At 54.2% G+C, this 63,110-nt stretch overlaps 3 protein-coding genes across 4 annotated transcripts; 1 reads left to right on the forward strand and 2 right to left on the reverse strand.

Moving 5' to 3' along the window:
• Window positions 1-558: 558 nt before the first annotated feature.
• On the reverse strand, window positions 559-11,949 carry RHBG (Rh family B glycoprotein). Its single transcript, XM_058821845.1, has 10 exons — window positions 11,769-11,949; window positions 8,863-9,049; window positions 6,905-7,055; window positions 5,619-5,772; window positions 5,171-5,337; window positions 3,580-3,717; window positions 3,337-3,470; window positions 3,019-3,140; window positions 1,808-1,881; window positions 559-820 (listed from the first exon to the last, which is right to left on the reverse strand). Exons 1-10 carry the CDS (start codon window positions 11,947-11,949, stop codon window positions 752-754), a joined length of 1,377 nt encoding a protein of 458 aa, XP_058677828.1. The 3' UTR covers window positions 559-751.
• Window positions 11,950-16,203: 4,254 nt separating this feature from the next.
• HAPLN2 (hyaluronan and proteoglycan link protein 2) lies at window positions 16,204-23,347 on the forward strand. Its single transcript, XM_058821832.1, has 6 exons — window positions 16,204-16,376; window positions 16,559-16,672; window positions 18,259-18,609; window positions 19,949-20,065; window positions 20,697-20,882; window positions 23,064-23,347. Exons 2-6 carry the CDS (start codon window positions 16,585-16,587, stop codon window positions 23,345-23,347), a joined length of 1,026 nt encoding a protein of 341 aa, XP_058677815.1. The 5' UTR covers window positions 16,204-16,376; window positions 16,559-16,584.
• A 3,660-nt stretch (window positions 23,348-27,007) lies between these two features.
• BCAN (brevican) lies at window positions 27,008-60,635 on the reverse strand. Of its 2 annotated transcripts, XR_009275792.1 has the most exons (16): window positions 60,500-60,635; window positions 52,773-52,865; window positions 52,287-52,682; window positions 50,228-50,402; window positions 48,514-48,641; window positions 46,594-46,887; window positions 44,117-44,362; window positions 43,041-43,157; window positions 42,528-42,887; window positions 38,068-38,175; window positions 36,631-36,789; window positions 33,458-33,540; window positions 31,427-31,571; window positions 29,895-30,077; window positions 28,776-28,940; window positions 28,155-28,213 (listed from the first exon to the last, which is right to left on the reverse strand). XR_009275792.1 is itself a non-coding variant. In XM_058821733.1 (14 exons), the coding sequence occupies exons 2-14, from the start codon at window positions 52,855-52,857 to the stop codon at window positions 27,406-27,408; spliced, it is 2,658 nt and encodes an 885-aa protein (XP_058677716.1). In that variant the 5' UTR covers window positions 52,858-52,865; window positions 60,500-60,635; the 3' UTR covers window positions 27,008-27,405. The 2 variants fall into 2 exon arrangements, 1 of the variants encoding a protein (XP_058677716.1); XM_058821733.1 differs by lacking the exons at window positions 28,155-28,213; window positions 28,776-28,940 and adding an exon at window positions 27,008-27,431 and having other exon boundaries at window positions 42,528-43,157.
• Between the last annotated feature and the right edge of the window lie 2,475 nt (window positions 60,636-63,110).

The raw sequence follows: 63,110 nt of genomic DNA on the forward strand, positions 1-63,110 counted from the left end.
CTGGCAGCTGGGCACACCTGTGCCCACAGGAATCCCACATGGTGAGTGCCAGTCTGGCACGGGAGGTGTGAAAGCATCTGGCAGCCACCCCAGGCTCGTGGGAGATGGGACCCCAAGGTGTCCCCGACATTGGGGACCCCCAGCACATCCAGCATGGCCCCTCTGGGAGCCCTCTGGGGCTGTGGCCCTGCTCCAGTCACTGCAGGGCTCTTTGTGGGATCCCTTGAGGGTTCCAGAGTGTTCCAGTCTGCTCCCGGGGGAGTGGGAGCCCCTCTGTGGGGTGCCGGGCAAACTGGGGGGCTTTGCCTTCCCCACTGGATGACACCTGAAGGAAACAGCCAGCAGAGCCGGGCAGGTGCCATGAGAATTCAGGGGCAAATCCTGAAGTTACGAAAAATTCCATATATTTTAATTGCTATGTGCACACAAATATCTGTACAAAGTCTTTGCTGCTTTCTGTTCAGCCTGCTGGGCCCGCTCCCCACCACAGCCATCCTTCCTCTCCCCATTGCCTCCATCCAGAGAGCAGCTGATGGGGAAACTGAGGCAAGGAGCAGGGAGGGGACGTGGCTGAGCCAAGCCTGGACACCCTGAGCAAACACGGGGATCCTGCAGCTCCTCTTCACCCTGCAGAGGCCTGTGGACACCCAGCTGCTCCCAAAATGTTTTGTTGGCTCCTGTTGGGAGGTTCGGGCTGCCAGAACCAGCTGGCACTGGCCATGGCACACCCCACAGAGAGGTTTTGGGGTTGTTACACCAAGGTGCTGATGCCCAGCTCCTCCTTTCCCCTGGCACTGGGCTCAGATCCTTCCTCAGGCACCTGCACCAGAGACAAGAGAGGGGCAGAAATGGGCCCTGCTCAGGGACAAGAGGGGGCAGAAATGGGCCCTGGTTGGGGATAAGAGAGGGGCAGAAATGGGCCCTGCTCAGGGACAAGAGAGGGGCAGAAATGGGCCCTGCTCAGGGACAAGAGAGGGGCAGAAATGGGCCCTGCTCAGGGACAAGAGGGGGCAGAAATGGGCCCTGGCTGGGGATAAGAGAGGGGCAGAAATGGGCCCTGCACCAGAGACAAGAGAGGGGCAGAAATGGACCCTGCACCAGAAAGGGGCAGAAATGGGCCCTGCTCAGGGACAAGAGAGGGGCAGAAATGGGCCCTGCACCAGAGACAAGAGAGGGACAGAAATGGGCCCTGCACGAGAGAAAAGAGAGGGGCAGAAATGGACCCTGCACCAGAGAGGGGCAGAAATGGGCCCTGCACCAGAGACAAGAGAGGGGCAGAAATGGGCCCTGCTCAGGGACAAGAGAAGGGCAGAAATGGGCCCTGCACCAGAGAGGGGCAGAAATGGGCCCTGCTCAGGGACAAGAGAGGGGCAGAAATGGGCCCTGCTGAGAGACAAGAGAGGGGCAGAAATGGGCCCTGCTCAGGGCACACTGGGGCCAGGTGGGGGCTCAGCTTTCACCAGGAAGGTTTAGATGGAATACTGGGGGAAATTCCACCACAGAATTGTCCAGCACTGGCACAGGGTGCCCAGGGGAGAGATAAAGTCACCATCCCTGAAGGGATGTATCAGACTTTTGGGGACATGGTTTAGTGGTGGCCTCGGCAGCAGTGGAATGGTTGGACCTGGTGCTTTTAGAGGGGAGCACCTAAAACACTTAAAGAGAGTCAGGGATTCTCTGGCCTGGGGCATTTAGTGCAGCTCACCTAAATGCTGCTGCAAGAGGAGGGAGCTGGAGGAAAATACCCAACCCCTGCCGCTGCCTGAGACCCAAAAAATCCCTTTTTACCAACAATTCCCAGCTTTACCTCCTGCAAGCCGGGGCTCTCCTTGTACTGGGTGTCCGCGCAGCACCTCGGCACCTTGATTTTCAGGATGGTTCCTGAGGACACCCAAAGCCGGGCGAGGGCGGCTGAGAGCGGGGCGGCCGCTGCCCGGGCTTCCCCTGACATCTAGCGGCGGCGGCGGGGACCGAGACCGGGGGAGCGGGGGGAACCGGGAGGAGACGGGACCGGCACTGGGGGGAGCGGGGATCGGGGGCAGCCGGGACCGGGAGGAGCAGGGGGAACCGGAAAGAACCGGGAGCCGGGACCGGGGAGCCGGGGGGAACAGGGAGGAGCCGGAGGGAGCCGGGACCGGGGAAAGCGAGGGGGAAGCTGGGACCAGGGGGAGCCGGGACAACCGGGACTAGGGGGGTGCTGAGACCGGGAGGAGCCGTGGGGAACCGGGAGGAGTCGGGACGGGGGGAACCGGCACCGGGGGGAGCGGGGGGAACCGGAGGGGAACTCCCCGTTCCCCCCGGTCCCGGGAGCCGGGGTGTGCTGGGACCGGGGGGAACGGGGACCGGGGAAGAGACGGGAGCTGGAACTGGGGGGAAACGGGATCGGGGGGTGCCGGGACCGGGAGGAGCGGGGAGAAGCGGGGAGCGGGGGGATCGCGGGGGAAGCAGGACTGGAGGGAGCCGGGGGGAAGCCGGAGGGAGACGGGACCGGGGATGAACCGGGACCGGGGGGAACCGAGGGGAAACCGGGACTGGGGTGAGCCGGGGGGAACCGGGAGCCGGGACCGGGGGGGAACCGGGACTGGGGGGAGCCGGGAGCTGGGACCGGGGGGTGCTGGGACTGGGGGGAACTGGGACCAGGGGGAACCGGCACCCTGGCACAGGGGTGCCATGGGGAACCGGGATCCGGAACCGGGGGGAGCCCAGACCCCGGGAGAAGAGCGGATCTGGGGAAAGCCTCAATCCCGAGGGGAGCACAGACTGGGGAGAGCACGGACTGGGGAGATCCCCGGCCAGAGGGGAGTAAAGCCCCATGGATGGCCCCCGCCCTGCATGAGAAACCCAGCCCCAAGGGGAGCCCTGGCCCCGATCTCGGCTGGGTTTGCCCAGTGCTGAGCACCCCTGGGCTCTGCCCGGCCTGCCTGAGGGGATGCTTTGCTTTGGGGCTGCTCCTGCGCTTTCCCCCAAACCCATCCATTCCCTGCCCCTCCGTCCCTCCGTGCTGGAGGCAGAACTCACCCGTGATGCAGCCCCCGAGCGTGGCAAGCAGCAGGGTGAGGGGCAGGGCACTGAGCTGGATCAACGCCTGGTCAGTGACTGTCCGGCTGCCCTGGGTCACCAGTGGGAACACCAGCTCCAGCCTGCATGCCAGACAGGGCACAGGCTTTGGGGAGCTGCTTTTGCTTGTTTTGGGAGCTTTGTTTGGCTCCTATCTCTGGGTTTTGCCTCCTAAAGGGCTGCTGTACCAGGGGAGTGGTGCAGCCCTGATCGCAGGGGTTGTGGTGACCCCAGCTTGGTGCATAAGGCACTGGCAGCCCTGATTCTGGCTCCTCTCACCTGTAACCAAAAGTGTCAGCGGTGGCCAGCAGCGTCAGCAGCGTCCCCAGCAGGGCCCCCAGCACCCCGGGCAGCCCGTGGGTGTTGTGCACCCCACACGTGTCCTGGATTTTCAGCTTGGAGTGCAGAACAGGCTGGGGAGAGCACAGGGAAGAGCTGGTGGTGGGCTGGGATCAGCTGCCCAGGTGTTTGTGGGTTTGGGATCAGATCCCTGGGCTGGGATCAGCACCCCTGGGGACTCACCGTGAAGAATCTGAAGCCAAGGGGGGTGATGAGGCCAACCAGAAACCCTGCGATGAGGGCACCAAAGGGGGTGAGCAGCATCTCTCCAGCCATGCCCATCACGGCCATGGCAGCCAGGGTGGCATCCTGGAGCTGAACCTGATGGAGCAGGACACGGTCAGGGGAATGGACTCCATGGAGAGCACCAGCATGGGGCTGGGAGAGGGGTTTGTCTTCCTCAAATTGGTGGCCATGATATTTTCTGAAAAATCCTTTCCTTAGGATTTTTCCTCCTGAGAAGCTGGGAGGCCTCAGGAACAAAATGTAAACAATGGTTATCTGCTGCTGTGGAATGCAACAGGTGCATCTGGGATTGGTCTCATGTGGTTGTTTCTAATTAATGGCCAACCACAGCTGGCTTAGACTCTGTCTGAGCCACAAGCTTTTGTTATCATTCCTTCTTTTTCTATTCTTAGCCAGCCTTCTGATGAAATCCTTTCTTCTATTCTTTTAGTATAGTTTTAATATAATATATATGATATTAAATATATATTATTTAAATAAATAAAATAATAAATCAAGCCTTCTGAAACATGGAGTCAGATCCTCGTCTCTTCCCTCATCCTTGGACCCCTGTGAACACCGTCACAGAGGACAGCAGTGGCAGCAGCTCCAGGGATGTCCCCTGGGGCCTCCTGCTAGGGGACTGTAGCTATGATATTATAAATATAAAAGGATTTTCTGAAAAATCCTTTTCTAAGGACTTTTTCTCCTGAGAGGCCTCAAGAACAAAATGTAAACAATGATTATCTGCTGCTGTGGAATGCAACAGGTGCATCTGGGATTGGTCTCATGTGGTTGTTTCTAATTAATGGCCAATCACAGTCAGCTGGCTTGGACTCTGTCTGAGCCACAAACCTTTGTTATCATTCCTTCTTTTTTTATTCTTAGCTAGCCTTCTGATGAAATCCCTTCTTCTATTCTTTTAGTATAGTTTTAATATATATAATACGTGACCGTGTTCACAGGGGTTTTTGGTTGGGGGAAGAGATGAGGATCTGACTCCATGTTTCAGAAGGCTTGATTTATTATTTTATTATATATATTACATTAAAACTATACTACAAGAACAGAAGAAAGGATTTCATCAGAAGGCTAGCTAAGAATAGAATAGCAAAGAATGATAACAAAGGCTTGTGGTTTGGGCTATCTGTCCGAGCCAGCTGGGCTGTGATTGGCCATTAATTAAAAACAACCACATGAGACCAATCCCAGATGCACCTGTTGCATTCCACAGCAGCAGATAATCATTGTTTACATTTTGTTCCTGAGGCCTCCCAGCTTCTCAGGAGGAAAAATCTTAAGGAAAGGATTTTCCATAAAAGATGTCTGTGACAATAATATGTATCATAAAATAATAAATCAAGCCTTCTGAAACATGGAGTCAGATCCTCATCTCTTCCCTCTTCCTTGGACCCCTGTGAACACGGTCACAAATTTGTTCTTAATGAACCTTAATGAGCCTTACAGGCCTCCCCTTTTTCCCTGGGTGTGTTCAGGCCTGTTCCTACAGGGCAGGGTGTGGGTTTGTCCCAGGACAGGACTGACCTACCATCCTTGGGGTGCTCTCCTCATAGAGCACAGGAGAGAGGATGAAGGCGGACATGGTGCTTGCCACCAGTGAAAAGTAGGAGTTGAGCACTGCCCAGTTCTCTCCATCATGGTGGACAGTGGTGGTGGAGGTGAAACTGGGCCAGAAGATCCACAGGTAGATGGTTCCTGCAGGGAGCAGAACAGGTCTTGGTGCTGGAGTTGATCCCTTGTGGGACATAAAGTTCCTGTGAGGGCCAAGAGATGCACGAGGCCACAAGGGAGGTTCAGATAGAACACAAGGAAATGGTTTTTCTAGAAGAGGGTGGTGCAGCCCAGACAAGTCCATAGGGAGGTGCAGAACATCTGTCCTTGATGTTTGCAGCAATCTCCTGCTCAAAGCCACACCCTCAGATTGGTGACAACCCTTCCACCACCAGCTCTAGCTGCTGCAGATTTGAGCTCCATACCAACCACAGCAAAGACATCCTTGTGGTGCCCCTTATCCTGCTGCTCTTCCCTCTTCCTCTTGTCCTTGTGGGGCTGGTACAGGACCCGTGAAACCATCAGGCCAAAATAAGCACCAAAGGTGTGCACGGTCAAGGAGCCTCCACTGTCGCTCACCTGGGGAGTGTGGGAAACATGGAAAGTGCAGGAATTGGGGTGATATGGAAACCCAGGGGACCAGGAATGTTCCTCTGTCTGCTCTGACCCCCAGGGAGCTCTGACTTTGACTCTCATTCATGGAGAAAGTTTCCCAGACTTCAAGATAGACTGGAACCCACACAAGTGTGAAATAAATTATAGAGAGTAGTGTAGGTTTATCACTTGGTGAGAAATTGAGATTTTTGGGGTTTTTAGTATGCACAGGGTGTCATCCTGGGTTTCTTCTTCATGGGTTTGGGTGGCATTTTGTAATTGGGCAGAAAAGTCCCTGTTGCAGCTCTTTGGGATCAGTTATTGTGTTAAAAGGGAAATAATCTAGGTGTCAGTTCTCAATTGGATAGTTTAGTTTTAAAAGACCTTATAACAAAAGATTATTGGCCATTTTGTGCCTTCTAATGAAAAGCTGCTGAACTCACAGCAGTGAGACTGTTTTACTGATAAGAAATTAAGAAAAAATAAACATCTGAGTCTGAACGCTAACTGCTGTCTCAAGTGCCTTCAATCCAGACCCAGGAAACCAACAACAACCAGTGCAAATACTACAGCAGGGTGAGGGATTTGCCTCTCCAGATGAGGCAGAATTTGCCATGAGGAGCCACTCCCTGTCGCAGTGGGTGACTCACCCCCATGAGCCTGAGCAGGATGAATTCATTGAGGGTGCACAGGGTGACTTCCAGCATTTTGTATTTGGGCAGAACAGTCCTCATTGCAGGGTCTTTGGGATCAGTTATTGGGTTAAAAGGGGAAATAATCTAAGTGTTATTTCGTAACTGGATAGTTCAGTCTTAAAAGACCTTGTAACAAAAGATTATTGGCCATTTTGTGCCTTCTAATGAAAAGCTGCTGAACTCACAGCAGTGAGACTGTTTTACTGATAAGAAATTAAGAAATTAAGAAAAAATAAACATCTGAGTCTGAACGCTAACTGCTGTCTCAAGTGCCTTCAATCCAGACCCAGGAAACCAACAACAACCAGTGCAAATACTACAGCAGGGTGAGGGATTTACCTCTCCAGATGAGGTAGAACTTGCCATGAGGAGCCCAAACCCAGGCCAGTCCCTTTCTGGTGGCTCCCCAGTGGGTGACTCACCCCCATGAGCCTGAGCAGGATGAATTCATGGAGGGTGCACAGGGTCACTTCCAGCAGGGCCAGCAGCAGCATCTGCACAGGGCTCACCCTGCCCAGAACAGCTCCAGTGGAGATCAGAACAGCTGCAGTGCAGAAATCAGCACTGACCATGCTGGGAAGGAGAGGAAGAGCGTGAGACTGGAGCTGGCACTGCCAGGGGAGAGCTGGCAGGCATCAGGAGCTGAGCAGGCACAGCCCTGTGGTGCTGGTGGCACAGGGATGGCTGGGCTTGAGGCAGGTGAGGGGGCAGAGTGTGCCCCTAAATCCCTGGGCACGGCTCACACAGCCCTTGCCAGGGTGGGATGTTGGGAAGGATGGAAGTTTGACAAGAAAGTCTCAAGCATTTGGCAAAAAGAGCTGAAAGAGTGCTGGATTTACCCTTGCTTTCTGGAGGTGATTTATTTACAGCTTTTACCTTCTCCATGCCCAGGTTTGGTTTGGGCTCTTTCAGAGGACACACCTCACCTCTGCTGGGGCAGAAAAGGAGCCTCCTCTGCACTCTCCAGGTGCTCAAAATGCCCAGACAGGCAAGAAATGGCCTCATCCCTTTCACCCCAAGCCCTGGAGCACTGCTGGGTTCTCAGGTCACAGTGGGGACACCAGGAGGTGCCTCTTTGGTCACCTGGGTAACTTCAGTTGCCCATTAGAGAATAAGCACAAAACCCTTCAGGAATCACCTTCCCCAAGCCTGGAGCTGCTCAGTTCTCCCCCAAACCCTGACAGAGGCAGGGGGGAACCTTCATCTCCTGCACCCTGGGGTGAGTTGGGTGTTCCAGGCTGCTCCAGTGGGGTGGGGAAGTGCTCAGAGGTGAAAATATCTGAGTTTGGACACAAACACCCCAAACCCAGCCAAGCCTCAGCAGCCAGAAATGGCCCCAGCACTATTTTGTGTTGGGAAGGATGAAAGTTTGACAAGAAAGTCTCACAGATATTTGTGCTTAGCTTTAAATGTAGAGTCTGATGAAGGAATAAAGATGGAAGCAAGTTTTGATACAGAAGAAAAGAATTGTTGAGCCAGTCTAACTGGCTAACCAAGGAGACAAAGGGTATTTCATGTTAGTTATGAAAGGTTTTATGGTTTAGAATAAAGGATAAACCCACCCCAAACAAGGAGATGTTTTTAACCAAGCAGAAAATAGCACAGGCAAACAAGTCAGCAAAGTTGCAAGCAGAATAAAGGTCTCAGAATTTTTCACTGAAAGAAAACTGGAAAAAAACTTCCCACTTAAACTGTAATGTACTGACTTTCAGTGATTGGAGAGCAGTAACATGAATATGGTAATTACAGTAGTTATGATAGGCTGTAGGTAAAAGTTAAGGTATAGATTGGTTCTAGTGTATTTAGATGCTCAGCAAAGTTTATAATGTAATGTAACCAAAATAAATGTACATAATGCATTGTAACCAAAAGGAAAGTTTATAATGCCTTGTAACCAAAAGAAAAGTATATAATGCATTTGTAACCAAACGTTTATAATGTAATGTAAGCAAAAGAAAAGTATATAATGCATTGCAACCAGAAGAAAAGTACATAATGCAATGTAACCAAAAGGAAAGTATGTAATGCATTGTAAAAAAAATAAAAGTTTATAATCTAATGTAAGCAAAAGAAAAGTTAATAATGCAATGTAACCAAAAGCAAAGGGTCTCCAGGCCTGCCTGCAGCTGGAGCTGACAGCTGTAGGCACAGCTCTGTCACCCACAATCCTGGACTGCTGTAACTCTTGGATGTTATAAACTGCATTTTGAAGAGCCACCTGGAGTCCCACATCTCTCATTTAGGCTCTTACAGTGCTACTCAAAGAACCCCGTCCCACCTGTGTGCAAAATCCTCCTCCAAAGCAGAGCCCCGAGTTTTACAGAGGAGGGAGCCAGTGCGCCAGGGCTGGGCTGGGCTCAGCAGCTCCCTCCGGCCTTACCTCTGAGCTCCCACGGAAATCTTGCCGCTGAGGAAGAAGAAAAGCATGCCCTGCATGAGGACAGCCCACTGGATGGAGAAGGCTGTGATGAGGATGATGATGGCAGCACTGCCCGGCCCATAGCGGCTGAGGAAGGCCACCAGCAGCCCAAAGCTGAGGAGCAGCTGGACGTGGACATCCTGAAACCCTGCGGGGGGAGAGGCACAGGGATGGGTCTGGGGGCACTGAGGGAGGGCAAACACCCTCCTGATGGTCCCTGAGGGGACTCAGCCAGGGCTGAGACACCCCCAGGTTCGGGAGATGAAGGCTCACTCCTCTTTATGTGAGTCTGGAGCCACAGTGGAAGATTGTCAGGATCTTTAGCTGGTCAGAGTGACCCCGAGAAAAGTTGGAAAGTCTCTTTTCCCAGCCCAGCACTTGAAGAAGGAGTCAGGGCTCTTCATTTCTCGGTCTCAAGGTTGTTTATTGTGTCTTATCTATAAAAAATTTTCTCCTGCCCCGTCTAGCAGGACAGTTCTAGGCACTCTGCCTGCCCCTGGGGCAGTGTTGTCTTTTTATACTAAAAACTGTGTGTACAATGTTTACAATTATTTCCCAATACCTGTCACCTGTGTTAGACAGTGAGCTTCTACCTTAAACCAATCTAAAAGTGCAGAAGATGGAGGCCAAGAAGAAGAAGAAGGAGAAAGACTGGGCATGCCCCGATCCCTCCATCTTGCTCCCTGAACCCCCATATTAAAAACCCCAAAAACCCATTTTCCACCCCGTGATAACTTCACTATTATTCTACTTAAACTGTTGTGGCTTGCTGATCTTCATATAAGGTTGGTAATTTGCTCCATGGTCATAATCAAAACCACACAGGTGTTTTGGGCCTCTGAGTCCCCTGGCAGGGGTATTGGTCAGCCAGAGGGATGTCCTGGGTTCCCACAGAAGATCTTCCTTGGAGATCTGCAGTGGGGAGTGCCAGGGACAGCTACGGCCACCCCTGACCCTCTGCAGCAGCTCCAGGCCACCCCATCCTCATCTGCCCTGTGCAGACACCTCAGCACATTTTCCCCACAGCACAGAAACCTCAGAGCTGGCTGCACCCACCAGAGCAGCATCAAAGTGGCTCTGAGATGTCAGCACCCCTGAAGGCATCACGTCCCACTTCACAGGATGAGCAGAGAACTGGGGTCAGTCTGGCACCATTTGGTGGCAAACCAGAGGATGGGGGGCCTGATTCTTGCTCGGGCTGGGTGCCCTTTGCACAGCTGACAGCTGTGGGGCGGGCTGTGAGTCACTGCAGGGTGGGGTTACGTGGGCAGGAGAAAGAAACCGGGAGAACCTGCTGGATGCCGGCTGCAAACCCCAGCTGGGAAGCTCTGACACCCTGAAATGCCAGGAGCAGCTGCTGTGCTCCTTACCAGGCTTGGGATGATGATCCCCAGTTTTTCACTGCACTCAGTGATCCCTTTTGAGCTCAAATCCTCCGTGGAAGGCGGTCAGTGTGAATCCCCTGGCACTGCAAAGCCAGGTGGGAAGCTCTGCACACCCTGAAGTGCCAGGAGCAGGTGAGGAGAACCTGGCAGCCGCCCTGGCTGTGCTCCCTGCCAGATATGGAATGATGATCCCTTGATTTTCACTGCACTCAGTGATCCCTTCTGAGCTCCAGTCCTCTGTGGAAGTGGCTTGGTGAGAACCCCCTGGCACTGCAAACCTGGCTGGGAAGCTCTGAAGTGCCAGGAGCAGCTGCTGTGCTCCCTCCCAGACATGGAATAATGATCCCATTTTTTCATAGAATGAGAAAATGCAGTTTTTCACTGCACTCAGTGACCCCTTCTGGGCTCCACTGCTCTAACACACACTCCAGCCCCACATTTCCCTCTTTTGCTGCAAGTATTTCAGAAATCCTTGCAGCGTGTCTGCTCTACCCCTCTGGGAATCACCAGCACCCCAAGCCTGCAGTCGTCTGTGGAAGGGGCTCAGTAAGAACCCAGCAAACCTGGCTGGGGAAGCTCTGAAGTGCCAGGAGCAGCTGCTGTGCACCCTTATCAGGCATGGAATGATGATTCCCAGTTTTCCACTGAACTCAGTGATCCCTTCTGAGCTCCAATCCTCCACGGAAGGGGCTCGGTGTGAATCCCCTGGCACTGCAAAGCCAGGTGGGAAGCTCTGCACACCCTGAAGTGCCAGGAGCAGCTGCTGTGCTCCACACCAGGTATGGAATGATGATCCCCAGTTTGTCTCTGCACTCAGTGATCCCTTCTGAGCTCCACTGCTCTAACACACACTCCAGCCCCACATTTCCCTCTTTTGCTGCAAGTATTTCAGAAATCCTTGCAGTGTGTCTGCTCTACCCCTCTGGGAATCACCAGCACCCCAAGCCTGCAGTCGTCTTTGGAAGGGGCTCAGTGTGAGTCCCCTGGCACTGCAAACCTGGCTAGGGAAGCTCTGAAGTGCCAGGAGCAGCTGCTGTGCTCCATACCAGGCTTGGGATGATGATCCCTTGATTTTGATTTTCACTGCACTCAGTGATCCCTTCTGAGCTCCAATCCTCCAAGGAAGGGGCTCGGTGTGAATCCCCTGGCACTGCAAAACCAGGTGGGAAGCTCGGCACACCCTGAAGTGCCAGGAGCAGCTGCTGTGCACCCTTATCAGGCATGGAATGATGATTCCCAGTTTTCCACTGCGCTCAGTGATCCCTTCTGAGCTCCACTGCTCTAACACACACTCCAGCCCCACATTTCCCTCTTTTGCTGCAAGTATTTCAGAAATCCTTGCAGCGTGTCTGCTCTACCCCTCTGGGAATCACCAGCACCGCACACCTGCAGCTCGATGGTGCCTCTCTGGTATCTCTGGAGCCAGTGCCAGCCCTGCAGGTGACACCCAGTGCCATCCTACATCAGGAGGGTTCTACTCACGGGGCTGCAGGAAATTCGGGTCCTGGCTCCTCTGGCTGCAGTTCAGCTGAGGGGGGCACAGCTCGGGGCTGCCCTTGGGACTGTAGCGCACCAACGCCGCGAAGAGGAGGATGAGGAGGATCTGCAGGAGGAAGCACAGCCCCGAGAACCACAGCCTGGAGGCGGCTGCGTGCTCAGGCATGTCGGGGGGCAGGTGAAACCCTGCAAAGAAGGGGGTGCATGGGGAGGGAGAGCCAGGTTAGGGCTGAAACTCCTCCTGTTGGGGTGGCTGCCAGCTGCTCCTCACCTCGAAGGGAGTGCCGGGAGCAGGGCAGCGCTGCCAACACGGAAATTCGGGCTGGGATGCCCTGGCACACCTGCACAGGTGGTGATGCCACACCAGGTGGCTGCAGGCACTGTGCTGGGAAGCGTGTGGGGTCGGTGTTCCTCTCTCTGGGCAGTCTCGGGGTCTCTGGCTGGTCACTGTGACCCCCAAGAAATGTTAAAATAATCTCTTTTCCCAGCCCGGTGCTCAAAGGAGTCAGGGCTCTTCATTTCTCAGTCTCAAGGTTATTTATTGTATCTTATTTATAAAATTTTTAAAAAAAATTTACAATTACTTTCCAATACCTATCACCTATGTTAGAAAATATTTACAGTTACTTTACAATATTTATCAAAAATATTTACAATTACTTTCCAATACCTATCACCTATGTTAGACAGTGAGCTTCTACTCTAAACCAATCTAAAAGTACCACCATCACAGCAGAAGATGAAGAAGAAGGAGAAAGGCTGGGCACACCCAGATTCCTCCATCTTGTTCCCTGAACCCCCATTCTAAAAACCCCAAAAAATCTATTTTCCACTCTGTGATGAATTCACTGTCATTCTGCTTTAACTGTCGTGGCTTGTAATTCTTCATACAAGGTTGGTAATTGTTTTTTCCAAGGGCTAAATCAGAGGCACAGGGGTCTGGGGCTCTGTGCCAAGGGCTCTGAGCCCCCTGACAGGGGTTTGAGCCATCCAGGGCAGCCAGAAGAATTTCCTGGTTTCCCACAGGCAGGAGATATGGGGGGGATGGATGAGATTTCTGCCTCTGCATTACAGAAACATGGTGGGGTTTGGGCACTGGATCAGGCAGTGGAGGTGGAGGGTGATGCACAAGGGGCTGACCTGCTGTGGAGGTGCTGTCAGCAAAGCTTGGCTCAAATTCCCTGGTCAGAAGGAAAAATGAGTGTTCAAGGGGCTTTGGGGGTGAGGTTTCCTGTGAGGTCGAGAGGAGAGAAGGAAAAGCTGAGTTTTTAAGAACAAGGAGCAGAGTCAGAGGCTCGTGATGGAGCCCAGCCAGGAGCTGGTGGAGCTGAGCACCAGGGGCTCCTTGGCTTTTCTCTGGCTGCCTCTGCTGCTGCAGAGGTGTTTGTAGAGTGGGTGCAGATCCCAAAAAGGGAGAAAAAGAGACAAGGAGCAGAGAAATGACTTGGGAAGTCACTTGGGTGACTCCTTCACACAGCGCTGGGCCAAACTCTGAACTCAGATAAGCAGTGGTGGGCTGGGGTCAAACCCTGATGCTAACGGGGTGGGAAAGGGGGATGAGTCACTCACGGGAGCCCCTGCAAGTGTTCTGCCTCGGGCTGTGGTTTGCTGAGGGCTGGGGGCTGTAACTGGTGCCTTCACTTGGGAAAAATGTGAGAAACAGCTCGTCTGTGATAGCACAGAGCTGGGAATCAGCATCCTGCAGCCAAGAAATCCAGAGCTGCTGCTGGGGGATGTGAAAAACGCCAATCACTTGTTTTTAAATTTGTAAAAGTTTAATAGTAATAAAATGGTTATGAACATAGTAATACAATTAGAGTAATAATAATTTGGACAAACTGAATTAGGGCAATATGAGACAATAGAGACAAAGAGTTATGGACATCCGGGTACCTTTTTCTGGGCAGCACCTGCCCAAAAAAGGACCCACGTTAACAAAGGATTAACCCTTATAAACAACAGCCTGTTGCATATTCATACACTTCATGCACGATGCATAAATTCCATTCAAACACAGGATTCTGTCTGGTCATTGTCAACTTCTTCCTCTGAATCCTGACAGCGCCTTTGAGGCGGGAAAAAGTTCGTTTCTTGTGATAAGAGGGCAATAAATTCTCTTTCTCTGAAAGATTGAGATGTCCTGTGGCTGCTATCTCACTGCAAGTCCTTTCTTTAAAAAAAGTATCCTACATAGCATCGTTTCTATTTTAACATTTTGTTATAACCTAAAACTACTTGAGAGAATTAATACAGCATTACTTTCCAACACAACACATACCATATTCATTTGAATATTTGCAAAAAGCCAGTCATAAAATTCATGCATTTTTCACAGGGGAGAACAGGATGTCCTTCTGCAGCCGTGGGCACAGGAAGTGTGAGGGAGGGAGATGACAGACTCCCTGAAGAGCCTCGGACCCAGCCCATATCCCTGGGGAGATGCAGGGAGGAGTTTGCAGTGCTGCTGCTCCAGTTTAGCCTCCCTCAGCCCGGCAGAGCAAAGCTACGGGCACCTTCTGCTCATCACAGCGATGATCACAAAGTTCTGAGCATTCTGAGCTGGAGGAAGAGTTGGGGAAGATGGAACAGGAAAGCCTTATAAATGTGATTGTCTGGCAAAAGATTTTGAGAATATAGAAACTATAAGCGAGATTGAAATGAAAGCAAGCTTTGAGATCCCTCAGTTACCGAACACCTGGAAAACAATGGTATGGCCAGCTGAAGGTGATCCCCTTTTGATGGAACAACACCCTCTGCTTGCAGACAGCTCCAAGGCTCAGAGCAGACCCTACAGCTTGGCAGAAGGGGCCCAAAGAGGAGTTTTTAGGGTTTAAAATGTAACACAGTGTGGTAATGTAATGATTCTTATAGGCTGTATGGAAATGCTATAGGATTTGTATATTTTGCTAGATTGGTTAGTGAGAATTACAATATTCAACACAGAAGAAGATTTATTGTGTTGTAACAGAAACCTCACCCTCTTAGGCTTTTAATCTCTTACCCTTTTTACTCTCTTACCCATTTTACTCCTTTACTCTCTCACGCTCTCATCCTCTCTCCCCCTCTCTTCTCTCAGGCCTACTCCGAGCTGTGGCTGCAGCTCCCAGCAGGGCCCTGCACCCAGGCCCTGTGCAATAAACCCCAAATTCCAGGACCTGGCTTCAGAGATCTCTGGTCTCCATCCATCCTGACCATCCTACCCCCCGACACTCCTACAAAGAAGCTTCCAGTTCAACCTGCTGCCACCAAAATTGATGCCCCTCCTTGAAAAGAGGCTGGGGTGACTGGGGAGCAGGTGGAGGACAAGGGCATCCTGATGCCTTTCTTCCTTGTGGGGCTGTTTGCTGTGCTGTGTGTGCCATGGCCAGGCCAGGCTGGTGTTGGGGACAGTCACTGCTTGTCCTGTGCCTCCTTTGAGAAAAGCTTCCTCCATCCTTGGAGATGGACCCTGGGGGAGGAAGGAGTTGTGGCAGCCCAGAACACAGCGCCATTGTGTGCCTGTGCTCTGCTCCTGGTCAGAGGGGATGATGGGGAAGCCTCTCTGATGCCTTTTTGGAGGGCAGGATAAATCCAGAGGGACTCGAGTGGTGGGGCAGCCCCCTTGCACAACCCTCCAGAGCCTCAAGGGGTGGGAACACCATCCCTCCATCAGGGATGGGGAGAGGGGAAATTAAATTAAATTAAATTAAATTAATTAAATGAACCATTGCCCTGCTGTCTGTGGGCTCACAGAGCCCATCCCAGCACAGGGGGGCTTTGCCAGCCCAAGAGGTTTTTCCTGAGTTCCCAAAGGGAACATCATCCCTCCATCAGGGAGAGGGAATGTCCCAAGGGAACACCCATCATGGATGGGGTGTGAGGAATAAGATTAACCATTGCTCTGCTGTCTGTGGGCTCAGAGTGCTCCATCCCAGCACAAGGGGGGACTTTGCCAGCCCAAGAGGTTTTTCCTGAATTCCCAAAGGGAACATCATCCCTCCATCAGGGACAGGGAGAGGGGAATTAAATTAACCCTTGCCCTGCTGACTGTGGGCTCAGAGAGCTCCATCCCAGCACAAGGTGGGGGTTTGCCAGCCCAAGAGGCTGCTGGAGGCCGATGCAGAACTGAAGTCGTTCACCCTGAATTCCGAGTCGTTTTCCCTGAATTCCCAAAGCTGTGCCCTGCAGATAAAGGGATGTTTGTTACCCGGGCACACTGTGTTTTGCCGAGCAGAACAATAAAGAGAAAGACACTCACAATGGGAAATTGTGCTTCCTCCTCCCCGTGCGCTCCTCGGGGAGGTGTTGGAGAGGGGACAAAATAAAAGAGAAGAAAGCAGGAAGAGACGGTGACAGGGCAGGGCACCATGGGAGCGGGCATCAAGGGCCAGGGGGGTGCCAGGGCACTGCCCGCCCCAGCACGGTGACAGGGGAGGGCTGGCTGGGAGCACCTGCTCGCCACCTCCCGTGTGTCCCCGTGTCACCTCTGTCTCCGTGGGACCCCCAGCCCCACCATGGGGTGTTGGTGACAGAGGAGGGCAGCAGCAGGAGCTGCTCGTGGGCACGGGGCATTGGATGGGCACAGCGGATCCCCCAAGGACCTGGCTGGGCACGGTAAGAGAGCGGGGCAGTGCCAGCAAGGAGGGTTGGCACGGGCTGTGGGGTCCTGCAATCCATGTCCTCTCTGCACAGCAAATGTCACAGAGAGCCCCCCCAGAGCAGGGTGAGACCCTCCGGGCCCCCCCAAAGCTGGGATGTGTCCCTCTGCATGTCCCTGACCCCTGTGTTCCCCCCAGGCTCTGTCCTGCCCCCGGCTCTGAGGATGCACAGGCTGCTCCTGCTCGGCTGCCTCTGGCTCCTGGCAGCATCCCCAGGCTCCAGCATCTTCCAGAGGCCAACGGGGACCCCAGGTAGGGAGCGGGAACTGGGGGGCAGGATGGGGGGCCCTGTAGGGTGCAGGGAGTGGGAGGCAGGATGTGGGGCCCTATAGGGAGCAGGGACTGGGGGGCAGGATGTGGGGCCCTATATATATAAATATATATATACATGTATATATATACATATGGGTGTGGAACCCTGTAGGGTGCAGGGCCTTTGGGGCAGGACGTGGAGCCCTATATATATATGTATATATATGGATGTGGAGCCCCTGTAGGGAGCAGGGCCTGGGGGGCAGGATCTGGGGCCCTATATATATATATATATGGATGTGAAGCCCTGTGAGGTGCAGGGCCTGGGGGGCAGGATGTAGAGCCCCTGTAGGGAGCAGGGTCTGGGGGGCAGGATCTGGAGCCCTGTGGAGTGCAGAGCCTAGGGGGCAGTATGTGGGGCCCTATATATATGCATATATATGGATCTGGAGCCCTGTAGGTGCAGGGCCTGGGGGGCAGGATGTGGGGCCCTATATATATATGTATATATATGGATATGGAGCCCCTATAGGGTGCAGGCCCTGGGGGGCAGGATGTGGAGCCTTATAGGGTGGATATCCTAGGGGGCAGGATGTGGAGCCCTATATATATATGGATATATATGGATGTGGAACCCTATAGTGAGCAGGGAATGGGGGACAGGATGTGGGGCCCTATATATATATATATATATATATATATATATATATATGTATGTATATATGGATGTGGAGTCCTGTATATGTGTATATATATGGATGTGGAGCCCTGTAGGGTGCAGGGCCTGGGGGGCAGGATGTGGAGCCCTATATAAATGTATATATATATATGTATATTTATTGATATATATATATATATGGATGTGGAGCCCCTGTAGAGTGCAGGGCCTGCAGGGAGGACTGGGCGCTGCTGTTTGGACTCAGTGCTGGAGAGGGGAGGTGATTTTGGATGAGTCCAGCCCGGGAAGGAGCTGAGCTGTGCCTCCTGAAGGTGCAGGAGAGGTGCAGAGAAGCCAGGATGGATGACAAAAACCATCAGATGCTGCTGAGAGTTGATGCAGAGGGGCCAGGATGGATGAGAGAAACCATCAGACACTGGAGAGGGTTGATGCAGAGGAGCCAGGATGGATGATAGAAACCATCAGATGCTGCTGAGAGTTGATGCAGAGGGGCTGGGATGGATGATAGAAACCATCAGACACTGCTGAGAGTTGATGCAGAGGAGCCAGGATGGATGATAGAAACCATCAGACACCTCTGAGGGTTGATGCAGAGGAGCCAGGATGGATGATAGAAACCATCAGACACTGGAGAGGGTTGATGCAGGGGAGCCAGGATGGATGATAGAAACCATCAGACGCTGCTGACAGTTGATGCAGAGGGGCCAGGATGGATGATAGAAACCATCAGACACTGGAGTGGGTTGATGCAGAGGAGCCAGGATGGATGATAGAAACCATCAGACACTGCTGAGGGTTGATGCAGAGGGGCCGGGATGGATGATAGAAACCACCAGATGTTGGTGAGGGCTGAGGCTGCTCAGGGGGTGTCAGAGGAGTGGTGCTGAGCCCGCCTGGGGGGCTGCAGCCCCCCTGCACCTGCAGTACCTGCTGGAGCCCCTGCACCCCACGGTGCACACGCAGCGCGGTGCCACGGCCACCCTGCCCTGCGTGCTGCGCGCCCTGCCTCGCAACTACCGCGTCAAGTGGAGCAAGGTGGAGCCGGCCAACTACGGGGAGAACATCATCATCATCACCAACGGGCTGTTCCACAAGAACTACGGGCCCCTGAGCCCGCGGGTGCGCCTGCGGCACAGCCACCGCTACGACGCCTCGCTCACCATCAGCGACGTGGCGCTGGAGGACGAGGGGCGCTACCGCTGCCAGCTGGTCAACGGGCTGGAGGATGAGAGCATCTCGCTCACGCTGCACCTCGAGGGTGAGATTGGAATCATCTCTGGGAGATGAGAGCTGCTAATGCTGCCAGCTCACCAATGGGCTGGAGGATGAGAGCATCTCGCTCACACTGCACCTCGAGGGTGAGATTGGGGTACAGCCCTGGGGGATGAGGGCATCTCACTCACGCTGCACCTTGAGGGTGAGCTTGGGGTGCATTATAACAGTCTGAGGTTTTGGGGTCCATCTGACCCCGGCTGCCATTGGTGTCTCTTGTAAACAAAGTCCCCCAACAAAGGCAGGAATGATGCGCCTGACTCGATCTTATCAGAAGGCTAATTTATTACTTTATTATACTATATTATATTAAAGAATACTATACTATACTAAAGAATACAGAAAAGATGCTACTGAATGCTAAAAAGATAATAATGAAAACTCATTACTCTTTCCAGAGTCCCGACACAGCTTGGCTGTAATTGGCCAATGAGTCAAAACAACTCACACTGGAGTCCAATAAAAAAATCACCTGTGGGTAAACAATCTGCTAACACATTCCAGATGAGCACAACACAGGAGAAGCAAATGAGATAAGAATTGTTTTCCTTTTCTCTGAGGCTTCTCTTGCTGCTTTTCAGCTTCCCAGGAGAAAAACCCTGGGCGAAGGAATTTTTCAGAGAATGTGAATGTCACAGATGTCCCAGATAGAGGAGTACCACTCAGCACAACCTGCCCAGGTCCCTCAGGCAGGCTCCCAGCCGCAGGCAATCTTAGCAAGCAGCTCAGCTCTTATGCGAGATCAGCTCTTTGGTGATTTCAGCTCTTTAGTGATTTCAGCTCTTTGCTTGCTAAGTGCCTCTGCAGATGCAGGGATGAGAGAGGAGAAGAGTTGTGTGAGGTTCCATAGTGTCTTAATTAGCAGCTTCTGTGAAGGGTGACAATGACAGCTCTTGTCCTGAACCCACATACCCTATATAAACCCCTAGTTCTGCCTGAACTGGGCAGAAATTGAAGTTTATATAGGGTATGTGGGTTTTGGGAAATAGTCCAAGAGTAAGGGTCGAGGTGAATATCACCTGTGGTCTTAGAGAGAGATAACAAGGGTCTGAAGGCAGAAGAGAGGTCTCTTGGTCCACTCATCATGACTAGGCATTTCTTATCTTCTTATCAATTGACACTGCAGGCCCTGTGGCTGCTACAGTCCATCCCTGGGGGATGTGGCAGGAAGGGGATGCTCAGCTGGAACGTGCCTGTGGCTCTGTGCCTCCACCCCCATTGCATCCCCATTCCCCAGCCTTAAATTCAGCCCTGAATCCCCAGGGGTGTTGAGTCAAAGCCTCCTTGGGGAGAGCATTGCCCTCACCCCATCTCTGTCCCTCCAGGTGTTGTCTTCCCTTACCAGCCCAGCAACGGGCGCTACAAATTCAACTACCACGAAGCCAAGCGAGCCTGCGAGCAGCAGGACTCCCGCCTCGCCACCTACCAACAGCTCTACAAAGGTGAAGCATCCAAAAAACCTCCTTTTCAGCCCAAACCCACGCCTGTCTGGGGATGGGGAGGGGGGAAACGCCAGTGTTATGAATATGAACGAGGCGAAACTTTCTCTGGAGAAAGAGGTTCTTGTTTATTAAAATGGCTGCAAGGAATGGAGTACCCAGGATAAGCCCAGCCACCCACACAACGAGCCAAAAACAGAACAGTGCGCTACCCCCAAATGCACTGGGTTCTCCCCAGAAAACAAGTTTCCAAAATGAAGAACCCTGACCCAACTGAACTCCCCCCATTTATAGCCCACTTTGAGTCCAGGATTGGTCCATTTTGGATCTGCATGGTGATTGATCCATTTCCAGGCTTCTCATTGGTCTTTAACACCATTCATTCTGGACCAACTCTTTCTGCAGGGCTTCGAATGATTGCTCAGATCTTCCATCCAATCCCTCTTCAACCTTGCCTTGCTCTGCCAGACCGCCCTTCCACCAAACCCTGGACCCTTCTCCTAGAACATTCTAATACCGCCCCCCCCTTAACATAATACAATTAATATAACATAATTAATATAATATAATTGAACTATAATGTAACATAACTTTTACCTACAACACCATGACTGACCTGCCTCTCTCCCCACAGCCTGGACAGAGGGGCTGGACTGGTGCAACGCTGGCTGGATCCTGGATGGGACCGTGCACTACCCCATCATTAACTCACGGGAGCCGTGCGGCGGCCGCCTCCTCCTGCCCGGGGTGCGCTCCTACGGCGCCAGGGACAAGCAGAAGGACAGATTCGATGCTTTCTGCTTCACCTCTGCCCTTCAAGGTAGTGCTGCGTTCCCTTGTGCTGCTCACAACGCCCCCGAGCCCTGCTGCCCACCCGGATCTGCAGCAGGTTGTTTCTTGTGTTTGCGGGGTACGCAGATGTCTTGGTTTGGAAAGAAAGGAGTCCGCTAAGGAAGGCAGGAGCCTCCCCTGAAATGGAGAATGTAAAACCCTCCCCACCCCTCCGAATTGCTATAAATTCTAAATTAAGGGGCTCTCAGGAAAAAATATGGGAGCAGGAAATAACAGTTCTTTAATAGGGAAGGGAAATATAAGAAGATAAAATAAACAATGCAGTACACTAGAACAACACTGACAGAGTCAGAACCCAACCTGACACTCTGTGGGTCAGGGTGTTGGTGGCAGTCCCATTGGAATTGTGGTTGCAGTCCTCCTGAAGTGTCAGGTGTGGCTCTGTTGGAGCAAGGGGGATCTGTAGAGAAGGATGTATTCTTCCTCTGAAGATCCAGTGGAAGAGACAGCTGCTGTTCCTCTGGGGAATCCTGTGGAGAAAGCCGTGCTGGTGTCTCAAAACTCTGGATTATATCTGGGTAGCAATGCTTGGCTCCTCCCTCTGGGTGGAGCATTTCCCATTGGGATGTTATAGCTCTTATCAGCCATGCAGTGACATTCAATAGTCTGTTATCAGCAATGTCCCCTCCCGAGGGAGGTGTGAATGTGGTCACTCAAAGAGAGAGATAAAGCAAACTGCCCACTTGACAAAGGTAATCTGCCATGCAGATGGTAATGGAAAATATCTTGCATTGCAATCTGGAACACCAGACGAAGGAAGGAGTGATGCATCTTCCTCCATGTTCTTAGGAGGCTGATTTATTATTTTATGATGTATATTATATTAAACAATGCTATACTAAAACTATGCTAAAGAATACAGAAAGGATAGAGACAGAAGGCTAAAAGATACTAATGAAAAATTTGTGACTCTTTCCAGAGCCTTGACACAGCTTGGCTGTGATTGGTCATTGAGTCAAAAACAATTCACATGAAACCAATGAAACAACCACCTGTTGGTAAACAATGTCCAAACCACATTCCAAAGCAGCAAAACACAGGAGAAGCAAATCAGAGAATTGTTGTTTTCATTTTTTCTCTGAGGCTTCTCAACTTCCCAGGAGAAAAATCCTGGGCAAAGAGATTTTTCAGAAAATATGATGGTGGCAGTTGTTTGCAGGAAAGGTGCTCACGTGCTGTGTCCCCCCTCCATCCCCCAGGCCAGGTCTACTTCATCTGGGGCCACCTGAACTTCAAGGCCACATGTGGACTTTCATTCACATGAAACCAATGAAACAACCACCTGTTGGTAAACAATGTCCAAAGCAGCAAAACACAGGAGAAGCAAATCAGATTGTTTTCATTCATCTTGGAGGCTTCTCAGCCTCCCAGGAGAAAAATCCTGGGCAAGGGGATTTTTCAGCAAATATGACAGTGACAGTTGTTTGCAGGAAGGTTGCTCACCTGCTGTGTCCCCTCTTATATTGGAATATTACCAATATAGCCAGATGGGACGTGCCTGAGCTTGTCTGGCCCTTGATGCTGAACAAAATAGTGGCAACTGTGGTGTTTCACCCCAGAGACACTTTTGGCCGGCTGGGTGTGTGGTGTTTCACCCCACAGACACTTTTGGGTGGCTGGATGTTGCAGTTGGGTGCATGGAGACAAGTCCAGGCCTGCAGGAGCTCTGGTGATGGTGGGATGGATCTTCCCCCATAACAGGGTCTCTTCCTTGGGTTTATCTCTGCTGGACAAGCTTTAAGGTGATGGTGAAGGAAAGGAGTTGGTTCTGATGGAGGGTTTGGATCCAGAGCTTTATTCTGGCCCACAGGCCTCTGAATGCAGCACCAGCTCCAACAGAACTCCCTGAGCCCGTGGTTGCTGCTCCTTTGAACCCCAGGGAGAGGGGCAGGGAAGGGGTAGGGAGCCACCAACCAGGGACAGGAGGGGAGGGACAAAGGGACAAAGGACACCTGGATGGCCCAATGCCCCCCCAGGGGTTTGAATGTGACAATCACTCGATTCCTTCTGGAATTCCAGGACTGGCAGACAGTGCTGGGAGGGAAAAGGAGAGGTGACTGACACACCTGGGAGGGAATTATCAGGGGAGGGACCTGAATTTCTGAGCTAAACCCTGAAATCACAACGCAACACCCTCTCCATCCCCCAGGCCAAGTCTACTTCATCCGGGGCCACCTGAACTTCAAGGAGGCGGCGCAGGCGTGCCGAAACCAGGGTGCTGCCCTGGCCAAGGTGGGCCAGCTCTACTCAGCCTGGAAGTTTTCCCAGCTGGATCGCTGTGACGGGGGCTGGCTGGCGGACGGCAGCGTGCGCTACCCCATCACCATGCCCCGGCAGCGCTGCGGAGGGCTGCCCGAGCCCGGCGTGCGCAGCTTCGGCTTCCCCAGCAAGGAGATGAGGACCTACGGCTCCTACTGCTTCGTGGGCAAGTGAGGACACGTGGCCGAGAAGATGGGACACCGCTGGTGTGGTGTTCGTTGGAGGACACACAGGACAGTGCTGGAGTGGCGGTGTTTGAAGACGCATGGGACAGTGCTGGTGTGGTGGGGTTTGTCTGAGGACACAGGGGACAGCCCATGTGTGGTGGTGTTTGAGGGTCCCCAGGATAAGGGAAGACATGAGAACACCATGTTTGAGAAGGCTGATTTATTATTTTATTGTATGTATTATATTAAAGGAAAATTAAATACTAAAACTGTACTAAAAAAAGAGAAAGGAGGACCTACGGCTTCTACTGCTTTGTGGGCAGGTGAAGACACGGGGCTGAGCAGCTGGGACAGCGGTGGTGTGGTGATGTTCGTTTGGGGACACAGGGGACAGTGCTGGTGTGGTGGTGTTTGAGGGTCCCCAGAACAAGGGAAGACATGAGAACACCATGTTTCACAAGGCTGATTTATTATTTTGTGATGTATATTATATTAAAATGATACACTAAAACTATACTAAAGAAAGAGAAGGAGGACCTATGTCTCCTACTGCTTCATGGGCAAGTGAGGACACAGGGCTGGGCAGCTGGGACAGGGGTGGTTTGGTGCTGTTTGAGGACAAAGAGGACAGCACTGGTGTGGTGGTGTTTGAGGGTCCCCAGGATGAGGGAAGAGATAACAACATTGTGACTCCATGTTTCAGAAGGCTGATGTATTATTTTATGATGTATATATTATATTAAAAGAAAATTATATACTAAAGAAAGAGAAAGGAGGACTTACGGCTCCTGCTGCTTCGTGGGCAAGTGAGGACACGGGGCTGAGCACAGGGGACAGTACTGGTGTGGTGGTGTTTGAGGACACAGGGGACAGCCCATGTGTGATTGTGTTTGAGGGTCCCCAGGACAAGGGAAGAGATGAGAAAACCTTGACTCCATGTTTCAGAAAGCTGATTTATTATTTTATTTTAAATATATTATATTAAAGGAAAATGCTATACTAAAACTATACTAAAGAAAAAGAAAGGAAACATCAGAAAGCTAAAAAGGAATGAATAATAAAATCTTGTGACTGACCAGAGAGTCCTTCCCCAGCAAGGAGATGAGGACCTACAGCTCCTACTGCTTCATGGGCAAGTGAGGACACGGGGCTGAGCAGCTGGGACAGCAGTGGTGTGGTGGGGTTTGGGGACACACAGGACAGCACTGGTGTGGTGGTGTTTGAGGGTCCCCAGGACAAGGGACAACATGAGAACACCATGTTTCAGAAGGCTGATTTATTATTTTATGGTGTATATTATATTAAAGGAAAATTATATGCTAAAGCTATACTAGAGAAAGAGAAAGGAGGACCTAGGGCTCCTACTGCTTCATGGGCAAGTGAGGACATGGGGCTGAGCACAGGGGACAGTGGTGGTTTGTTGGTGTTTGAGGGTCCCCAGGACGAGGGCAGAGATAAGAACACCTTGACTCCATGTTTCAGAAGGCTGATTTATTATTTATGGCATATATATTTTATATTAAAAGAAAATGCTATACTAAAACTAGACTAAAGAAAGTGAAAGGAGATGTCAGAAAGCTAGAAAGGAATAAATAATAAAATCTTGTGACTGACCAGAGAGTCCAACACAGCTGGACCATGACTGGTCATCAAGTAAAAACAATCCACGTGAGACCAAAGATGCACCTGTTGGTGAACCATCTCCAGACCACATTCCACAGCCATCAGTTATTGTTTGCCTTTCTTTTCTGAGGTTTCTCAGCTTCTCAGGAGAAAAATCCTACTGAAAGGATTTTCATAAAATATGTGAGTGACAGTGGTGGGTCACCAGGGCTCATCACCTGGGCAGAGAGGTGGAGGTGAGGAAGGAGGGGTGATCTTCTCCCAGAAGGTTTGGATGGTTTGTGCATCCTCTGGTAGGGCTGGGTGTGGGTTCTTGGTGCATCCCCTGATGGAAAGGGTGCCCATGTCCCACCCCAGCAGGCTTGTGGGGTGTTTGGGACTCCCTGTGGGGTGTTTGGGACGTGTTATGTGTTTGGGATTCCCTGTGGAGTGTTTGAGACAACTTGTGGGGTGTTTAGGACAACTTGTGGGGTGTTTGGGACACATTATGGGGTGTTTAGGACTCCCTGTGGGGTATTTGGGACTCTCTGTGGGGTGTTTGGGACTCCTCATGGGGTGTTTGGGACACATGGGGTGTTTGGGACTCCTCATGGGATGTTTGGAACATGTTGTGGGGTGTTTGGGACACCTTGTAGGGTGTTTGGTGTGTTTGGGATTCCCTGTGGGATGTTTGGGACACCTTTGTGGGGTATTTGGGACTTTCTGTGGGGTGTTTGGGACACATTATGGGGTGTTTGGGACAACTTGTGGGGTGTTTGGGACTCCTCATGGGGTGTTTGGGACACATTATGGGATGTTTGGGACATGTTATTTGTTTGGGATTCCCTGTGGAGTGTTTGAGACAACTTGTGGGGTGTTTAGGACAACTTGTGGGGTGTTTGGGACACATTATGGGGTGTTTGGGACTCTTTGTGGGGTGCTTGGGACACGTTGGGTGTTTGGGACTCCCTGTGGGGTGTTTGGGACTCTTTGGAACACCTTGTGGGGTGTTTGGGGACTACTTGTGGGGCGCTTGGAACACATTGTGGGGTGTTTAGGACATGTTATGGAGTGTTTGGGACTCCCTGTGGAGCGTTTGGGACATGTTACGGGGTGTTTGGAACACCTTGTGAGGCTTTTGGGACACTTTATGGGGTGTTTAGAAAACGTTGTGGGGTGTTTGCAACATCCTGTGGGGTGTTTGGGACATTCGGAGCACCTTGTGGCTGTTTGGGGACTACTTGTGGGGTGTTTGGGACACCTTTTTTGGGGTGTTTTGGACTCCTTGTGGGGTGTTTGGGACTCCCCACAGGAGTGGTGGTGTCTCCATTTCTGTGACTCCTGAGGGTGTCTCTGTGCCCAGCTCTGCTGGGATGTGGGAGCACTTTGGGGTGGTTTCCCCCTGGTTTTGTGGCTCCTGGGGTGTCTCTGGGATTTGGGGTCACTTTGGGTAGTTTCTCCCTGTTTCTGTAGCTCCTGGGGATGTCTCTGGGATTTGGGGAATTTTGGGGTGGTTTATCCCTGTTTCTGTGACTCCTGGGGATGTCTCTGGGATTTGGGGAATTTTGGGGTAGTTTCTCCCTGTTTCTGCGACTCCTGGGGGTGTCTCTGGGATGTGGAGGCATTTTGGGTGGTTTCCCCCTGTTTTTGTGGCTCCTGGGGTGTCTCTGAGATTTGGGAGCATTTTGGGGTGGTTTGTCGCTGTTTTTGGTGGCTCCTCTGGTGTCTCTGTGCCCAACTGTGGCACTTTGGGTGGTGTCTGTGGCTCCTGGGGCTGTCTCTGGGATTTGGGGGCATTTTGGGGGTGGTTTCCCCCTGGTTTTGTGGCTCCTGAGGTGTCTCTGGGATTTGGGGGCACTGTGGCGTGGTTTCTCCCTGTTTTTGTGGCTCCTGGAGTGTCTCTGTGCCCAGGCTCTCCCCTGCTGCCACCCTCCTTGCTTTGGGGCTGTGCAGTGCCACCCACCACTGTGCCAGCCCCCCCCCCCCCCCCCCCCAAATAACCAGCTCACCACTCTGTGCCATCTGTTTACTGGTTTTAATGCCCACAGCAGCACGGGGAGGGGGTTTGGGCAGCAGGTCCCCACTCCAAGCCTGCTGCAGCAGCTTCTGCCTCTCCAGGGAGGTGCAGGAGCCCCCCCAGACCCCTCTGGGTGGGTGCTGAGCTGCAGCAGAGCTCGGATGTCCCCATGCCAACCCCCAGCTGGATGGGAGGGTGATGCTGGCACGTTTCTGCCCGTGGTGTCCCCTGGATTTCAGCTCTGCTGTGACTTTGAGGACAAAATTCCTGTGCTGCATTTTGGGGCTCCGGGGGCTCCTTTCAATGGGCTCTTTTAATTTTTTTAGGATATTTTTGTACAGATATAAAACAAACAAAGGGGGCAGACACCCAACAGCGAGGTTTCACTCCATCGAGGTCTCCCAGTGCTGTCGCCATCCACACCAGTCCAGGCACTGGGGACCCCCTCACTTGTTGGGGGGCTCAGCCACACCTGGGGGGACACAGAAGTGCCAGATGAAGGGAAAGCACCACCAAAGGGGTGTCAGAACTCAGCACATCCCTCTGGGTGTCCAGAGTTGTCGAAGACCCCGTCAGGGGGCTCGGACACCCTGATGTAGTATATGATAGAGATAATTCATGCTATTAATGTATAAAATATTGTAAGATCCAAACTATGTCTTTTGACCACCCTGGTCAGGAGCAGTGTCTTATTCATATTCATCTAGTTCCAAGACTATGTCGAGATAACTTTGGGGTTTTTAACGTAAGAATGGAAACTTCCAGGTGATAATCACCTGCTTCCCTGGGTGCCAGGACCACTCAAGAGTGATTTTCACCTAGAAGATTGCATCTACCACGATGATTGATGGACCACCCTGTTACATGTGAATACTGACTGCCCTTGGCTGTGGTGGTTTTTGACGATCAAAATTCAATCTCACTGACAAATTAATAAATCATTGCTAAATTTTCTTATAAGTTGGCTCTCGATTTGATCATTTATAACACTGGCATGCTGCCCAGAACACCTGTGGATTTGATTTTGACCCTTGGAGCAAGTTGCCAGCTTTGTATGAGGACCTGAAAGTCACACAGGTTTGAATGGTGCAATAACAAAATGATCACAGGGTGAAAAAGTAGATTTTAGGATTTTTGGTTATGGGGACAAGATGGAGGAATCTGGGCGTGTCCAGCCTTTCTTCTTCTTCTTGTTCTCCATTTTCTGCTGTGATGTTGACACTGAGGGATTGGTTTAGAGTAGAGGTGCACTGTCTAACAGAGGCAATGGGTATTGGGAAGTAATTATAAATATGTTATATTTAGAGTAGAAGCTCACTGTCTAACACAGGTGATGGGTATTGGGAAGTAAGTGTAAATATGTTATATTTGGAATAGAAGCTCACTGTCTAACATGGGTGATGGGTATTGGGAATTAAGTGTAAATATGTTATACGTAGTTTGCAGTATAAAAGGACAACACAGACAGTGCCTGTGGCTGCCTTGCTGAGCAGACTGTGGGAATCCACAAAATCAGTGTTTTGGGAAAGCTGCAAAAGGCAGGCCTCAGATACAACAGAACTGTGAGTAGAGCCAAGCAGCAGCCATGAGATAGGTCAGCAGAAAAATTATTTAAACTGTAGAAAAAGCAAGAACAAATAGAACAATGGCCTGTGTATTAACGCTTGTCTGAATAGCTCTCTAAGCTGCAGAAAGTTTATCTAGCATGATATTAGGAAGGTTAAAGGTTAATAATAGAGCTCTGTGCATTGTGTTTTAAAGCTCACAAGCAGGTATTGTATAGGAAATAAGTAAGCATTGTTTTAACCAAAGGTACCTGTGCTTATGGTAGTTGGATAGAACTGCAGTCAATGCGCTTTTGCTTTGTGTGATTGGTCAAGAAGCTTATAAAGTAAGTTGTAACATTAAGATTTTGGCTTGCTGCCTGGAATGAGAGCTGCTGGCATCTTCCCATTGTCATAACCATGTAATGAGACTGATGCTGAAAAATAAAACAGCTCGAGGCACTTCCCAGAGCAGCCCCATCTCATTCGCATCTGTAAATAGCCCCCCTTGCTGGTGTCACAGACCTCAGCTGGGCAGAAAGAATATTTTATAGATAACATTTAATAAACAACCTCAAGACCAAAAAGTGAAGAGTCCAGATTAGTTCTTCAGCCACGTGGGCCGAAACAGAGACATCCTGCACATCTATTGAAGATTGCAATGCAAGATGTTTTCCATTACCATCTGTATGGCAGATTATCTTTGTCAAGTGGGCAGTTTGCCTTATCTCTCTCTTTGAGTGACCACATTCACACCTCCCTCGGGAGGGGACATTGCTGATAACAGACTATTGAATGTCACTGCATGGCTGATAAGAACTATAACATCCCATTGTGAGATGCTCCACCCAGAGGGAGGAGCCAAGCATTGCTACCCAGATATAATCCAGAGGTTTTTGAGACACCAATACGGCTTTCTCCACGGGATTCCCCAGAGGAACAGCAGCTGTCTCTTCTCCCACTGGATCTTCAGAGGAAGAATACATCCTTCTCTACAGATCCCCCTTGCTCCAACGGAACCACATCTGATACTTCAGGAGGGCTGCAGCCACAATTCCAATTTGACTGCCACCAACACCCCACAGGGTGTCAGGTTGGGTTCTGACTCTGTCAGTGTTGCTCTAGTGTACTGCATTGTTTTATTTTATCTTTTTTTTCCCTTCCCTATTAAAGAACTGTTATTTCCTGCTCCCATATTTTTTCCTGAGAGCCCCTTAATTTAAAATTTATAGCAATTGGGAGGGTTGGGGAGGGTTTACATTCTCCATTTCATGGGAGCCTCCTGCCTTCCTTAGCAGACTCCTGTCTTTCCAAAACCGAGACAACATCTCGGGGCAGCAACTCTCAACACAACCCGAGATGGGGGGTTCAGTGGGGGGCTCAGCACTCACCAGGCCGGCAGGAAAGCTGGGGGGGCTCCCAGGTGCCATCCTCGCGGCAGCGGATGATGGGCGAGCGCCGCGGGGCGAGCCCGGGCCGGCAGCGGTAGCGGGTGGTGGAGCCGATCTCGTAGCGCTGCTTGGCTCTGCCGAAGGCTCGGGCGTTGATGAGGGCAGGGGGGGGCCCACACTGCACTGCAAGGATGGGGGGTCATTGTAGTAAAGCCCCCCCCAGCCCGGAGCACAAACAGGAACATTGCATTTCCCAGCCCAGAAAGCCCAAAGGGGGATAAAGTCCCCCCTAGCCCCGAGCCCCAACAGGGGCATTGCAGTAAAGCCCCCCCAGCCCAAAAAGCACAAACGGGGGTAAAACCTCCCCAGCTCGGAGCCCAAATGGGGGTAAAGCCCCCCTCCAGCTCAGAGCCCAAGTGGGGGCATTGCAATAAAGCCCCCCCAGCTCAGACAACCCATACAGGGCATTGCAGTAAAGCCCCCCCCCAGCCCAGAGTTCAAAAAGGGGGAATTGCAGTAAAGGCCCCTCAGCCCCGAAAGCCCAAATGGGGACATTGCAATAAAGCCCCCCCAGCCCAGAAAGCCCAAACGGGGGTAAAGCTCCTCCAGCCTGGAGCCCTAACAGGGGTAAAGCCCCCCCAGCTTGGAGCCCCAACAAGGACATTGCAGTAAAGCCCCCCCCCAGCCCGGAGCACAAACAGGGGAATTGCAATAAAGCCCCCCCAGCTTGGAGCCCACACAGGAACATAGCATTTCCCAGCCCAGAAAGCCCAAACAGGAGTAAAACCCCCCCATCTCGGAACCCAAATGGGAGTAAAGCCCCCCCAGCCCTGAAAGCCCAAACAGGGGTAAAGCCCTCCCCCATCCCAGAGCCTAAAAAGGGGGAATTGCAGTAAAGCCCCCCCAGCCCGGAGCAAGCCCCAGAAAGCCCAAACAGGCTGAGGGCCCCATGCCCAGGACTCGTTTCCCCGCTGTGGAGGTGGTAGCAAACCCCCTCCTCGGGGTGGGGGTAAGACAGAGTGGAAATTTTCCAGAAATCTATTTTGATTGAGGTGAAATGTACATCTTTAAGTTAGCTCTGTAGCTTGCAAACATTGCTGTTTAATCTGACTGCCTGTTCTCCTGAAAATCAATGCTCTAAGAAACTGCTTCAGTGAAGGACAGAGATTAAAGGGAAGGGCAGACAGAGCAGGGCAACCTGACCCAGGAATTCTTGCTGATAAAGAAAAATTAGCGCAAATGTCATGCAAAATTTGTAAGAATGAATATGTATGAACCTACTGTGAACTTGTGAAACAATGAAATTATGACCAGTTGTGCAATTGCTTGCATGTGGATTTGAGAGGGAGCTAAAAAAGGATCTGGAATTCCCAGAGGCACTCATGTCATTTTAAGGGGAACCATCCTAATAATCGCTGTAATGAACATGCAACTTTCACAAATTTACAAATGTCACAAATTTACAACTTTACAATTTCACAAAAATCGTGCAGTTTGCTTGCTCCCACAAATCAGGGTTCAGCCCAGCTTACCCAGCCCCATCTTGCAGGTGTAGGACAGGTGGTAATTGCAGGGCACATCACTCCATTGCCCACCGTCGTGCCACACGATGACCACGCAGTTCTCCCCCGAGAGGAAATAGCTGTCAGGCTGCCCAGGGTGCCAGTTCTCGTAGAGCTGTGGGCACAGGGGGCACAGGGGGTGCAGGGGGCATCCAGCACACCCTGCAGGTGTGGGGGCAGCATCCTGGCAGTGCCACCCCCACTGGGACAGAGGTGCCACCTCCATGGCAAAGCCCAGGTGTGGCTCCCTGGGGTTGTTCTTGGATAGAAGTGGAAATAGGATGGAGGTGGAGAGGGTTAAGAGTATTGTGAAAAATGCATGTATTTTATCATTGGCTTTTTGCAAATATTGAAGTGAATATTATATGTGTTGTGTTAGGAAGTAATGCTGTATTAATTCTCTTAAGTAGTGTGCTATAGTTTTAGGTTATAAAAATTGTTAAAATAGAAACTATGCTATGTAGGATACTTTTTTTAAAGAAAGGACTTGCAGCAAGATAGCAGCCACAGGACACCTGAATCTGTCAGAGAAAGAGAATTTATTGCTCATTATCAGAAGAAACGAACTTCTTCCCACTTCAAAGGTGCTGTCAGGATTCAGAGGAAGAAGTTGATGATGACCAGACAGAATTCTGTGTTTGAATGGAATTTATGCATCATGTATGAGGTGTATGAATATGCAACAGGCTGTTGGTTTTAAGGGTTAATCCTTTGTTAACGGGGATCCTTTTTCGAGCTTGTGCTGCCCAGAAAAAGGCACCCGGACATCCATAACTCTTTGTCTCCATTGTCTCATATTGTCCTAATTCAAATTGTCCAAATTATTATTACTCTAATTGTATTACTATTTTTATAACCATTTTACTACTATTAAACTTTTACAATTTTAAAAACAAGTGATTGGCGTTTTTCACAGCATGAATGTATTTAGGACTAGTGAGAGGTCCATGACTTTCACTTGGACCTGCATCAAGATGAGTGGCTCCTAAAACCACTGTGTTACTATTATCCTTGGAAAGTAAGGAGAGAGGTTTTATACTCAGATACAAGAGTTAGCAGTTCTCACTGGTTTTACGTCTCCTCAGCAGGTAAGAAGGGTTTAACACCTATTTTTTAGAGTCTAATGTTCTGGTTGAAACTGTACTTGCATATGGGGATACCAGAGATTAGTTCAGGTTTGAGGATTAGGAGCATTATGGGGATTATATTTAGGGCTATGAGGAGATGTTCTGGTGTGGAGGAGTTTTGGACTGATGTGATGTGGGATGGGACAGTGCCTCGGTGTGACCGTGTTCACCGGAGTCTCAGGTTGAGGGAAGAGATGAGGATCTGACTCCATGTTTCAGAAGGCTTGATTTATTATTTTATGATATTTATTATATTAAAACTATACTAAAAGAATAGAAGAAAGGATTTCATCAGAAGGCTGGCTAAGAATAGAATAGGAAGGAATGATAACAAAGGTTTGTGACTCGGGCTCTCTGTCTGAGCCAGCCAGGCTGTGATTGGCCATTAATTAGAAACAACCAACATGGACCAATCAAAAATCTACTTGTTGCATTCCACAGCAGCAGATAATCAATGTTTATATTCTGTTCCTGAGGCCTCTCAGCTTCTCAGGAGGAAAAACCCTAGGGAAAGGATTTTTCAGAAAAGATGTCTGTGACATGTTGTGTCATTATGAGCATGCATAGGGTGTATGAGGCAATAAGGTGGATTGTATAGGGTGAAAGAGGCAATAAGTAGGATTGCAGCTCCTGTTAGGATAATTGTGAAGGCAGATCAGTTGTAAAGTGTGATTACAACAGTCAGTCGTGCTATGAGGTTTGCTGTTGGAGCGAGGGTTTGTCAGCTTAGCTAGGAGTGGGGATGCTCAGCCAGGTGAGGCAGGCAGCTCCTGCTTGGGAGCCCCAAAACCCGAGTTGGGGGGGAGGATAAGGAGGTGCCAGGCTGGTGGTGCCCGCCCTGTGAGGGCACCCAGGGCTTGGCAGCCCCACTTACCAAGGGGCTCCCGTCAGACCACTGGAAATCGCCCTCGATGGTGCGGTCGTTGAGGCCGATCCACTGGTACTCCCTGTACTGGTCTGGGGGACACGGGGGGTGTTGGGGACAGGGACACAGCCAGGTGGCACCTGCCAGGAGAGGCTGAAGGGCTGCTAAGGGACACGGGGTGTGATGGGGACAGGGACACAGCCAGGTGTGGGACGCAAGGACACACACAGGTGTGTCAGGAGGGGGCTGGAGGGCACCTGGGGTACACGGGGCGTGGTGGGGACAGGGACACAGCCAGGTGCCACCTTCAGGAGGGGGCTGAAGGGATATTGGGGGACTCAGGGGATGTTTGGGACAGGGACACAGCCAGGTGCCACCATCAGGAGGGGCTGAAGGGCTGCTGGGGGACATTTGGTGTGTTGGGGACATGGACACAGCCTGGTGCCACCTGTCAGGAGGGGACTGAAGGGCCCCTGGGGGACATGGGGCGTGGTGGGGACAGGGACACAGCCAGGTGTCAGGAGGGGGCTGAAGGGCCGCGCTCAGGGGGATTTGGGACCTGGGGGTATCCCTCGTCCTGCAGCAGGAAGGTGCTGGGAGGTTTGGGGACACCCCCAAGGGACATCGGGGAACCCCTTTGCCCCTGAGCCCCGGGGAGGCGGGACAGGACCGGCCGGGAGAGGGCGGCAGAGCCCGGGACCCGCCCGTCCCCACCTGTCCCCACCTGTCCCCACCTGTCCCTGCAGGTCCCCACCTGTCCCTGTAAGTCCCCACCCCGCCCTGCCAGTCCCCACCTGTCCCTGCAGGTCCCCACCTGTCCCCACCCGGTTCTGCTGGTCTCCACCTGTCCCTGCAGGTTTCCACTTGTCCCCGCCTGTCCCCACCTCTCCCTGCAGGTCCCTACCTGGCTATGCCAGTCCCCACCTTGCCCTGCCAGTCACCACCTGTCCTTGCAGGTTCTCGCCTGTCCTTTCGGGTCCCCACCTGTCCCTGTAGGTCCTCACTTTTGCCCTGCTGGTCCCCACCTGTCCCCACCTGTCCCCACCCGGTTCTGCTGGTCTCCACCTGTCCCTGCAAGTTTCCACTTGTCCCCACCAGTCCCCACCTGTCCCTGCAGGTTCCCACCTTGCCCTCCTGGTCCCCACCTGGCTATGCCAGTCCCCACCTTGCCCTGCCAGTCCCCACCTGTCCCTGCAGGTCCCCACCTGTCCCCACCCGGTTCTGTTGGTCTCCACCTGTCCCTGCAGGTTTCCACTTGTCCCCGCCTGTCCCTGCCTGTCCCCACCTCTCCCTGCAGGTCCCTACCTGGCTATGCCAGTCCCACCTGTCCCTGCAGGTCCTCGCCTGTCCCCCCCGGTCCCCACCTGTCCCTGCCTGTCCCCACCTGGTTCAGCTGGTCCCCACCTTGCCCTGACAGTCCCCACCTGTCCCTGCAGGTCCCCACCTGTCTGCACCTGTCCCCACCTTGCTCTCCCAGTCCCCTTTCAGGTCCAGCCAGTCCCTTTGTGTCCCTTTGTGTCCCTTTGTGTCCCTTTGTGTCCCTTGGTGTCCCTGTGAGGTCTCTCCTGCCCCTTCCTCCTCCTCCGCCCTCAGTTCCTTCAGGTTCTTTGCTCCCTGTCCTGTTCCCACAGCACTTCTCCCCTGCTCTGCCTTCCCCCATCCCTCCAAGGCTGATTTCAGGCAGGTCCTGGCTTTGCCTTCACATTTACACCCAATTTTCAAATTTACACACCCACCCCTCTGCCGCTCTGCCCACCCATCACTGGACTGTGGGATTTTGTTGGAAAAGGGACAAGATCATCGAGCCCAGCCATCCCCCACAGCCAGGGGCACCTCTGTCCCCAAGTGCCACATCCACAGGTCTCCTAAACCCCTTCAGCCACAGGCAGCATCTCCATGGAGGAATGTTCTCAATATCCAACCTAACCCTGCCCTGGTGCTGCTTCTCCTGCTCCTGAGCCTTTTTCCCTGGGAGCAGAGCCGGACCCCCAAGAGATTCCACCTTGTAAAAAGGGAGAATGTCCCCCCTGAGCCTCATTTTCTCCAGGTTGAGCCCCCTCTGAGCTCCCTCAGGAGTTCCAGAGCCCCTTCCCCAGCTCTGTTCCCATCCCTGGACACTCTCTGACCCCCAAGTGACTCCACCTTCCTGTCAGGGAACTCTAGAAACTGAAAAGGTCCCCCTTGAGTCCCACCTAAGCTCCCTCAGGTGCTCCTGAGCCCCTTCCCCAGCTCTGTTCCCTTCCCTGGACATTCTCCAGACCCCAACCCCCAAGTGACTCCATCCTGTAAAAAGTGAGAAGGTGCCCCCTGAGCCTCCTTTTCTCCAGGCTGAGCTCTCCCCACATCCCTCAGGAGCTCCAGAGCCCCTTCCCCACTCTGTTCCCATCCCTGGACACTCTCTGACCCCCAAGTGACTCCACCTTCCTGTCAGGGAACTATTGAAAGTGAAAAGGTCCCCCTTGAGTCCCACCTAAGCTCCCTCAGGTGCTCCAGAACCCCTTCCCCAGCTCTGTTCCCATTCCTGGACATTCTCCAGAGCCGGACCCCCAAGTGACTCCACTTTGTAAAAAGGGAGAATGTCCCCCCTGAGCCTCATTTTCTCCAGGTTGAGCCCCCTCTGAGCTGCCTCAGGTGCTCCTGAGCCCCTTCCCCACTCTGTTCCCATCCCTGGACACTCCAGAGCCCGACCCCCAAGTGACTCCACTTTGTAAAAAGTGAGAAGGTCCCCCCTAAGCCCCCCCTGAGCCCCCTCAGGTGCCCCAGAGCCCTTTCCCCACTCTGTTCCCATCTCCGGACACATTTCAGGGCTGAACCTGTCTGCTCCCACGTCTCTGCATGCACCATCCCTGTTCTGGCCTGTCTGTCTGTCTGTCTGTGTGTCCATCCATCCCTGCAGGGCCGGGCTCCACCTCCTGTCAACTCGCAGCCCTGCAGGGCTCGGCAGCAGGGAGGGGACAGCAGTGTCACACAGCAGCAACAGGGAGGGGACAGCAGTGTCACACAGCAGCAGGGAGGGGACAGCAGTGTCACACAGCAGCAGCAGGGAGGGGACAGCAGTGTCACACAGCAGCAGTAGGGAGGGGACAGCAGTGTCACACAGCGGCAGCAGGGAGGGGACAGCAGGGTCACACAGCAGCAACAGGGAGGGGACAGCAGTGTCACACAGCAGCAGTGTCACGTACCGTTGATGAAGTCCTGCTCCTCGGGGGTCAGGATGGTGGCCAGGTGCCCCCCGTGGTGCCTGCACTGGCTCTCGGCGTCCTCCCAGCTCCTCCGGGTGGAGAAGTGTCTGTAGCAGGAGCCCTGGAAGCTGTCCCAGCCCGGGCTGCAGCTCCTCAGGGCTGAGCCGTGCCAGGGGAGAGCGGAGAGGGTGAGCAGGGAGCCCACCTCACCCCAAACTCCTCATCGCCCCTCCTGTGTGCCCGCCGGGCTGCTGGGAGCTGGGCAGCGTGGCCAGGGGGGCACCAGGGCACTCACATGGGCACCCAGGGGACTCACATAGCCAGGGTGGCACCAGGGCACTTACATGGCCAGGGTGGCACCCATGACACTCACATGGCATCCAGGGCACTCACATGGGCACCCAGGGGACTCACATAGCCAGGGTGGAACCAGGGCACTCATATAGCCATGGTGGCACCAAGAGCACTCACATGGCCAGGGTGGCACTCACAGGCCAGGCTGGCACCAGGGCATTCACATGGCCAGGGTGGCACCCATGGCACTCACATGGGCACCCAGGGGACTCACATGCCAGGGTGGCACCAGGGCATTCACATGGGCACCCAGGGGACTCACGTGGCCAGGGTGGCACCAGAGCACTTACATGGCCAGGGTGGCACTCACAGGCCACGGTGGCACTCACATGGCCAGGGTGGCACCCATGGCACTCAGAGGCCACGGTGGCACTCACAGGCCACGGTGGCACCCATGGTACTCTCATGGCCAGGCTGGCACCCATGACCAGGGTGGCACCCATGGCACTCACAGGCCAGGCTGGCACCCATGGCCAGGCTGGCACCGGGGCACTCACATGGCCAGGCTGGCACCCATGGCCAGGCTGGCACCGGGGCACTCACATGGCCAGGCTGGCACTCACATGGCCAGGCTGGCACTCACATGGCCAGGGTGACACCAGGGCACTCACAGGCCAGGCTGGCACCCATGGCCAGGCTGGCACCGGGGCACTCACATGGCCAGGCTGGCACTCACATGGCCAGGCTGGCACCAGGGCACTCACATGGCCAGGCTGGCACCCATGGCCAGGCTGACACCCATGGCCAGGCTGGCACCGGGGCACTCACATGGCCAGGCTGGCACTCACATGGCCAGGCTGGCACCAGGGCACTCACATGGCCAGGCTGGCACCCATGGCCAGGCTGACACCCATGGCCAGGCTGGCACCGGGGCACTCACATGGCCAGGCTGGCACTCACATGGCCAGGCTGGCACCAGGGCACTCACATGGCCAGGCTGGCACCCATGGCCAGGCTGACACCCATGGCCAGGCTGGCACCGAGGCACTCACATGGCCAGGCTGGCACCCATGGCCAGGCTGGCACCAGGACACTCACAGGCCAGGCTGGCACCCATGGCCAGGCTGGCACTGGGGCACTCACGTCTCTCACAGCTGCTGCCCCCGTAGCCGGGCAGGCACAGACAGGTGAGCTGGGCGCCGTCCTCCACGCAGGTGCCTCCGTTCAGGCAGGGGTTGGGGACACAGCCACCTGCAAGGGACAGCAGCCGTGCTCACCACAGGGCTCAGCACCTCCCCGGTGCCCAGCAGTGCCACCTGGGCATCCTCAGCTCAGAGGATTTCTGCCAGCCTGAGCCTGGGAATTGTAGAGGAAAGAACTCGAACAATTATTATCTGTTTCTGTCAGCATCGGTTGGAGTTGTGGCTCTCCACTGTGTGTTCTTCATGGGCACTGATAGTGTGGGATGTTTCTACTTTGAGGCCAATTAGATAATTCTAATTTTGAGCTCACCAATAGTGGGAGATGTTTGTAATTTGAGGCCAATTAGATATTTTCAATTTTGAGCTCACCGATAGTGTGGGATGTTTCTGCTCTCAGACCAATTAGATGTGTCTCATTGCTTTGAAGCCAATTAGATTTTTCTGATATTTATTAGATATTAAATGTTTCTGATTTTTAGCTCACTAATAATGTGAGATGCTTCTGCTTTCAGACCAATTAGACATTGCTCATTTTGAGCTCACCAATAAAGTGAGATGTTTCTACTTTGAAGCCAATCAGACATTTCTCATTTTGAACTCACCAATAGTGTGAGATGTTTCTGTTTTCAGACCAATTAGATGTTTCTCATTTTGAGCTCACCAATAATTTGAGATGTTTCTCCTTTCAGACCAATTAGATTTTTCTGATTTTGAGCTCACCAATAAAGTGAGATGTTTCTACTTTGAAGCCAATTAGATATTTCTGATTTTTAGCTCACCAAGAGTGTGACATGTTTCTACTTTGAGACCAATCAGATGTTTCTCATTTTGAGCTCACCAATAATGTGATATGTTGCTAATTACAGACCAATTAGATGTGTCTAATTTTGAGCTCACCAATAGTGTGAGATGTTTCTGCTTTCAGACCAATTAGATTTTTCTGATTTTGAGCTCACCAATAAAGTGTGAGATGTTTCTACTGTGAAGCCAATCAGATGTTTCTCATTTTGAGTTCACCAATAGTGTGAGATGTTGCTAATTACAGACCAATTAAATATTTCTAATTTTGAGCTCACCAATAGTGTGAGATGTTTCTAATTTCAGACCAATTAAATATTTCTAATTTTGAGCTCACCAATAGTGTGAGATGTTTCTACTTTGCAGTCAATTAGATGTTTCTGATTTTGAGCTCACCAATAAAGTGAGATGTCTCTGCTTTCGGACCAATTACATTTTTCTAATTTTGAGCTCACCAATAGTGTGAGATGTTTCTAATTTGAGGCCAACCACCTTAGAGAGTCCCATTATTAAAGACCCTCTACTCTCATTAAACAAAACCTTCTGATCCTCCTCAAGAGTGGAGTTTTCTTTCCATCCCTGACTTAACATCCTCACCCCTGCAGTGTCCCACAGCAAGCAGGGCTCTGAGCTGCCTCTGGGGCCACCAGCTCTGGGCCAGGTGAGGCTCTCAGGTGCACCAGGAGGTGCCTGGAGCAATCCCACACCTCCCGTCCACCTCTGGGTGTGCACAGCCCAGCATCCCTGGCCCAGAGCTGGCCACACCTGGGGTTTTGGCCTCCCCTGGAGCACAGAGGTGAGAGATGGATGCTCTTATCTCCCTTTCCTTCAGAGCTGGATGCTCTTATCTCCCCTGGGCTCATTGCCACACCAGCCCCTGCCCCACTCCCTCTGCCCAGCTTGGGGCAGACATCTTTTATGAAAAATCCTTTCCTTGGGATTTTTTCCTGCTGAGAAGCTGGGAGGCCTCAGGAACAAAATGTTAACAATTATTATCTGCTGCTGTGGAATGCAACAGGTGCATCTGGGATTGGTCTCATGTGGTTGTTTCTAATTAATGGCCAATCACAGTCAGCTGGCTTGGACTCTGTCTGAGACACAAGCTTTTGTTATCATTCTTTCTTTTTCTATTCTTAGCCAGCCTTCTGATGAAATCCTTTCTTCTATTCTTTTAGTATAGTTTTAATGTAATATGTAAATATATATTAATATAATATATATAATATATTAATATAATTATTAATATAATGTATACTAATATAATTTATTAAAATAATAAATTAAGCCTGCTGAAACATGGAGTCAGATCCTCGTCTCTTCCCTCATCCCCAGACCACTGTGAATACAACCACACCATTTCCTGCTTTTCCCTGGCTGATGCAGCGTTTTGGGAGGGAAGCACAGACCATAAAGCCTTTGGCACATCCCAGCCCCGTGTCCTTGTCCTGTCCTTCTGGTGTCACCTGCAGCCTGGCCAAGGCTGGTAACTCAGCCAGCACTGCCCCAGGAGCCCGTTCTGGTCATTAATGAACGCGGAGCACAGCGTGTGCTCCCAGCTCAGTGTGATGAACGGCTGCTGCTCAGAGTCCTTGACCCATTCCAGCCCAATCACGCCCTGTTTTATGGTCCTGGGTTTGTGACAAGGACAATGCTGCCACCCTCACCCTCCCCATGAAGTGCTGGTGGCTCCCTGTGCAGCCCATCCATCCCCAGCAGAGCCAGGCATGGCACAGGATGGGTGGCCCAAAATGTCCCATGGCTGGCTCCTCCTGGGCATCTCTCCTTGCCAAGGCAAGGGCAGCCATGTCACGGGGTCTGGGCACCCTGCACAGAGCCTCCCTGGTGCCCTGGGGCTGGGCTGGGCACTGCCCTCTCTGTCTGCCTCTCACAATGCAGGAGGAGAGTGGGAACTCGGAATTTTGGGAGGAAATCACAGAGCTGGAGGCTGCCAGGCTGTGGATGCAAATGGAATTCCTAATTCAGGGCATTTCTTAAGCCCTGTGTGTGTTCTTGTTATGCCTTGGGGAGGGAGGGCAGGGACCCCACATGGTGCCCTGTGCTGCAAGGAGCGGGATGGGGCAGGGGATTGGCACTGGGATGGGCATCAGAGCTGGCATCACCCCAGGGGTGACCCCCACCCACCCACAGCAGCTCGTGGTGCCTCTGCTCACCCATCCCAGCCCCTGGGGGATGTGGCCCGAAGGATCTGCAGTGATTTTAGGGAGAGCTGCACAAGGCAGGGTGGTCTTGGTGGGGCTCTGTGTCCCCCGTGTGTCCCCCTGCTCATGCCATGCAGCATCCAGCCCTCACCCCCCTCCCAGGGCAGGGCAGGGTCAGTCCTGGGGGGGCAGGGAGGGGGAAAAGCAACCCCTGGTCAGTCCTGGGGGGGACATGGAGGGGGAAAAGCAACCCCTGGTCAGTCCTGGGGGGGACAGGGAGGGAGAAAAGCAACCCCTGGTCAGTCCTGGGGGGGACAGGGAGGGGGAAAAGCAGCCCCTGGTCAGTCCTGGGGGGGACAGGGAGGGGGAAAAGCAGCCCCAACCCTCTCAGGGCAGTGCAGGGTCAGTCCTGGGCAGTGCAGGGTCAGTCGTGGGGGCACATGGATGGGGAAAAGCAGCCCCAGCCCTCCCAGGGTCAGTTCTGGGGGCTCAAGGAGGGGGAAAAGCAGCCCCAGAGGAGTGCAGGGTCAGTCCTGGGGAGGACATGGAGGGGGAAAAGCAGCCCCTGGTCAGTCCTGGGGGGGACAGGGAGGGGGAAAAGCAGCCCCTGGTCAGTCCTGGGGGGGGATATGGAGGGGGAAAAGCAGCCCCAACCCTCCCAGGGCAGTGCAGGGTCGGTCCTGGGGGGCTCAAGGAGGGGGAAAAGCAGCCCCTGGTCAGTGCAGGGTCAGTCCTGGGCAGTGCAGGGTCAGTCCTGGGCAGTGCAGGGTCAGTCCTGGGGGCACATGGAGGGTGCAAAGCAGCCCCAGCCCTCCCAAACCCCCCACCAAGGGGTCCCTTCCACCCCATTCCCGGGCAGGGCAGGGCAGGGCCGGGGGCAGGGATTAGTTCGTCAGTGGGAGAGGCGCAAGGACGAAGGGAAGAGCTCGCCGAGATGCTTGTTCTACAAAGCTTTTAATTAATTCCCTTTATTAGTACCACGGTTAGTCAGAGCAGGGGCTAGGGCCGCCTTTCGCTTATCGGGGCTTTTTCATGGAAACAGTCATTAAAACACTTCACAGAAGTAGAAGAGATTTAAAGTGCGTGCAGAGATCAGACCAATTTGTTTGACAAATATGTGCTTCTCCAGACCTGGAACCTTCCCTTACCCAGCTGAGAGAGAGAGAGAGAGAGAGGAGACACGGACGGACAGACAGACAGACAGACAGAGGGCAGCAGTGAAGGAAAGGTGTCGCCTATCTCTAGTGCCACAGAGCGGCCAGCACGGCTGCCCCGAGGGCAAGGCTGGCACGGCAGGGACGCCGGGCAGAGCAGGCGCCCGCCCCGACGCTGGCCCGCTCGGTGGGCACGGCGGGCAGGGGCACGGCCGAGCTGGGGGTCCCTGGCACCACCACCCCCGAGGTGCCAGGACGGGGAGAGCTGAGGCCATCCCTGCGGGTCCCACCTGCTTCTCCCGGAACGGCCGTAAGGAAGCCCTCCACGGTGCCAACGGAGGGATGCTCTTCCTCCTCCTCATCCTCCTCATCCTCCTCCTCGGAAGGTGCAGCGGGCATCCCTCGCTGCGTGCCCGGGGCCGGTGCGGCGCTGCTGCGGGGCAGCCACGGAGTCGCTGCGGGCGAGGGGAACCACACGGCCCCCGAGTGCTCCTCTCCGTCCTCCTGCGGGGGCGCGGGGGGCAGCGGGGACACGCCGGGGCTCTCCCCGACATCTCCGGAGAGCTCGGCGTCCTCAGCCCCGGAAAACGGGGTGCTGGCCCCGCCGGATTTGTGCCCGCGGCGGGGGCTCCCAGCGCCTTCTCGGCTCTCTGAGGTGGCGGAATTGGCACCGGTTGGCGATGGCACTCGGTGCCCGGGTGGCCCGGGGGTGGCAGGGCCGCCCGGCCGCCCCAAGGCGTCCCGTGGAGGGTCCGGGCGCTGTGTGGGAGGGCGAGGAAAGCCCTCGGGAGGCTCCGTGTCACCTGCGGGGGCAGCCGTGGGTCCCTCCGGCTCCGTGGGGTGCCCGCGGTGCCGCCCTCCGGCCGGGCGCTCCGGGGATGCGCTGCCAGCTCTGCCCGGCGCTGCTCCCTGCGGCTCCTCTGCAAAGGGCAAGGCGGAAAGGCAGTGAGGGCCGGCAGCCAGCCAGGGCACAGGGCGCTGCGGGCACTGCCAGCGGTGCCCACCCTGTGGGCGCTGCCCACCCTGCGGGCACTGCTAGTTCTGCCCAACCTGCGGGCACCGCCAGCTCTGCCCACCCTAAGGGCACTGTCCACCCTGCGGGCACTGCCAGCTCTGCCCATTCTGCGGGCACTGCCAGCGGTGCCCACCCTGCGGGCATCCAGCCAGAGCCCAGGGCTGCGGGCACTGTCAGATGTGCCCACCCTGCGGGCACTGCCAGCTCTGCCCACCCTAAGGGCACTGCTGGCACTGCCCATCCTGCGGGCACTGCCCACTCTACGGGCACTGCCCTCTCTGCGGGCACTGACAGCTCTGCCCATCCTGCGGGCACTGCCAGCCAGAGCTCAGGGCTGCGGGCACTGCCAACGGTGCCCACCCTGCAGGCACTGCCAGGCTGCCCATCCCGCGGGCACTGCCAGCTCTGCCCATCCCGCGGGCACAAAGCTGTGCGGGCAGATGGGAGTGGCCCCGAGCCCGTGTGACGCTGTCCCCTGTCCCCTCCGCAGGGCGCGGCTGCCCGAGCTCTGCCCTCACCGCTGCCCCTCGCCTGGTGCCCCTCCAGCTGCCAGCCCCCTCCTGCAGCTCCTGGTGCTGCCAATCCCCGCTCCAGCACTGCCCTGCATGCTGGGACACGCAGATGTCCCTTTGTCCCTGCGCTGCCCTACACCAACACTCCGGTGCCCCATCCATGAGGAAGGACGGGGACAGCTGGGGTGACCTGGGCACCATCTGTGGCTGCTCTGTGCCCAGCCCTGGCACCACCGTGCCAGCCACCACTGTCCCCCGTGCTCCTGGGCAGGGATGAGCTCCCCAGCTGAAACAGGACCTGCCTCGGGGCTGGCCGGGGCTGTGGGGAAAGGGAAGGCGGGGATGGGGTGACCTGAGGACACAGAGGTAGCTAGTGGCCCCAGGGTGTCTCCAGGGGTCTGGCTTGGCTTGCCCAGGTCAGGGTCCTCAAAGAGGGGCACGGCGTAAATGGCCCCTCGCGACTCGAGCTCCACGGGCGCTCGGGGCAGCTGCAGCTCCTCCAGCTTTTCTGCCACTGTGACAATCTCCTGGAGGAGATTCTCCTCGGGCTCTTGGCCTTGGTATTTTCCTGCAGCCTCAGGGAAAGAGTTTGTCCCTTCTGTGGGCAGAAAGAAAGTGGGATATTACTGCCCTGTCCTGGCTCCGCAGCGCTCAGAGATGAGCGCACCCCACAGCAGGACTGGAGCCTTGGCACCCCAGCTCTCCTCAGCCTCCCCTTCCCCTTCTAGATGGGGTCAGCAGGGGGAGGATCAGGCCCTCCCAGGCAGTGCCACCAGAGCTGGCAGTGCCACCAGCCCCAGCAGGAGCTGGCAGTGCCACCAGAGCTGGCAGTGCCACCAGCCCCAGCAGGAGCAGTGGGGCTCAGCAGCACATGGTGGGGCCAGATCCTAAACCGTGCATTCCCCTCGCTGTGGGGATCCTCCTCTGCACCCCCATCCCCACCCCGGGGAGGGCAGACATGCATGGGGGGTTAGTGGGTTACAGGGGTGGTGGAGTCATGGCACGGCTCCATCCTGCCTAAGCCAGAGAGATGGGGAAACTGAGGCGCAGAGATGCTCAGCATCCCCACACTGGGAGCCCCCATGGCCCTGAGCAGACACACAGAGATGTGGGGTCAGGCAGGAGGAGTGCAGGGACAGCTCTGATCCCTCTGTGCCCCTTATCCCTGTGTCCTGCCTCACTGCTCACCTTGCTGCTCCCCACAGGTCTCCTTGCTGCCCAGCATCACCCCAAACCAGCCTGGCAGGCTGTGCCCCACAGCCCCAGGGCCCAGGATGCCCCCCGGGCCTGCAGCCCTGGGGGATGAACCCTCCTGGAGCTGTGCCCACAGAGCCCACGCACAGTGATGGTGCCATGCAGGACACCCCTGGTCTGTCACAGTGAACTGGCACCAAGGACATGCAGGGCCACCCTCCTCTGCCACAGCGTGTCTGCATGCACTGCTGGGACCCTGCAGAGCATCCCTGCTGCATTGAGAGCTGTCAGCATGCACTGCTGGGACCCTGCAGAGCATCCCTGCAGTGTTGAGAGCTGTCAGCATGCACTGCTGGGACCCTGCAGAGCATCCCTGCTGCATTGAGAGCTGTCAGCATGCACTTCTGGAACGCTCAGAGCATCCCTGCCCTATGGAGAGGGGTGAGCATGTAATTCTGGGACCCTCAGAGTATTCCTGCAGTACTGAGAGCTGTCAGCATGCACTGCTGGAGCCATGCAGAGCATGCCTGCCTTACTGAGAGGGGTCAGCATGCAATTCTGGGACCCTGCAGAGTATCCCTACCCTATAAAGAGCTGTCAGCTCACAGTGTCAGGACCCTGCAGAGCATCCCTGCCCTATGGCGAGGGGTCAGCATGTCATTCTGGGACCCTGCAGAGTATTCCTGCTGTACCAAGAGCTGTCAGCATGCACTGCTGGGACCCTCAGAGCATCCCTACCCTATGAAGAACTGTCAGCACACAGTGTCAGGACTGTGCAGAGCATCCCTGCCCTATGGAGAGGGGTCAGCATGTACTGCTGGAGCCCTGCAGAGCACCCCTGCAGTACTGAGAGCTGTCAGCATGCAATTCTGGGACCCTCAGAGTATCCCTGCCCTATGGAGAGGGGTCAGCATGCACTGCTGGAGCCCTGCAGAGCATCCCTGCAGTACTGAGAGCTGTCACAACATAGTGTCAGGACCCTGCAGAGCATCCCTGCCCTATGAAGAGGGGTGAGCATGTAATTCTGGGACCCTCAGAGCATCCCTGACCTACTGAGAGCTGTCAGCATGCAGTGTCAGGACTGTGCAGAGCATCCCTGCCCTATGGAGAGGGGTCAGCATGTGATTCTGGGACCCTCAGAGCATCCCTGACCTACTGAGAAGTGTCACCATGCACTGCTGGGACCCTGCAGAGCATCCCTGCTGTACCAAGAGCTGTCAGCATGCAATTCTCAGAACCTCAGAGCGTCCCTGCCCTATGGAGAGGGGTCAGCATGCAATTCTGGGACCCTGCAGAGCGTCCCTGCCCTATGGAGAGGGGTCAGCATGCAATTCTGGGACCCTGCAGAGCATCCCTGCCCTATGGAGAGCTGTCACATGCAGTGTCAGGACCGTGCAGAGCATCGAGGTGTCAGCATGCAGTGTCAGGACATGCAGGTTACGCCTCCCCTCTCAGCTCTACCAGCATGCAGGGCACCCCTGTCCTAGCACAGCAGCTTCAGCCGGTGTCAAACACCCCTGCCCTGCCCCGACAGCGCAGCAGCAGCACCGAGAGCACCCAGGGACCCCAGCACAACCCGTACCCCAACCCGGGGGGACCCTCCCACCCATCCCTGCCGGGGGTGCCCCTGTTTACCTCGGAAGCAGTACGCATCGTATCTGCTCTGGGCATCGGGGAATCCCGTCTGGTTGCGGAACAGGAAGATGGTTTTGACGCCGGGCAGAGCCCCTCCGCAGCGCTCCCGGGGGGTGACGATGGGGTAGCGGACGCTGCCATCGGCCAGCCAGCCGGGGCTGCAGGCGTCCAGCCCCGCGTTCCAGGCGGCGTACAGCTGGCCAGGGCTCGCCAGCTCGGCGCCCAGAGCCCGGCAGCGCTGCGCAGCCTCCTCCAGGGTGAACCTGGCCGGGGATGTCTCCAGAAAGATCTCACCTGGGGAGAGAGGAGGGAGAGGGGGGTTAGAGATGGGGCTGGGAAGGGCGGAGGGAGGCCCCTCGGCGGGTCCGCTCTCGGCATGAGCCCAGGAGAGGGTGTGGAGATGGAGAATGCGGTGTGTGGAGGAAGAACGGGGGCTGGAGGAGGGCTGCATCCCTGCCTGCATCCCTGCATCCATGCCTGCTTCTCTGCCTGCTTCCCTGCCTTCCTGCCTGCATCCCTGCCTGCATCGCTGCATCCCTGCCTTCCTGAGTGATTCCCTGCCTGATTCCCTGCCTGATTCCCTGCCTGCATCCCTGCCTTCCTGAGTGCTTCCCTGCCTGCATCCCTGCATCCATCTCTGCATCCATGACTGCTTCCCTGCATCCCTGCCTGCATCCTCGCATCCCTGCCTGCTTACCTGATTCCCTGCCCTGCATCCCTTCCTGCCTTCTTGCTTGCCTCCCTGCCTGCATCCCTGCATCCCTGCCTGCATCCCTGCCTGCATCGCTTCATCCCTGCCTGCATCCCTGCCCCTCCTGAGTGCTTCCCTGCTTCCATCCCTGCATCCCTGCCTGCGTCCCAGCCTGCATTCCTACCTGCTTCCCTTCATCCCTGCCTGTATCCCTGCCCTCCTGCCTGCATCCCTGCCTGAGTGCTTCCCTGCCTGCATCCCTGCATCCATCTCTGCATCCCTGCCTGCATCCCTGCCTGCCTTCCTGCTTCCTTGCCTGCTTTCCTGCTTCCCTCTCTGCCTCCCTGCCTGCTTCCCCGCCTTCCTGAGTGTTTCCCTGAGTGCTTCCCTGCATCCCTGCCTGCCTTTCTGCTTCCTTGCCTGCTTTCCTGCTTCCCTCTCTGCCTCCCTGCCTGCTTCCCTGCCTTCCTGAGTGCTTCCCTGCATCCCTGCCTTCATCCCTGCCTGCCTCCCTGCCTTCATCCCTGCCTGCCTCCCTGCCCATGCACAGAGAGCCAGAGTGCAGGCACATCTGGAGCTCTCGCGCCACGTGGGATTGATCCCTGCCCTTGCAAACAGAGCTGAGACTTTGAAGCGGCCCTGAATGGGATTGCAGAGGAGCAGGTGCATGCCCTGCACTGAGCAATCCACGTGTGGGACATTTCTGAGGACACCTGCAAGCCCAGCGAGCACCTGGGTGAGGCTTCATGCTCAGGAGGGCTGGGGACCACTGCCCCAAAGCACAGCATGAACCAACCCCACAGCTGCCCCTGCCTCCCTGTCCCTCACCCCCGGCACCAACCAACCCCAGAGCAGCTGCCACCACCAGTGGGGACCCCAAAAGGAGGGACCAGCCACCCCCAGGCACACAGAGCCAGGCAGGATCTTCAGCCCTGCTCCTCATGCAAAGCACAGCACACACACAACCAAACCCAAACCACCCAACCCAGCGTGCTGCTGGTCTGGGGCACATCACTGCGGGCACAGCCCAGCCTGGGCACTGCCTGCTGCCAGGGACAGAACCCCACACCAGCCCAAAATGAACCAGGAATGCTTTAGGAAACACACAGCAGGTTCCCACACCCAAAGACAGCACCTGCAGCTTTTCACTTGGGTTCACAACGGGTTACAAGGACAAGTTAGCATGGGAGCAAAAGCAGAGGAGGGCAAGAAGGTGGCACCACGGGCACCTGGCAGGTCCTCAGCGTAGCAGTACACGTCATACATGTCCTCAGGGTCCACCACGCCGTAGTTCCTCACCCCTGGGAAGCCGTTCATGTCTCCATAACAGGCCTCACGGGGGGTCTGGATGGGGTACCTGGGGCAGAGAGCACAGGGGAGCTGCTGACTCCCTGGGGAACGGGTGGGAGCAGTGCCAAGGTGTTACAACCAAACAAACTCCGAGGGAGCAGTGCCAAGGTGTCACAACCAAACAAACTCCAAGGGAGCACACACATATGGGTTACAATCAAACAAACTCCAAGGGAGCACACACAGAGGTGTTACAACCAAACAAACTCCAAGAGAGCAGTGCCAAGGTGTTACAACCAAACAAACTCCAGGGGAGCACACACAGAGGTGTTACAGCCAAACAAACTCCAGGGGAGCACACACAGAGGTGTTACAGCCAAACAAACTCCAGGGGAGCACACACAGAGGTGTTACAACCAAACAAACTCAGAGAGCACACACAGATGTGTTACAACCAAACAAACACTGAGGGGGCACACACAGATGTGTTACAACCAAACAAACTCCAGGGGAGCACACACAGAGGTGTTACAACCAAACAAACTCCAGGGGAGCACACACAGATGTGCTACAGCCAAACAAACTCCAGGGGAGCACACACAGATGTGTTACAACCAAACAAACTCCAGGGGAGCACACACAGATGTGTTACAACCAATCAAATTCCAGGGGAGCACACACAGATGTGCTACAGCCAAACAAACTCAAAGGGAGCACACACAGAAGAGCACCGACAACAGGATTACAACAGTTTATGAAGGGGGGCAGTCCAGGGGAGGAGACTGCCTGCAAACCAATCAGGAGACAGCAAGGAGGAGCATGGGTGTCGCAGACATATTTTATGAAAAATCCTTTTGCCAGGATTTTTTCTCCTGAGAAGCCTCAGAGGAAAAGAAAAACAATGATTATCTGCTGCTGTGGAATGCAACAGGTGCATCTGTGATTGGTCTCATGTGGTTGTTTCTAATTAATGGCCAATCACAGTCCAGCTGTCTCAGACTCGCTGGTCCGTCACAAGATTTTATTATCATTCCTTTCTATTCCTTGCTAGCCTTCTGATAAAATCCTTTCTTCTCTTCTTTTAGCATAATTTTAATATATCCTTTTAATGTGATATGATATGATTGATATAACGTAACATAACATAACATAACATATAATATATATAATGAAATAATAAATCAGCCTTCTGAAACATGGCGTCAAGATTTTAATCTCTTCCCTCATCCTGGGACTCCTGTGAACACCACCACACATGGGGTGGGCTCACATCAACCTAACACCAATGAGGAAGAAGGAGGGAGGAGTGAATAGATAATTAGCAAATGGGTGAAGGGAAACAGCATCACTGATGCAGAACTTTCTGGCTAAAGGGGTGTAAAAAACCATCACTGACAAGCTGTAGGGGATGGGTTTAGAGGATTGACAGGGTAGAGTTTGGGAACGTGCTCAAGAGGGGTGGAGGAGATTGACATGGGGATTGATATAAGGGAAAAATATGGGGTAAACAACTCAGGGAAGAACCCTTTGGGAAACTGAACAGGGGGGTATGGAACGAACCGTTTTTCTAACATAGAAAAATCTAACACATTAAAATTAAACAATCAAGGCCCAAAAGCAAACCACAACAGGGCGAGGCACAGGGGTGCCCACCTGACGGTCTGGTCGGCGATCCAGCCGGCGTCACACTGCTCGTAGCCCCCCAGGTAGGCGGCGTAGAGCTGCTCGGGGGTGGCGATGCTGGCACCGATCCTGGCACAAGCCTCCTGCGCCTCGGAGAAGGTGTAGGCGTAGCGCATGGAGCCCTCCCGGTAGTGGAACACCACCCCTGCGGGCACACACGGATGTGGGCAAGGGGCTTCATGGCAGCCCCCCACAAATGCACCTAGGGTTTGCTGCAGCTCCCTTCACAGAGAAATCCTTCCCAGGATTTCCCAGTGAGAGAGCTCAGGGAAGGGAATGAAAACAATTCTTATCTCTACGTGCTGCTCCTGTTGTTTGGCACACGCGGAATGTGTTATGGGGCTTGTGTACAGGAAGGGGTTTGTTAATTAGACACTGGTGATGGTTGTTTGGATTGATTGACCAATTAGGTCAAAGCTGTGTTGTGATTGTTGAAAAAGAGCCACGGGGAGTTTTTTAGTATTAGTATAGTATATATAGTATAGTATAGTATAGTATAGTATAGTATAGTATAGTATAGTATAGTATAGTATAGTATAGTATAATAATAGTAATAGTAATATTATAGTATAGTATAGGATAGTATAGTAATAGTAATAGTATAGTACAGTTTCAGTACAGTATAATACAGTTATAATAGCTTATAAAGCAATTAGTTAATAAACTAATTGCGTAATAAACTAATATAAAGCAATTTGTTAATAAACTAATTGCTTAATAAACTAATATAAAGCATTTAGTTAATAAGCTAATTGCTTAAAAAACAATTGTTTAATAAACTAATAAACTAATTGCTTATAAAGCAATTGGTCCATAAACAATTGCTTAATAAAGCAATTATTTAATAAACTAATAAAGTTTATTATAAAGCTTATAATTTACTATAGCATAGTATAGCATAGTATAGTTTGTGTAGTAGAATATAGTTATAATAGTTTATAAAGCAATTGGTTAATAAACTAATATAAAGCATTTAGTTAATAAACTAATTGCTTACTAAAGCGATTACTTAATAAACCAATAAACTAATTGCTTATAAAGCAATTGTTTAATAAACTAATAAAGTTTATTATAAAGCTTATAGTATAGTATAACAAAGTATAGTATAGTTTGAGTGTAGTATAATACAGTTATAATAGCTTATACAGCAATTATTTAATAAACTAATTGCTTAATAAACTAATATAAAGCATTTAGTTAATAAACTAGTTGCTTAATAAAGCAATTGCTTCATAAACTAATAAAGTTTATTATAAAGCTTATAGTATAGTATAGCAAAGTATAATACAGTTTGAGTGTAGTATAATAAAATATCTTATAAAGCATTTGGTTTATAAACTAACATAAAGCAATTAGTTAATAAACAATTGCCTAATAAAGCAGGTATTTAATCAACTAAGAAACTAATTGCTTATAAAGCAATTATTTAATAAACATATGCTTATAAAACAATTATTTAATGAACAATTGCTTAATAAAGCAATTATTTAATAAACTAATAAACTAATTGCTTATAAAGTAATTATTTAATGAACAATTGTATAATAAAGAAATTATTTAATAAACTAATAAACAATTGCTTATAAAGTAATTATTTAATGAACAATTGTATAATAAAGAAATTATTTAATAAACAATTGCTTAATAAAGCAATTGTTCAGCCTTCTGAAATCACTAGTCATTGCATGTTATTCCCATGCTGGGGGTCATCCTGCTACAACACCCAGGGCAGCATTTGCCAAGCCAGGAGAGGGCCTCTGGCTGCCCCCAGTGCCACCTCTGCCCACCCTGTGGTACCTTTGACTTTGACATGGAGGATGTCGTGGCCGTCCTCATTTAAGCAATTGTTTAATAAACTAATAAACAATTGCTTAATAAAGCAATTGTTCGGCCTTCTGAAATCGCTAGAGTCATTGCACATTATTCCCCTGCTGGAGATCGTCCTGCTACACTACCCAGGGCAGCGTTTGCCGAGCCAGGAGACGGCCCCAAGCTGCCCCGAATGCCACCTCTGCCCACCCTGAGGCACCTTTGACTTTGACGTGGAGGATGTCGTGGCCGTCCTCGATGCCGTGCTGCACGTCGCAGCGGTAGATGCCCGAGTCGTTGGGGCGCAGCTCGGTGAGCAGCAGCGAGGCGTTGGTGTAGCGCTGGTGGAAGATGGGCAGGGAGGCGCGCAGCCGATAGTCCTCGCTCACCTTCACCCTGTCCCCGCGAGCTACCAGGATCTCCACCTCCCTGCCCTCAGAGATGAAGGTCCACTTCACCCGGGGTGTGCCCAGGACGGCGCGGCGGCCGCCGGTGCTGGCGGTGGTGGGCTGGGGGCCAAGGTAGGTGATGAGGCAGGGGATGGTGACATCTCCTGCCAGCACGGCCTCCAGCGCTGGGTGCCGTGGCATGGACACCTGCAGAGCCTTGGGGTCCTCTGGGTGGGAGAAGAGAGGAGATGTGAGCAGGATTGGTGTGAGGAGCCCCCCGAGATCCTCGCTAGGGCACCAATGGGGTGCTGAGTTACCTGTGCCATCTCCAGGGCCAAACACCTCCGGGAGCGCCGTGGGGACACACAGCCAGAGCAGCAGCAGGGGGAGGGCTGGGGCCATGCTCTGCCCTGCAAAGGGGGGAGAAAAAACCACCCAGATGTGCTCAGAATCCATAAAAGCACCAAAAATCTCCCATCCCTGCAGGAGGGGAGGTGGCTTGGAAGAACCTGGGGGGTGTGGGGTGATGGATGTGGAATTGGGGCACAGAGGGAAGGGAAGTTTTGGGAAGGGAAGGGAAGTTTTGGGAAGGGAAGTTTTGGGAAGTTTTGGGAAGTTTTGGGAAGGGAAGTTTTGGGAAGGGAAGGGAAGTTCTGGGAAGGGAAGTTTGGGAAGGGAAGGGAAGGGAAGGGAAGGGAAGGGAAGGGAAGGGAAGGGAAGGGAAGGGAAGGGAAGGGAAGGGAAGGGAAGGGAAGGGAAGGGAAGGGAAGGGAAGGGAAGGGAAGGGAAGGGAAGGGAAGGGAAGGGAAGGGAAGGGAAGGGAAGGGAAGGGAAGGGAAGGGAAGGGAAGGGAAGGGAAGGGAAGGGAAGGGAAGGGAAGGGAAGGGAAGGGAAGGGAAGGGAAGGGAAGGGAAGGGAAGGGAAGGGAAGGGAAGGGAAGGGAAGGGAAGGGAAGGGAAGGGAAGGGAAGGGAAGGGAAGGGAAGGGAAGGGAAGGGAAGGGAAGGGAAGGGAAGGGAAGGGAAGGGAAGGGAAGGGAAGTTTTGGGAAGGGAAGGGAAGGGAAGTTTTGGGAAGGGAAGGGAAGGGAAGTTTTGGGAAGTTTTGGGAAGTTTTGGGAAGTTTTGGGAAGGGAAGGGAAGGGAAGTTTTGGGAAGTTTTGGGAAGTTTTGGGAAGTTTTGGGAAGTTTTGGGAAGTTTTGGGAAGTTTTGGGAAGGGAAGGGAAGGGAAGGGAAGGGAAGGGAAGGGAAGGGAAGGGAAGGGAAGGGAAGGGAAGGGAAGGGAAGGGAAGGGAAGGGAAGGGAAGGGAAGGGAAGGGAAGGGAAGGGAAGGGAAGGGAAGGGAAGGGAAGGGAAGGGAAGGGAAGGGAAGGGAAGGGAAGGTGCCCTGGGTTACGAGAGGAAGAAGACAGCATGAGCAACCAGGAGCATTGGCTGGGAGCCACTGGGTGCCATCCAGCCCCTCTGACCTCCCCTGGGGACAGCAGAGCCCAGCCTGGCCTGCCGAGCACAGATGGTGCCAGCCCAAGCCCTGGCTGCAGCGGGCAGGGAGGCGATGCCAGCGCCAGGGCCGTGTGCCCGTGGTGCCACCGTGAGAAAGCTCGGGGAGGGTTTGGTGAGGAAGGAGGTGCTGAGGGAGCTCAGGGATCGGGCAGGGCACGCTGCAGGTGTGCACACGCGTGTGCATGCCCTCATGCACGCCTGCCCTGCCGGGGGGGGCTCGAGGAGGGAGCTGAGCTCAGCGAGCAGGGGGGGACAGCCCAGAGCACACACAGAGCCCGGGGCAGGGGGGAGGGAAGGAGCAGGACGGCTCCTTTGCCATTCAGCTCACGCCGGAGGCTCCCCGTGCGCGGGCTGGGAAAAGCGAGGCTGCCCAAAGCAGCCTTTATGTCCCGTGCCTCCCCCAGGCTGCCTGGCACAAAGGGCTGCCACCGGTGGGGTGGGCACCAGCGCTGAGAGAGAGCCCCGTGGTCAGCACTGGCATCACCCAGCCCTCTCTGGGGAGCAGCACAGGGGATGATAAGGACATTATGGGGGGCTCTGGGTGTCCTTGCTGAGAGGAGAGCCCTGTGGGCAGCACAGGGGGTGATAAGAACATCATGATAAGAACATCATGGGGGGCTCTGGACGTCCTTGCAGTCTTGCTGCTCTTGCAGCCATCCAGAGAGGAGGCTGATGCTGGCAATGTGGGGAAATGTCCCTGCCTGGTGCACTGCTCCATACCCCTGACCCCTCTGCAGAGGCTCCTTGTGGCTCCTCAGCCTCCCGTGCCAGGGATGCATCGTGCCATTGCCAGGGAACCGAGCAGCCCGAGGCTCTGAGCTGATTTGTAATTTATGAGCTCTTTGCGCTGTGTTGATTTCAGCAGCCACAGGAGCAGCTCAGGCCATGCCCAGGCTCTGGCTGGGGACAGACTGACGGCATGCTGCCCTGTCACCTGTGTCCCTCCTCAAGCTGTGTTCCCAGAGTGTGCCCAGGGGAACCCTGCTCTGGGAGAGGCTGTGAATCCAGCCCTGGCACCACACACTGTGGACACACATCCCCTAGAACCCTGGCACCACACACCATGGATGGGCAGCCCCTGGAACCATGGTCATACAGCCCTGGCATTTCACACCACGGATATATAACCCTGGCAGTGTACACCGTGGGCACACAGCCCCTGGAACCACAAATATACATTCCCTGGCACCACACACCATGGATGTGCAGCCCCTGGCACCACACACCATGGATGGGCAGCCCCTGGCACCACACACCATGGATGTACAGCCCCTGGCACCACACACCATGGATGTACAGCCCTGGCACCACACACCATGGGTATACAGTCCTGGCACTACACCCCATGGATGTACAATCCCTGGAACCACAGACGTACATCCCTGGCACCACACAACATGGGTACACAGCCCCTGGCACTATGGATGTACAGCCCTGGCACCACACACCATGGGTACACAGCCCCTGGCACCACACACCGTTGGTACACAGCCCCTGGAGCCATGGCTGTACATCCCTGGCACCACACACCATGGGTACACAGCCCCTGGCACCACACCCCGTGGATGTATAATCCCTGGAACCACAGATATACATCCCTGGCACCAGACACCATGGATCCACAGCCCCTGGAACCCTGGCACCACACACCACGGATGGGCAGCCCCTGGAGCCATGGTGATACAGTCCTGGCACCACACACTGTGGGTGCAGAGCCCCTGGCAGCACACACCATGGATGCACAGCCCTGGCACCATGGATGTACAACCCTGGCACCACACACCATGGACACACAACACCCAGAACCACAAATATACATTCCCTGGCACTGCACACTGTGAGTACACAGCCCCTGGCACCAAACACCATGGATGTACATCCCTGGCACCACAGATATACACCATGGGTACACAGCCCCTGGCACCACACACCATGGGTGTACATCCCTGGCACCACAGATATACACCATGGGTACACAGCCCCTGGCACCACACACCATGGATGTACATCCCTGGCACCACAGATATACACCATGGGTACACAGCCCCTGGCACCAAACACCATGGGTGTACATCCCTGGCACCACAGATATACACCATGGGTACACAGCCCCTGGCACCACACACCATGGATGTACATCCCTGGCACCACAGATATACACCATGGGTACACAGCCCCTGGCACCACACACCATGGATGTACATCCCTGGCACCACAGATATACACCATGGGTACACAGCCCCTGGCACCACACACCATGGATGTACATCCCTGGCACCACACCGTGGGTGCACAGCCCTGACACCGCACCCCACGGGTACACAGCCCGCAGCACCGGGCACTGTGCATGCACAGCTCCCGACACCAACAAAACTCCCCTGGCACCACATCCCATGGGCATCAACCATCCAGTGCAGACCACAGACATCCCCTTCCCAGCAGGGGCAGCCAAAGCTGGGCTGCCCAGCGGTGCCAGGGCCAAGGCAGGAGCTGTCTGTGCTCCAGACAGATATTTTGAATGCAGCCCCATGGCTCTGTGTGAGGGACAAAACCCTCCTGCGTGGCAGCCGTGGCCAGGCTCCAGCCCGGGGGCTGGTGCCACCCCCTGGGCAGCCAGGCAAGGCAGGCTTTTGTCACTGGCACCTTTTCTTCCCTTCCCCAAGGCGCCGGGGTGGCGCGGACATCGGCCCTGAAATCCCGGGGAGGAAATCCAAGAGATAAAATTCCACAGGAATTGGGTAAGCTGGAGTGGCTGCCCTCCTCCTGTGCCCATCCCTGAGTGTGTGCTGGCACTGGGAATGGGGTGTGGAAAGGGTTAAAGGCAGTTTCACCCTGCCCCATGAGCAGAGACTCTCAGACTTTGGGGTTTGGCGTTGGGTTTTTGCGCTGGGTATCTTTCCTGTTTGCCACAAATGGAAAATCCTTCAACCCACAAATTCTGAGGGAAAAGCTGAGAGCAGGACTAGGGAAGAGCAGCCAAAAAATGTTGAATAATTATAATGTCAGCAACTCGTGAGGCTCAGAGACCTCAGAGCTCAGGAGCTGCCGGGCTCAGACAGACACACGGGCAGGCACATGGCAGGGCCGGCTAACCTCCATTTCTGTGGGAAACCAGGTGGAAAATGGAGCTGGGATCTATTTTGGGACAGCGCTGCTCCTCCTTTCTCCCCTGAGCTCAGCCCTGCTTTCAGAGCTGGCTCCTTGAACGTGGCACCTGCAGCACCTGGGGCTGCTGCACCTGGGCCAGGGCTCAGCACAGGAGCTGTGCCTGTGGGTGTCCCTGAGAGGGGTTTGTGATGTCCCTTAGAGGGGTTTGTGGTGTCCCTGAGAGGGGTTTGTGGATGTCCCTTAGAGGAGTTTGTGATGTCCCTTAGAGGGGTTTGTGGTGTCCCTTAGAGGGGTTTGTGATGTCCCTTAAAGGGGTTTGTGATGTCCCTTAGAGGGGTTTGTGGTGTCCCTTAGAGGGGTTTGTGGTGTCCCTTAGAGGGGTTTGTGGTGTCCCTTAGAGGGGTTTGTGGTGTCCCTTAGAGGGGTTTGTGGTGTCCCTGAGAGGGTTTGTGATGTCCCTTAGAGGAGTTTGTGGTGTCCCTTAAAGGGGTTTGTGGATGTCCCTTAGAGGGGTTTGTGATGTCCCTTAAAGGGGTTTGTGGTGTCCCTTAGAGGAGTTTGTGGATGTCCCTTAGAGGAGTTTGTGGTGTCCCTTAGAGGGGTTCGTGATGTCCCCTAAAAGGGTTTGTGATGTCCCTTAGAGGGGTTTGTGGTGTCCCTTAGAGGAGTTTGTGGATGTCCCTTAGAGGGTTTGTGGATTTCCCTTTTCATCTCCAGAGAGGAGTTTGAGGATGTCCTTTAGAGGGGTTTGGGGATGTCCCTTAGAAGAGTTTGTGGATGTCTCCTTTTATCTCCAGGGGCGGGTTTATGATGTCCCTTAGAGGGGTTTGTGATGTCCCTTAAAAGGGTTTGTGGAGGTCCCTTAAAGGGGTTTGTGGATGTCCCTGAGAGGGTTTGTGATGTCCCTTAGAAGAGTTTGTGATGTCCCCTTTTATCTCCGGAGGGGGGGGGTTATCATGTCCCTTAGAGGGGTTTGTGGATGTCCCTTTTCATCCAGAGAGGGGTTTGTGGATGTCCCTTAGAGAGATTTGTGATGTCCCTTTTCATCTCCAGAGAGGAGTTTGTGGATGTCCCTTAGAAGGGTTTGTGGTGTCCCTTTTCATCTCCAGAGAGGGGTTTGTGATGTCCTTTAGAGAGATTTGTGGATGTCCCTTTTCATCTCCAGAGAGGGGTTTGTGGATGTCCCTTAGAGGGACTTGTGGATGTCCCTTTTCATCTCCGGAGGGGTTTTTCTCCTCTCCCTTTTCATCTTCAGAGGAGTTTTCTCCTGTCCCTCCACGTGATGCTGCTCACGCCGCTCCCAAGGTGCCCTGCCAGCCCGCAGCGATCCGGAGCAGGAGGAGGAGGAGGGAGCAGAGCGGTGCCTTTCCAGGGATGCTCAGCTGCAGAATGAGTCAGCAGCCTCCGGCACAGCCTGGCCCTGCTCCAGCCCCGTCCCCACCGGCAAAGGGCTCCGGACACGCCGCTGCCGCACGGGCACGGGCACGGGCACGGACCCGCTGTCCCGGCTGCCGTTTCTCCTGTCCCCTCCGTGTCCGTCCCCCGGGAGCTGCAAACCCCCAGGATCCGTGCCCACCCCTGCCCCCAAACCCCCAGGATCCGTGCCCACCCCCAGAGGGGTCCCCGGGGGGAGCGGGGCCGTGCCAGGCGGTGCCAACCCCGGGAGCGCCCGGAGGGCTCCTGGCAGCGGAGCTGGCAGAGCTGAAAGGCCGGAAGGAGGTGGGGAGGGGGGGGGGGTCCCTGCAGCTGCCAGGAGCCCGAGCCCCCCGAAGAAAGGGGCTCCTTGTGCGGGGGAGAGCGCGGGGAGGGTCCCGGGGGAGGTTCGGAGGGGCGGGGGGCGAGCAGAGCCCGCAGGAGCCGCCAGGGACACCCCGGCACGTGTAGCCCTGGCTAAGTGTGTCACACGCACACGTGGAAGGTTTGCACACCCACCCCCGCCTTCCCGGGGCTCTGCTGGGGAAACTGAGGCACGGGGTGGGGCAGTAGTGTGCGGGTCCCTGATTTCAGCGCCTCCCAAACTCGCATGTCCCCCCCTCCCAGCACAACCTCACCCCAGCTCCCAGTTTAAACCATTCCCTGAAAAACAGCTCTAAAATATCCAGCTCAGCCTCTCCCTGCCGTGCAAAAGGCTCCGGGATGAGCACAGGGGGGATTCTCCCACCCCAAGTGCAGCCAGGAGGAAGAGCAACAGGTTCTGGGGTGGGCTGAGCCCGGATAAGTGACAGGGGCAGAGGTCCCTGGCAGGGATGCTCAAGGGCAGCCCCTTCACCCTGGGGGTGAAATGTTCCGGCTGCGGGAGAGGAAAAGGGCAGCGGGAAAATTCCCCCTCCCCGAGACACCCGCGGCGGGTCTGGGGTTCACAGCGGGGCTGGTGGGTTGGAAAAAGCCGTGAAAATCCCGAAATATTTCACCTCTTGCCCCCTCCTGCCTCCCAGCAGAGAGAGCTGGGGGAGGACAGGGAAAACCATCCCAAAGTCCCAAACTTTGGGCTCGGCCTCAGCCCGTTCCAGACCCGACAGCTTTGCCCCTAGCTCAGCCCAGCGACACGAACGGGAAGGAGCTGGGGGAGCCTGATCCCTGCCCGGCTCCGTGCCTCAGTTTCCCTCTGCACTGCTGCAGCCTCCTTGGGACACGGAGCAGGGACTGCAGGACAAACGGAACACACCAACCCCATCCCGGACTCCTAGCCACTCTCCCAAAATGGGGTTCCTGAGGAAACAGCCCCGAAAATGCCCTTTGTGCCCAACACCTTGGAGCCCTGCTGCTGCGCTGGGCTGGGCTTTAGGCTGGGCTGGGCTCTAGGCTGGGTTCCAGGCTGGGCTCTAAGCTGGGCTCCAGGCTGCAGCAGCCGGGCAGCACCAAACTCCTTTCTCCTCCCAAGTTGGCAGAACCCCCCCAGCCCCCGCTGTGCCCCCGGCGCTGCGGAGCCGCCCCGTCCAGAAACCTCGGGGACAAGGACAAAGCCACCCGAGCCCCCCCCCCGCTGCAGGGCAGGACGGTGCGAGGGGAAAAACCCCGGGGAAACCTCTGAGCTGAGCCAGCCCGGCTCTCGTTTCGCTTTCTGTGCGGAGCTGAATGAAAGGCGAGACCGGGATGGAAAGCGCCGATCTCGGGGGCACCGCAGATCCTGTGGGCACCAATCCCGGGGCAGCAATCCCGGGGGCACCGCAGATCCCGGGGCACCGCAGATCCCGCGGCACCAATCCCGGGGGCACCGCAGATCCTGTGGGCACCAATTCCGGGGCACCAATCTCGGGGCACCGCGGATCCCGGGGGCACCGCAGATCCTGTGGGCATCAATTCCGGGGGCACCAATCCCGGGGGCACCGCAGATACCGGGGAATCTCGCAGATCCCGGGGTTCCCCGGTATCCCCCCAGCTCACCTGGCTCGGTGCGGGGCCGCAGCCCCGGTACCCCCGGTACCCCCAGCTCACCTGGCTCGGTGCGGGGCCGCAGCCCCGGCCCCGGGGCCCGGCGTGCGGCTGAGCTGCGGCTCCTCCGGGGCAGCGCGGGCAGTTCGGCAGCAGGGCTGGCACGGAGCTGCACCAGGCATAAGTGCAGGCACCGAGAAAAGAGCCTTCTCTGTGTGTGTGTGTGTCCGTGTCCTCCACTCCGCTTTTTTTTTTTTTTTTTTGCTTTTTTTCCCTTCCCCTTTCCCTCCTCCTTTTATATTTATTCCTTCCCCTAATTAAGAAGGAGAAGGAAAAAAAAAAAAAAAGATACTACCGTGTTGGCAGGCTGCTCGTCCCTCCCCGTCCCTCCCTCCTGGCAGCTGGCAAAGCCCGCACGAGAGGAGAATGAGGAGGATGAGGAGGATGAGGAGGATGCTCAGCCCGGTGTTAACCCGATGCAGCAGAATTGGGGAGCAGAGAATGGGGGTGTCCTCCCCACAGACCCCTCCGTGGCTCGGGAATGCCCTTGGGGTGGCGATTCCTGGGATTTGGCAGCTTCGGCTGGATGGGAAGGGGGCGGCGGGCGGGGGTCCCGGTATCCAGCAGAGGCTTTGTCATGTAAAACCCCTTTTGCTGCGGGGCCGAGGTGGGTGGAGGAGTCCGAGGGCTTTGCCAGCCCCCACAAACCCCTCTGAGGGACATCACAAACCCCTCTGAGGGACATCACAAACCCCTTTAAGGGACATCCACAAACCCCTCTAAGGGACATCACAAACCCCTCTAAGGGACACCACAAACCCCTCTAAGGGACACCACAAACCCCTTTAAGGGACATCACAAACCCCTTTAAGGGACATCCACAAACCCCTCTAAGGGACATCACAAACCCCTCTAAGGGACATCACAAACCCCTCTAAGGGACATCCACGAACCCCTTTTGTTGTGGGAGCAGCCAGAGCCGAGCTGGCACAGCACAGCACAGCACTCGCAGTGCCTCAGTTTACCCGCATCTGCGGCAGGGCCAGGATCATTGGTGCATCTTTAGGCTGCAATGCCTCAAATCCTCAGTCCTGCAGGAATTTTGGGGACCTGGGCACCGGTGGGGTCTGGTGGGCAGCTGGCACAGCCCGCTGGCAAAGGGGCAGCACCCAGCTGGCACCGAGGGTTTTTTAAAGCAGATCTCGCCGAAAGTTTGCCTGGCACGGAGCATTCCCCGGCCGGGGGGGCGGCGCGGAGCTGCCAGGGAATTGCTCGGGTGAGTTTGCAGAAAGCCTCAGCTCCGCTCCTGAGCTGAATTAATCATTTGACACCCTGGGAAGTAATTGCGGGCGGCAGAGGCGGCACCGGCAGCGCTGCAGCTCCGGGGAGGGGGGAATGGCCAGGGGGTGATGGGAATTGCACTCACACTCACACTCACACACTTCACACTCACACACTCACACTCACAGCGCGGGATGGGAATTGCACTCACACTCACACTCATACACTCACACTCACACATTCACACTCACAGCGCAGGATGGGAATTGCACTCACACTCACACTCACACTCACACACTCACACTCACAGCGCGGGATGGGAATTGCACTCACACTCACACTCATACACTGACACTCACACATTCACACTCACAGCGCAGGATGGGAATTGCACTCACACTCACAGCGCGGGGTGGGAATTACACTCACACTCACACTCACAGCGCGGGGTGGGAATTACACTCACACTCACACTCACACTCGCAGCACGGGGATGGGAATCACACTCACACACTCACACTCACACTCACACACTCACACTCACAGCGCGGGGATGGAATTGCACTCACACTCACACTCGCAGCACGGGGATGGGAATCACACTCACACACTCACACTCACACTCACACACACACACAGCGTGGGGATGGAAATTGCACTCACACTCACAGCGCGGGGTGGGAATTACACTCACACTCGCAGCACGGGGATGGGAATTGCACTCACACTCACACTCACAGCGCGGGGTGGGAATTGCACTCACACTCACACTCACACTCGCAGCACGGGGATGGGAATCACACTCACACTCACACTCGCAGCACAGGGATGGGAATCACACTCACATTCACAGTGACACTCACAGCACGGGATGGGAATCACACTCACACTCACACACACAGTCACAGCACAGGCATGGGAATCACACTCACACTTACACACACTCACACTCACAGCACGGGGATGGGAATCACACTCACTCACGCTCACACACACTCACAGCAGGGGGTGAGAATCACACACTCACACTCACACAGCACGGGATGGGAATCACACTCACTCACACAGCACTGGGATGGGAATCACTCACACTCACACACACTCACACTCACAGCACAGGATGGGAATCACACTCACACTCACACTGACAGGATGGGATGGGAATCACACTCACACTTACACTCACACACTCACACTCACACTGACAGCATGGGATGGGAATCACACTCACACTCACAGCATAGGGATGGGAATCACTCACACACACACTCACATTCACACTCTCACAGCACGGGGTGGGAATCACACTCACATTCACACTCACAGCATGGGGATGGGAATCACACTCACACTCATATTCACACACTCACAGCATGGGGCTAGGCACTCACAC

Source organism: Ammospiza caudacuta, chromosome 30 (assembly GCF_027887145.1).
Source record: "Ammospiza caudacuta isolate bAmmCau1 chromosome 30, bAmmCau1.pri, whole genome shotgun sequence".
NCBI lineage: Eukaryota > Metazoa > Chordata > Aves > Passeriformes > Passerellidae > Ammospiza > Ammospiza caudacuta.

Coding starts and splice junctions, on each gene's coding strand:
- RHBG (XM_058821845.1), bottom strand. CDS start 11,949: ATGCCTGAGCACGCAGCCGCCTCCAGGCTGTGGTTCTCGGGGCTGTGC. Junction 5,773..6,904: donor TCCTGCTCAGGCTCATGGGG/GTGAGTCACCCA, acceptor CACACTCCCCAG/GTGAGCGACAGTGGAGGCTC. Junction 3,718..5,170: donor AGGAGAGCACCCCAAGGATG/GTAGGTCAGTCC, acceptor CTGCTCCATCAG/GTTCAGCTCCAGGATGCCAC.
- HAPLN2 (XM_058821832.1), top strand. CDS start 16,585: ATGCACAGGCTGCTCCTGCTCGGCTGCCTCTGGCTCCTGGCAGCATCC. Junction 20,066..20,696: donor CTACCAACAGCTCTACAAAG/GTGAAGCATCCA, acceptor CTCTCCCCACAG/CCTGGACAGAGGGGCTGGAC. Junction 20,883..23,063: donor CTTCACCTCTGCCCTTCAAG/GTAGTGCTGCGT, acceptor TCCATCCCCCAG/GCCAAGTCTACTTCATCCGG.
- BCAN (XM_058821733.1), bottom strand. CDS start 52,857: ATGGCCCCAGCCCTCCCCCTGCTGCTGCTCTGGCTGTGTGTCCCCACG. Junction 44,363..46,593: donor CGATGCGTACTGCTTCCGAG/GTAAACAGGGGC, acceptor TTCTGCCCACAG/AAGGGACAAACTCTTTCCCT. Junction 30,078..31,426: donor CACCTGCAAGATGGGGCTGG/GTAAGCTGGGCT, acceptor CCATCCTTGCAG/TGCAGTGTGGGCCCCCCCCT.